General features: G+C 43.5%; 4 protein-coding genes across 5 annotated transcripts; 1 reads left to right on the forward strand and 3 right to left on the reverse strand.

Annotated features, from left to right (window-relative positions):
• Positions 1–3,014: 3,014 nt before the first annotated feature.
• Positions 3,015–14,708, reverse strand: CD320 (CD320 molecule). The gene is made up of 7 exons (XM_051972468.1): positions 14,493–14,708; positions 9,320–9,439; positions 8,511–8,843; positions 7,666–7,773; positions 7,459–7,560; positions 6,458–6,556; positions 3,015–3,723 (listed from the first exon to the last, which is right to left on the reverse strand). The coding sequence occupies exons 1-7, from the start codon at positions 14,605–14,607 to the stop codon at positions 3,569–3,571; spliced, it is 1,032 nt and encodes a 343-aa protein (XP_051828428.1). The 5' UTR covers positions 14,608–14,708; the 3' UTR covers positions 3,015–3,568.
• Positions 14,709–17,552: 2,844 nt separating this feature from the next.
• NDUFA7 (NADH:ubiquinone oxidoreductase subunit A7) lies at positions 17,553–26,309 on the reverse strand. The gene is made up of 4 exons (XM_051972472.1): positions 26,195–26,309; positions 25,460–25,509; positions 22,000–22,149; positions 17,553–17,842 (listed from the first exon to the last, which is right to left on the reverse strand). Exons 1-4 carry the CDS (start codon positions 26,243–26,245, stop codon positions 17,746–17,748), a joined length of 348 nt encoding a protein of 115 aa, XP_051828432.1. The 5' UTR covers positions 26,246–26,309; the 3' UTR covers positions 17,553–17,745.
• Positions 26,310–26,350: 41 nt separating this feature from the next.
• RPS28 (ribosomal protein S28) lies at positions 26,351–27,286 on the forward strand. The gene is made up of 4 exons (XM_051972473.1): positions 26,351–26,466; positions 26,702–26,749; positions 26,853–26,984; positions 27,226–27,286. Exons 1-3 carry the CDS (start codon positions 26,428–26,430, stop codon positions 26,973–26,975), a joined length of 210 nt encoding a protein of 69 aa, XP_051828433.1. The 5' UTR covers positions 26,351–26,427; the 3' UTR covers positions 26,976–26,984; positions 27,226–27,286.
• A 211-nt stretch (positions 27,287–27,497) lies between these two features.
• KANK3 (KN motif and ankyrin repeat domains 3) lies at positions 27,498–48,759 on the reverse strand. 2 transcript variants are annotated; one of them, XM_051972471.1, is made up of 12 exons: positions 48,324–48,759; positions 47,963–48,050; positions 41,772–41,810; positions 40,165–41,463; positions 39,992–40,085; positions 39,284–39,475; positions 39,050–39,137; positions 38,721–38,943; positions 29,800–29,942; positions 29,403–29,603; positions 29,066–29,164; positions 27,498–28,282 (listed from the first exon to the last, which is right to left on the reverse strand). In XM_051972471.1, the coding sequence occupies exons 3-12, from the start codon at positions 41,803–41,805 to the stop codon at positions 28,199–28,201; spliced, it is 2,457 nt and encodes an 818-aa protein (XP_051828431.1). In that variant the 5' UTR covers positions 41,806–41,810; positions 47,963–48,050; positions 48,324–48,759; the 3' UTR covers positions 27,498–28,198. The 2 variants fall into 2 exon arrangements, with proteins under 2 accessions (XP_051828431.1, XP_051828430.1); XM_051972470.1 differs by lacking the exon at positions 47,963–48,050.
• Positions 48,760–59,014: the final 10,255 nt, after the last annotated feature.

Below are 59,014 nucleotides of genomic sequence, written 5' to 3' on the forward strand. Positions count from 1 at the left end.
GAATTAAGGGCATTTTTGGGCCAGTACCAGCTGACTTTCTGAAGGCCCTTCTAGTACAAAAGCGTGTGAAATGTCTTAGAGGATAAGTTTTCTTATTTATTGCTAGAAATGTTCAAACTCTGGGTGATCACAGGATCATCTGTCTAGAACTGGAACCTTTTCTGGGTGATGTGCTCAGTTCCCAAAGGTTACCATATTTCTGTGAAGATGGTTACAAGATGTATGTATTTCATTCTAATCCTGCATCCAAATTCCAGTCCATCACAAAATGCCAGGACACCCCAGCAGCATCTGAGGTTCAAGATGACCATGCTGACACTCTATTATCTCTTGACTTGTGTATTTTTACTAGATGTCCCCTATACTTGGAATGCTTTCTTTCTTTACCATCATCTGATTTTCTTCCAGTTCCAGCTGAAATCCCACCTTCTGCAAGAAGCCTTTCCCAGTGTCTCAATTCTAGTACCCTTCTTCTGTTGATTATTTATCCTATATAGAACTTGTTTGTGCATAATTGTTTGCATGTTGTATTCCCCATTAGACTGTGAAAGCTTCAAAGGCAGGAACTGTCTTCTACTTTTCTATGTTAAGAACTTAGTGCTCAGCATACAGCAGGTATTTAATAAACGTTTATTGACTGCCATGTGTACAACAGAATTCAATGTAATCAGAGAAGCTCAAATCTGGGAGGCCTCTTAGAGGCCAACTTGTCCTATCTGGATTTCAACAAGGATCCCCTCAATATACCTCACAACTGCTCATTGAGCTCTTTAAGACCTCCGACCTCCATTAAAGAATAACAGAGTCCTGAGCAAACACCTTTTACTTTGGGATAATAGTTTTTGCCTTCTTATAATTTCTACCCACTACATCTGGGGGGCCTGCCCTCTGAAACTAAAGCAGAACAAGTCAAAAACCTTTCATAAATATGTCCTCCCTGAGCCTTTGCTTTTACATATTCTACAATATTCTCAAGTCCTTCAAGCATCATCCTGACTGCCTACCTCTGGATTCTCCAGGCTGTTGACGTCCTTCCTAAAATGGGGTACCCTGAAATGAATATAAGTGGTCAGACCAGGGCAGAATACAGTGGGCTAACACTTCCCTGGTGCTGGAATTCTCTGTGAAGCAATTGGGAATCACAGAGGTCAAGTAGCCCAAGGTGACATGGTTAGTGACATGGTTAGTGAGTTGCCAGAGGCAGAATCCCTGAGCAAAAAGTCCCCTGAACACTCCTGCTACTTCTCCAGCTCAGAGAAGTTCAAGGAGATGGATATTTTCCTAGAATCTTTCCCTTACCCCATGCCCCCAGTGAATACTCAAGATTCAATATGGGCCACGATTCTTCCCCTCACCCAAACTTTTCCCAGCCATCCCTTCCCCAAATGCCTATTCTGCTAAGGACATCATCATCCATCTACTTGCCCAGGTTTGAAACCCAAGAATTATTCCTCATTTCCAGTCATTTTCCAAATCATCTGATTCACCTTCACACATATCCCTCCTTATCTCCATTTCCATAGTCACTGTCCTAGTTCAGACCTTCTTCACCTCCCACCTAGGCTATTGCAGTGACTTAGGAAGGGTCTTTCTGCTTCCACTCTCTCCCCTTTCCAATCCATCTTCCATCTTCCCTATAGCTACGAAATTACTATTTCTTACACAGAAGTCTATGTCACTCCCCTACTTTTAAAATCTCCAGATTCCCTATTGCTCCTAGGATAAAATACAAGGCGGGTAATTAAATTCCTCCTCACTCTAACTTACCTTTCTAGACTGATTTCAGATTATTTCCTGATCCCCAAATTCAACATGCTGCCTCCCATCTCTGTGCCTGTACATAGGGAATCTCTCTGTCTTTTCTTCCCCCTGAACCATACCTGCGATACATTTCCACCCCTATGAAGCCTTAGCTTCCTTCAAGCCCAGCTTGGATGGCAAACTTTCCTGATGGACCCCAAAAAAGCCCTCTCCCTCCTGAAATTACACAAAGTTGACTTCCCTGTGTATTAGCTTACTTCACTGAAGTGCAGACTCCTTGAGAGCAGGGGCTTCTCTCACTGGGAGCCTTTGCACAAAGATGTGATAACCACCCGTTGGGCACAGGTTGCGCTGGATGGTCTCTAAGGTCTCACCCAATTCTTGTGATTCAGTATTGTCTCTTCCCAGTAGTAAATTCCTTGTATTTCAATTTGGTCTTGATATCCCCAAGCTTATTATATTATCTTATGTATGGTAGGTGCTTAATCAATGCTGAATTGAACCTAATTCAAGCCCTCATTTTACAGATAAGTAAACAAATTCAGAAAGGCTTACTTGGCTGAAATAAACAAGATTTAAATGGCAAAGTCAAGAAAGTCTGGCAAGTCCCAAACCCAGACACCTTTGACTTCCACACACTATCTTGCCTCCTTCTACTTAGCCAGGATGCTATCAAAGGGATTACTATCTGGAGTAGAAAGTTGAACTTGCTTCCTAAGCTCCCTTTCAAGGAATTTCAATTCTATGGGAGGAAATACAGGCTATATATTTGCAGTCAAGTGATCTTGGTTCAAATCCCACCTCTGTATGGCTCCAGCAAATAAATCATGTAATCTTTCTGGCCTCAGTTTTCCTGTCCAAAAAACGGGAATAACAACACTTGTACTACTTACTTGGTGGTACTTGTATTACTTACAGTGCTATCAATATGGGAGTGATTCTACTTAAAAGTTTATTTTCCTCTATTTTTCTGTCTGCAGTAAAAGTTACTTCTGCCTTCAAAATGTTTGGCTTGACTTTGTACTACACTATAACTTCTTATGATAAAGGAAGAGACTCCAAGGACCTTAGAGACCATCTAGTCCCACTTCCCCTACTTGTGATACTCCATTTGCCCAAAGAAGAAGGTAAATTCCTCGAGAGTGAGGGTCTTATTTACCTACTTACCCCCATTCCCATGCCAAGCCCTAGGTCAGATTCTTCTTCCATGGGGATTTTAAGAAAAGAGACCACAAGACAGACTGGAGGAAAGATTTTAAATTTTGGGAAATCATTTTAATCACTAAAATGTCGATCACCTTAAGTGTTGGGCTGTCCTCCTCCTCACCTGTAGCCCATGTGGGAGCTGAACGGAGTGTCTTACCCCTGAGCCACCAGGCCGGGCTGGTGGCTGATACCAGGGACCCCAGCCTTGCCCAACAAAGAGCACTGGCCCTGAAACCAGCTGCATGAGGGAGTGATTGGGCGTGTGACTACCTCTGGAGCCTGCAGCCAATTCCCACTCCTACCCCCGTAGGAGGCAGGATGTTGCAAAGAATCAGGACTCACACCCATCCGGCCTTATCCAAGGGGTGCCGGATGCAGGGCCTCCCAGGGTGGTAGAAAAAGGCAACGAGGTCAGGGCCTGTCTGCTGCCTTCAACAGAGAGGTAGCTTGTGATGGAGGCCATGGGGAAGAGTCCTCTGTAGTTAACAGCCTCTCTCCCTCTTTGCTTCTCCTCCTCCTGGAGGACTCAGTTTGGCCCCAGGACAGCCTGGGCCACTTTCACAAATGGACGAGCAGTCCTGGAGGCCACGGGAGCTGGCCCTCAGATTGAGGATGACGGTGTCCTCTCAGGCATCAGCAGAGAATCCTTCACAACTTCCACCAGGTTTGGTTGGGGGAGGAGGCGCCACCGGACTTGGGCCCAGGTCTGGCAACACACAAGCAGACAGGCGGCAGCCAGAATTCCACTTAGGGCGGCTGAAAGGAAAAAAAATCAGACTCAGAAAATGTCAGTGCTGAAAGGACCTTCCCCTCCCATTTTTCAGAGCATTGAAATAAAGGTTGGAGAAAGATGTCACCTAGTGCCACAAGGCAGGTCAGTTAAGTCCTGGATTTGAACTCACACCCTTTGACTCCAGCTGTAGAGCTCCCCATCTCTCCGCCCTGCACCTCTACCCCTGGTCATCCAAAAGACCTCCACCAGAGGCACAACCCCTGGGCACACTAGCAAAGGTCACTTTAGACTGCTAACAGACATTGCTTTGAAGTCTAGGAACTCCCAAAACTCTCAGGGAGAAGGTGAAGAGGGAGCTGTTCCAATGGGACAGGGCAGCAAAGAAGGGCTTAGTCCAGATTTCAAGAACATGAAAGAAAATAAATAGAAACATGGAGCCTGCATGAAAAGCACACTGGGCACTGACAGCAGAATGACCTGTATGTAGCTGGTAGGAAAACCAAGAAAATTTTCCTTTTTTTCTGCTTTTGTTTTGCCTGTTTTTTTTTTTTTTTAATAACAGCTTTTTATCTTTCAAACAAAGCGTTTTCAACATTCACTTTTGCAAAACTTTGTTTTCCAAATTTTTCTCCCTTCCTTCCCCCCATCCCCTCCAAACAGCAAGTAATCCAACATAGGTTAAACATGTGCAGTGCTAAGAACATTTCCAACTGGACTTCATCTTCTAAAACTCCCTCTGTATTCTACAAGTTGGCCTCAATTCCAAACTCTACTCTGCTCAGGCACTTCTGCCCCTGGGGCCACTCTCTCCCTCTGATATCAGGGAACCTCTCCCTGATCTTCCATAAAAGAAGGAGGCTTTGCAGCTTCTGCATGTTGGCTTCTTCCTTTAGATTGAAAGCTTTTTGAGAGCAGGGGCAGTCTTAGGCTTAGCCAAGCACAGTTCCCTGGCAGTAACGGGTACTCTGGCAGTGTTTACTAACTGACTCTGACTGGAACAAAGGGATTTTTTAGCCATGCAGGGGAAAGGAGGAGAGTAAAAGGACAGGGACTGGATCATGACTGAAAATAGAGCAGAAGTAGCTCAATCCTTAGTTGGCTTGTTTTCTCTGCCAAGAAGAATGAGCATCAGACTGGGAAGAACATTGAGAAGAACAGAGAAAGTTCCGCCAGCCTGGAGAGAGGTAGATGTGGGCTGATCTTCACAGAGGGATAGAGAACAGAATTGGCAAACTACAGGCCAACCAAGAGAACTTTGACTCTTCATGAAAGTCTACAGCATGTTATGAAAGGGAATGCTTATGAACGTTAAGGGAATAAATGGCAACTACAAAGAAGCAACACAGATTTATCAAGAATAGATCATGGAGATGAATCTCAGGCTTTTTTAACAGCTATTAGACTGGTAGATGACAAGTAGCTTACTTTAATATTAAAAAAAACATATTTGACAAGACAAAGTGTCCACACTTATGGACAAGACAGAGAGATATGGGTCAGATGATCACACAGTAAGGTAGCCATGGAACTGGTTGAATGGATGGCCCCAAAGAGCCATTGTTAATAGTTCCATATGAACTTTGAGAAACCTCTCCAGTCACATGCACTGGGGATCTCTGCCTGGGCCTGCATGATCAATGATCTGGATAAAAGCAAAAACGGCATGCTTAGCAAATGTGCAGATGATATAAAGCTATCACTTTAGATGATGGGCAGGATAGAGCAGACCTTGGCAGGCTGGAATGTTGGGCTGAATCTAATAAGATGAATTTTAAGGGGACAGATGAAAAGGTTGATACTTGAATTCAAAATACCAACCAGATGGGTGCCGTAGGCTTGATGACAGTTCATCTGAAAAAATCTGAGGGTTTTAGTAGCCTGAAGGTTTAATGGGTCAGAAACATACTCCAGCAGCTAATGTGATCTCGGACAAAATTCAGGAGCACCCAAGATTGAGGCCTAGAGAGAGCCAATCTTGTGTTCTCTGCACTGCACTGGTCAGACCAAATCTAGCCTACTGAGGGCGGCTCTAGGTACCACAGTGAAGGAAAGATATTGACAAACTGGAATGTCCACCAGAGAAGGGAAATCAAGATAGAAAAGAACCTACAGATTGTAACAATAACCAACTTATACACTGTTACTTTTAAGGTTTACACAACATCCTGCATATTCTGATATTTGATCCTCACAACAACCTTGATAGGTAGATGCTGTTATTATAATGATTTTACAGTTGGGGAAACTGAAGCAGAATTTTTTTGTTTATAAAGTTCCTTGCCCAGGGTCACACTGTAAATACACATCTGAGCCAGGATTCAAACTCATAGGTTCCTTATTTAAAGTCTAGTCATCTATCCACCATGTTACCCAGCTATCTCAAGAAACTCCATTGAGAAAATTTACAATGTTTATTAGATTAGAAAAAGGAAATCCTGGAGGGAGACTGGAAGAGTTCATATGTGGATAAAGGCCTGAACTTGCTTATTTTCTCCTAGAGGGCAGAACTAAAAGCAATGGACAGAGGTTGGAGTAAACCTGCTTAGATGTCAGGAAAGTGTTCCTAGCAAGGAAAATGGGTTGCCCCAGAGGTGTTTTTTATCCCTCATTGCTAGATGACTACTTGTTGAGGAAGTTGTGGAAGGGGTTCGACTTAGATGGCTTGCAAGACTCTTTCCAACCCAGAGTTTAGTACTGGCAGGACCTAAGTCACAACTGACAGCTGAGCAGGCCCCAGGGCTGCCCAAAAGGCCTTACCTGCTGCCATGACCAGGCCATACGCGCTTCGTCTTTCCGAAGGTGTGAGGCTTCCACGACCTGGAGTGGTGTTCTGGTCCTCAGGAGCTTGTGTCACCCCTGAAATGGAAGCATCCTCAGGTCAGCCACTCCTGAGCCCCCCCCCCCCCATGGTCAGCTACATCTAAAGCTAAAGGCATTGAAGGCTACCTGCATTTCTGAGCCTGAAAGTACCACCAGGGCATACCCACCTGAGAGAATAGGCCAGAACTAAATAGGTATACAGTTACATGCTCCTTCCCAAACTGGAGCTCCCGATCTCACTGAGGGTCAGAATCAGTGAGAAACTGGAATGTGAGTCGGAGGTCTCCCCCACTCTCAGCACTGCTTCTTGCTCCATCACTACTCTATCAGTTCTTATTGTCCAGTCTCTGCCTGGAACAAGGCAGTGCGGAAAGAACCAAATCAAAGACTCAGGGAATTTCTGGTTTGGAAAGGACCTTAAAGAAAATTAAGTGATATTAAAGAGAACAACACAGAGAACAAAAAAGGAAAGAAGGCTGCCCAAGACCACAAAGCCCAGTCAAGGTGGATGCTTCAAGGTCAGCACACTTTCCTGGGCCTGGCCCTTCTACCTCTCTCTAGGCTGAATAAAAAAGTACCTGAAGGAAGCCTCCAAGAAGTGCCTTATGGCATTCTCTGTCCTCCCCTCCCAGAAGTGTCAGAGCCTTCTCAGAGAATACTGCAAATGCTGAGGACACCATGTAATTCCCAGCAGCTGAGCGGGCCCAGGCCCAGGCCAGAGAAAGGAGTGTCCAGGCCAGCAGCTGGCAGCCCAACTCTCAAAGTGAAGATTCTCTACAAGGTGCGCAAGAAGCTGTGACCACCTCAGCCCTCCACCCACCACAGCAGAGAAAATCTGGGCATCACGTGGAGGCGCGACCATGAAGGTTCCAGACTTGATGGAACCAATATTCTGAAAGCTGACTGCAGAGATGCTGCCCCCACTTAGAGACACTTACCGGTGGTCACAGTTATCCCATTGATGCTCAGAGTTCCTGAAGGGACAGCACTCCCATTACCTGGGATGGGAGACACAGCTAAGGTGGCAGCTCCTGTTGCCCCTGCAACAAAACCAGTCTGCCTCAGGTCAGCAGCCTCGGGGAAGATGGAACCGCAGATTCTTCAGAACCAGAAAGGAGACGCTGCCCACGCTCAGGGACACTTACCAGTGGCCATTGTTACCCCAGTGGTAATCTGATTTCCTGAAGGGACAGCACCTGGAGTGACAGACTCAGCTAAAGTGGCAGCCTGATTGGAGGGAGTTCCTGTTGTCCCTGCAATGAAACCAGTCAGCCTCAGTCCCTATGGAGAGATCTCCTCTCTTTCACCCTGGGGTTTCTCTGACTTTATCATGTCCTGGGAAGCACGTTAGTGGGAAGATCTCATCATCTTGCTGTGGAACTTTACTTCATCTGACCCTTGGGCCTTCTAATTGGAAGATGGAGCCATGAACCACACACCACCCCCCCAGTCCATCCCCCCACTCAGGGAGGGAGCTCATCTCAAAACTCAAAACATCTTTCTCACTGGGCTGAACAACTTCAGAACTTCTCTGACTGACTCATTCTCTATTCCCCCAAAGCAAGTGCTCCTCCTCACTCCTAAACTTGCAGCTACTCAGGTTAGATTATAAATTCCTTGAGAGCACATTTTCACATTTGCACCCACTAACTCTGACACCTGAGACCAAAGGATGGAGGAATCCAGTGGCCTGAGGGACCCAGACCAGCGCTGGCCAGATCTAGACTCCCTCCCTAAATTGTAAGTCTCCCACTGATTCCCATGGTACTGCAGCTGGCTGGGATTGGAAAATAACCTATGTTTCCCAACATCCACTGTCCAGTGTCAGCCTCCATTTTATTCTATCTTAGCACCAAAGCCAAAGGGCGTTTGAAAGTCTCTCCTTCCTGAGGCATCCAAGGTATAAGCTCTTAACTTCTCCCTTCCTCTGGTACTCTAGCTGACTGAAAGGGCAAGCATGTGCACACATACCCCCCCCATGAACACTCACCACAATGATGTTCGTCAATGCCGCTGGCACAGTCTGGGTGCCCATCACACACCCATGCATGTGGAATGCATACCCCTGGGGCACACTGGAACCCTTGCCTGGCACACCCCAGTGAGGGCATCTTTGAACGGCGCTTCCTACAGTCCACAAGCCGTTCATCTGTGCCATTGGGACAATCGTTGATTCCATCACAAAATCGATATTCAGCCAGGCAGGGAGGTGGGGGACAGCTGGCTTCAATCCACAGGTCAACACACTGGGGTCCCTCACATCTGAGAGGGGAACACGTCTCAGAAGGGCACCGCTCCTCCCCCTGGGCACAAGACTCTACTCCTATTTACAGGTAAAAAGAAAGGTTACAGATAACCTTAATGGAGATTGTTACAATAGAATTAGGTTACAAGCTAAAGTAATTGTATTGAAAACTTTTCCCCAAGACTTGGGGACCATGAGAGAGAATGTGGAGTCCAGGGAAAGGTGGGATGTCTTTAGTAATCGGAATGAGGGAAGGCTAATGCTGGATACTCTCTTCAGACTCTGTAGGGCTATAACTGACAGAACCCACTTACTCTGGCCCAGACAGATTAACCCATGTCCTCTCGGTTAGTCTTTAGTATCCTTACAGGCACTTTCAATCCCTTCTCCACAACACAAACATAATTCTTTACTTGCCTAAGGGCAAATTACAAAGAAGGAATGCAGCACAGAAAGTTGTGGAGTCTCAAGGGGCAAAGGGGTACGCATACAATTGTTGAGCCCAGCTCAGTCCTGCTCTGGGCTGAGTGACTTCCCTGTTATCGCCTACTTACGGCAGGAAGTTTCATCTCTGCCATCTAAGCAGTCCTTGTCACCGTCGCACAGCCACTCAGAGGGGATGCAGATGCCACGGCCACACGGGAACTTTGAGGGTGGGCATGGCTCCTCAGTACCTGGGAAACAGGGGCAAAAAGAAAACCTAAATGAAAGGACATCCCCAGGCTAGCCCAAAGCAGTGCAGCCAGGATGGCCGATAAGACAACAGAACATGGTGGGGGTGAGAATGAGCCTGACTTGGAATCAACAGCCCCTGTTCTTGACTCCCAGCTCTACTCCATAAAGCTCTAAGCTTCTTTCTTGGATTATTGTTTCTAAAATGGGAAAGTGAGAGGAAGAGAAGGAAGAAGTGAATGAATGGATGGAGGGACAGATAAATAACAAAATAATGTCCCAGGCCTCATTAATTTCTCCTAGAAAAGCCGGATCTTCATTAATTGTAAATGCATTGGTTGCAAAGGTAGAACTACTGACAGCAAGGAAAGATTCTTGAGTTTTGTTTTCTCCTGGAAGCTATTGGACCCCTTTCTAACTCATTTCTCCCTCCTCCAAATTACACAAGCTTTCCCTTTCAACATGTTCCCCCCTAAACTGAGTGATCCAACTATTATGGAGACTTACGAGGGAAATGGCTAGCTCACTTGACCTGATTGAGCCTTAGCAGCAGCTTGACCAGCTGAGGCCACTGCACCATCTTTCCAAAGTGGGGAAGGGATTCCTTGGGATATATGCCATTTCTAGTGAAGGAGCTTGGGAAGGGGGAAGCTGCAGGACCACATCCCACAACTAGATGAGCTGCACCAGAACAGAGAGCCAGCATGGTACAGCAAAAAGCGTACTGGACAGAGAACACTTTAGACCAAAATCTAAAGCAGTTTCTTAAAACTTATTCCACCCACAATCCCTTTTTGCCAGACATATTTTTATGTGATTATGGGTACTAAGTATATAAAATATATCTATATATAGGTACATGCCTACATGTAGCTAAATAAAATACATATACAAATCAAACATTTACTGATAATAAATCATAAAGAAATTTATTTTAAAACAAATTTTTGGTACACATATGATTTTACTATTTATTAAAGATGAAAACAAATCTACATAGTAATGAGATGGATGTATTTGTTTATATTTACATAAATAATTAAATCTTGGCAGAATATTTGATGCTTTTTACTGTTGACAATTTTTTTTTGTGACCTCCACATTCATAATCCCAGATGGGGTCTCTACCCATAGTTTAAGAAGCTTTGGTTTTCAAATCCTGCCTCGAACACTATCTATACAACCATAGGTAAGTCACTTCTCTGCTTCAGTTTCTTCAGCTATAAAAAGGGAATAAAAAATAGGTGTAGCTACTATTTACATAGTACTTTAAGTCTGCAAAGCAGACTTCATTTGATTCTGGAAGGGAAGTATTATTATCATCCTCATTTTATACATTAGGAAATTGAAGCAAGCAGAGATCAAGTGCTTTACCCAGGGACCCACAGCTAGGCAGTGTTTGAACTTTGTCTTCGTGATTCCAGGTACAGCTTTTTATCCATCGAAAGACCTAGCTGTTAATAATAATACTTACCTCACACAACTGCTATACACCTAAAATAAAATATTGTACATTAAAGTGTTTTGAAAACTATAAATGACCTTATAAATGTCTATTTTGGTTATTATTAAAGTTAGTAAAATGGCACACACCTGGGCAGAGAAAATGGAGATTATCAAACTAACTCACTTTATTGAGGACTGGATTTAGAATTAGAGTGAGGAAGTGATTTACATTCAAGGACTGAATTTAAACCCACATTTTCTAACTTCAGAAGTTACCATGGCCACCCCACACTACTTTCCAAATACATGACTCCCAGAGTTCATCTTTTTATACCTGTCCCTTATTCACAAGGAAGCAGAAAAGTAGAAGTTCCCCCTATTCTCAGCCCTGCATTCACTTGTCTCTGTCTCCCCAAAACTCACAAACTCAGTTGCCCTCACAGAAACTCTTCACAGAAACGCTTCCGAAGTCTGAGAACCTGCTGTACTTCCTGGAGGGAGGGGGAAGGTACCTGCCCCAGGCCACATCTCTTCCTCAACAACCAGGTGCTGTTCCCAAAGAGAGGTGCCATCAGGGGGAAGCAGGAAAAGAAACAGGACTATCTCAGCCCTGACCCTCTTCTCTTCCGGGATAACAGCTTCCTGAATATAGGAAGATTAATCAATAAAGGTTTCTGACTAGATAGAACCAAGAGTTATGAATGCAGGCAGAGCTAAGCCAAGCCAAGCTACCAGCTGCAGTGATTTGTCCATTTGTTTTCTGAATGGACAAGGCTCTCATTACCTGATTTGGGGGGCACAGTAAATAAGGTGTGATCTCCAAAAGCTTTCAGGACTATTGAAATGGAACCAGCCCCAGCTCAGCAATTCTCAAGGAAATGGGAGTCTCAGCCCCTGTACCTGACTGCATCTGGGCTAAAGCTCTGAATCTTAAGACTACCAGCACTGACCATGGGAAGCATCTCCACAGGAGATGTCAGAGCTCTAAGATGACCCGGAGCCTCGCCAAGCTGAGGGAACCTTCACAAATCCTAGCCAGTGCCTCTCCTCAAACTAAAGCCCTTTTCTTGGTACCAAAATAGGGAGCAGAGGCTGTACTCTACCCAGTCAGCTCTTCATGTCCTATTCCTGCCTCCTCACCACCTGAAATTTCATCATCATGCAGACTAATTTATAACCTCCTCAGCAACTATTCCCTAGACTGGAGTGCCAGTGGGAGAGCAAGAAACTTCAAAGAGTCTTCTTTTATAGAGAGCTTGGAACTTTGCAAATAATAAGTGTTTATTGTCTACTATCATTGTCACTCCCACCACCCCTACCTTCTCTTATCTCCTACCTTTATTCCATCTAGGTGTACAGTCTCATCCACTAAACCTCATCTCCTAGCCACCAAGGAGAGCCAAAGGATGCATCACACATGGACTCCTTTCCACTGCATCTCTCAGCAAAGGACTCAGGGCTCTCTCCAAGTTTCATTAACTAAATTAAAAAGGGATAAGCACACACATACATAAAGGTGCACACATGAACACAGGGATGCACATGTGCTCCTTCGTTACCATATTGCTGGGACAGACATCTTATACCCTAGAAGAAAGGAGGCCAAAAAGCTCCACAAAACAGGGGGCTTTACAGAACCTTAATTTCAACTGCTTTGTTTTACAGAAAGGGCAAAGGAGGTCCTATTTACTCAAGATCACCTACTGAGTTAAGCACAAAGTTGGAGCTTGAACCCAGGCTTTCTGACTTCCAGGGGCAAGGCTCTTTCCAAAAACATTTTGAGTATAGGTTTTGCCTTCCCACTACAATCTTCTTACATAGCAAACTATCTCCCATGGGCCATTTAAACAGTTGCCCCTATTTCTTCCTCAGTCACCTCCAGTTCTGCCAAGCCGAATGTTATCTACTCCCCATGGCCCAGCTCTGGCCTGACTTCTCTGAAGCCTTCCCAGATGGATCCAGCCCAGAGACCCGACTTCTCTAGCTCCTATTATATTGTGACACTGAACTCTTTATGAACAAAGACTTCCTTCTCTAACTATGACCAGAAGGCAGAACCCAAACATTCTCCCCATGCTAAGGATATCTCAAACAAATCATAAAACCCATGATGGAGAGTGGCAGCAGTCCAACGACTTTCCTGGAGAGAAAACAGATGCAACTTGTAAGCTGAACAGGAATATGGTTGTTAAGTTAATTTTTGAGGTTAGTGAACAAGGCAAATGGTGGAGGGAGAAGAGTTCTAAAAATCAACTACCATTCCCACCTACATAAAGACTCGTAGTTCTTTAAAGGGGAATGAAACCAAAAGATATATAAGAAGGCTTCCCTTCCTCAAAAAGTCTTTTACTTCCCATACCTGTTTCCTCCTCTGTAAAACAAACTCATCAATTCTGCAGTCTGTATTCCTCCAAGAGCTCTTTCTTCCATTAGCTCCTAAAGGACAGGGACTCTCTTGCCTCTATTTCTACCTCCAGAGCTTAGCACAGTGCCTGGCACATAGCAGGTGCTTAATAAATGTTTACTGAATTTAATTGAATGGAATAATTTCCCCAAGGGTCTGGGTGGCTTTTAGCAGCACAGGCATCCCAGGGACCTATCAAACCAAACCCCCTCATCTTCCAAAGGACAAGGGAACTCAGGTCGCAGAGCTCCCCAAGGTCACAGAGGGAGTCAATGGCTGAGCCTGTACGAGGGCCCCTCATCTCCTGCTTGCCGGCCAGCCTTCAGGATAATGCCTCTCTTTCCAACCTGCCTGAGCTTCCTGGCAAAGGAGAGTGGCTTAGTCTGGAATGTCCACCCTCCTCACCTTTACTTTATTTAGAAGGTTAAGATCAACTGCCACTTCTCAGGAAAAGCCTTTGCTGATTCTCCAACTAGCTGGTAGTTATCTGTGCACGTGCAGAATACAAGCTCCCTGGGGGTGGGGCTGCCGTGTACCATTTCTGTCCCTGCCTTACCCACGGAGGTTCTGTGAGAATGAAGGGGATGTGAGGAAGGGGGCTGGGCTGACTCAGGAAGCTGGCAAGACATAAGTCGCACGATTCGCAAAGGGGCAAACAGGAGGAGGCGGCAGCTGAAGAGACACGGGCCTGCCGAAGGGAGGAGGAAGCCCAAGGCTGGCCGCTGGGGCTGGGGGCCTCGAGGAGCCGCCGCCTGAACCCTGCTGACGCAGGAGGCCCGGCTGGATGACCCGCCGCGGGTCCCGCCATCCCTCAGCGCCTCCTTCTAGGGTTTTTCCAAAGCCTACAATGGAGGATGTGGTCCAGATGACCCTCAGCGTTCGTCCATTCTGAACTTTTTCTCAGAGCGGGGTTTCTGAGCTGGTTGGGCGGTGGTCACAAGGTCATTCGTCACCGAGGCCCCTGAGGCCCGCGACCCCTCAGCCTGCTCCTAGTCCGCGCTCAGCCGGCCAGCAGCACCGGGTCCCAAGCCATGTGGCGGCGCTGGGGGGAGTGACCCTGACTGATGGGCACCAGGACCAATAGTGGGCTGCGGTGGTGGGAAGCGGGGCGGGCTCGGGGGCGGGGTCTGGAGGTCGCCGAAAGAAAGCTCTTAGCCAAGACTAGGGGAAAGGGCAAGGGACTGAAAGGACGGGGCTGGGCTCACCTTCTCGGCGGGACAGGCTCCAAGACTGCGCGGGGGTCGAAGGCAGGCTGAGAGTCAGAGCTCGCTGCAGTCCTGCCAGAAGCAGCGGCAACAGCAGCAGCAGCGCACGCGCCATTCCCCGACTGACTGTCCAGCAGTCCTCAGCTCGTCCTCTCTCCGCCCCCAGCCGCTAACTCGCGCACGCGCCCCCCTCCTCGTTCCGCCGGGACTAGCGGGAGGTAGAGCGCATGCGCAGTCCCGACACCTCACGCCTGGTACCTGGCTCTGTCTTCCCAGACTCCCTTTATCCGCTATCTACCGTGCGCCTGCGTGTAAGTAGATCGGCCAGAGCTACGAGGGAATCCTCAGATGGCTCAGAGCAGCAGGGCGCCCCTGCCCAACCCCCTTGCGGTACTGAGGATGCGCAAAGTTTAGCAGGCTGCACAGCAGCCCACACGAGATGAGGAGTGGGGCAGCTCCCCTCCGAGCTGCCACTTTCCGAGGAGCTTCCCGCGACTGCCCGATTTCACAGAGCGCTGGGATCAGAAAGAGAAGCCATTGGTGTTAACCCTCCCTCCACTCAGCCACGCGGCGGCCTTTCCTATGAATTGGCCAGGTCCAGTGCCAGCGGGCGGTGGCCAGGAGGAGGCCGGGGGGCCTGGAAATGGCAATGGCTCGGGGCCTGCCAGGCTTACTGCGGAGGGGACTGGGGGGGATGGGGAGGTGCCAAGGCAGGGTCTTTCTTACCAGCTGCCTGACCGGGGCACCCAGCTCAGCCTCAGTTTCTCCAGTCTAACGCGTCACCAAGAGCTGGTAAGATCGTGGATAAGGCTTTGTCAAGTTTTAAAATCCTATCCATGTTGTCTATCCTAACCATAGGCAGAGCTGGGTGGCCCACTTATTAGCTGTGACCCTGGTCTGTCATTGAATCCCTTTACCCGTTTTTGCTCATCTGTAGAGTGGGAAAGTTAAAACCCCCACTGTCTACAGGGGTAGTGCTGCTGGAGGGAGAGGCCGGCCCAGAACGGAACCCCCTCCAAATTCTTCAGGAGCTCTCTTGCCTTTACATTCAAACTTCTAATCCTGGTATTCAAACCACCTTTGCCAGGGCATTTAGGCACTAGAGCACAATGGACACTTATTAAACATCTACTCTGGGCCAGACACAATACACTGTCCCTATGGATTATCTTGTTCTTTCCCCACTCCAATATACAAGTAAACTTCATGAAGGCAGGCTGATCTTTGCTGCCTGTCCTAATACCCGGGTACCAAACCAAAGCGTGGTGGTTCAGAGATCATTCTATCTTTCCTCTCCCTCCCTTCATGTAGGATGCCCAGAATGTACTGCCTTATCTACTTCTTCAAATCCTAACTCAAAAAACACGCTTCTCAAGAAGTTCTTCCTAAATCCTCTATCCAGTTTTGTACTCCCTCCCTTTCAAAGTTACTTTGTTGCTTCTCCAATCTGCCCCCTCAGGTAAGTTCAAGGGTTTGAATATTACTTTTCCAGTTCAGCCATGTACATGACAGCTCCAACAAATGGCCATCCCAGGCTCCACCTGACAACTCCAGAGTGATCTCTCCAAATTTATAAGAAGATCATCTAATTTCTGAACCACTCTTTATAAATGAGTTGCACTTTGCCACCATACAGGTTTCTCCTGATCCTAGCTCCACCCTCTGGGGCCAAGGAGTAAATCTGTTCCTTCTTTTCTATGACAGCTCTTGAGAATATAAGAACAATGCTGCTCACACATTCCCATACATCTTCTTTTTAGGTTAAATAGAGCAGGATCTTCAACTAATCTTTGTGTGCTATCTTTTGAATTTCCACAAACCTCCATAGCTACACTGAATATGCTCCACTTGCAACTCAATTAAACAAACATTTTTTTTTAGTCTGGCGTTGTCTTATTAGTGGCAGAGGAACTTCCTCTACCAATGAAAATTTACCAGCATTCTTCAAATAGAGCTCCTTGGGGCCCCAAGCCATAATGCTAATATATGTCAGAGATAGGACTTGAATTCAGCTCTTCCTGACACCAAGGGCAGTTCCTTACCTAGCATCCCATACTGCAAAGCATAGGCAATACCAAAAAAATGTGACCTAGAACTATTTGTAGTATTCAAGCATACCTTTATTTAGTTTGTAATTACCCACCCCCCATCCCAATAGGTGAGAAGGGATTTAAGGAACACTAAGAATCAAAAAGTCATTTGGACCTGGTTCTGAAGACACCAGATGTTAGTTAACATCCCTGATTTAGGGTTATAAAGTCTGAGTGCACTGCCAGCTTTACCACTTACCAATTGCTTCCAGGCAATTCACCTAACCTTTCTGTGAGCCTATCTTCTTCCTCCTCTAAAAACCTCAGTTTTTGCCCATCTCATGGGAGTGTGATGAGATTCAAGTGAGAAAGTGACATAGAACATTTTGAAAGCCCCTAAAAAGCATTCTCTATGATGATGATGAAAATTTTCTTACCTGTCTACCATTGACTCATATTAAAAACAAAACTAAACTAAAACCTAAATTAGGAGTCAGACCCCTCAGAATTAAGCGAAGCCCTTGAACACCTCTTTCCCCTTAGCCTACAGCTCAGTTTCTCCAACTATAAGAGAGTTTCATTTGAATTAGATGTTCTCTTCTGGACTTCTAGCTCTGACATAACCATGGCTAGTACTGACATCACACTAAGTTACAAAACACTTAGCAACTATTATTTCATTTGAGCTCATTTAGGCACTAAAGCACAATGGACACTTATTAAACATCTACTCTGGGCCAGACACAATACACTGTCCCTATGGCTCATTTGCCATACCCTGGAGAGGTGAGTCCCACTGTATGGAAGAGAAAACTTAGGCTGGGAGAGTTTAAATGACTTGAACAGGTCACATAGCTGGGAGTTTCTGAGGTCAGAATTTAGCTCAATCTTTCAGACTCCCAAGTCCCACATTCTAGCTGGGGCCACCTACAAACTTCAGAGATGACAATTCCCAGAGAATAGGTGGCAATCAGTGTCTTTATCTTCCAATTCAAGCAATGAATCCCCCAAATAAAAATGCAAAGAATAATGGAGTTCAGTGTATTTATCATGTATTAGGATACATGTTTCTCCCCACATTCCCTATCCCCAAGATAAAATATAATGATACAAAGTTCTCTGTATGATCCTCTATGATGCCTCTGCAGAAGAGCTGGTACCTTCAAGTCAGTCCCCCAAACCACAATCTCTCAGCATCTGTATATCCATCTTCCAGATTCATTTCACAAGTAGGGTTGATCCTTTGACAGTTCCCACTTTTTTATGGGAGGTCCTGGTGTCACTGGCTTTTTCCCAGTAGTTGTCATAGCCTCAGTTGAGCTAGAGAAAGAAGAGAGGTTTAGGGAAGGCCTAATTTATAAAAGATTTTTAAAAACCCAGCACACAAAAGAAACCATATGTGGATCATAAGATAAGCAGCTTTTGATATTTCTATTTCTGGAACAAGAAGTACAATCACTATATTCAATTCAACGTATTTTTACTACAGTCTTCTTGCGTGGGAGAAAAAAAACTGATCAATGCTAAGAGAGTTCTAGAGGCTAGATGAGATGTAACATATTTTTTTTTGTCCTTAAGACAACTTAGAGACACACAATGCAATATTCGAGGCCTATAGCAATCTAGCATTTGATAAACCCCAAACTCCAGCTTCTGGAATAAGAACTCATTATCTAACAAAAATTATGGGAAAACTGAAAAAAATAATATGTCAGAAACTTGGTTTAGACTTACATCTCATGCCCCCTACCAAAATAAGGTCAAAATGGGTACATGATTTGGGTGTAAAGGATGATACCATAAACAAATTAGGAGAACAAGAAGTAATTTACCTATTAGGTCTTTGGAGAAGGGAAGAATTTATGATCAAAGAAGAACTAGAGAACATTATGAAAGGCGAAACAGACAACTTTGATTACATTAAATTATAAAATTTTTGCACAAACAAAACTAACAGAAACAATATTAAAAGGAAAAGTACAAAGCTGGGAAAAAATCTTTATAGCCAGTATTTCGGATAACGGTCTCATTTCTAAAATATATAAAGAACTGTGTCAAATTTGTAAGAATACAAATCATTCTCCAGTTGATAAATGGTCAAAGAACATGAAGACATTTTCAGATGACAAAATTAAAGTCATCTACAATTATATGAAAAAATTCTCTAAATTTTTAGAGAAATGCAAATTAAAACAACTCTGAGATACCACCTTACCCCTTTCGGATTGGCTAAGATGACAGGAAAAGATAACGATAAATGTTGGAGTGAATGTAGAACTGGGACACTAATGCATTTCAGTGGAGTTGTGAAATAAGCCAACTATTCTGGAGAACAATCTGGAACCATGCTCAAAGGGTTATAAAATTCTGCATACGCCTTGACCCAGCAGTGCCATTACTGGGTCTGTATCCCAAGGAAATCAAAAAGGAGGGGAAAGGACCCACACATGCAAAAATGTTTGTAGCAGCTCTTTCTGTGGTAACAAAGAATCGGAAAATGAGTAGATGTCCATCAATTGGGGAATGGCTGAACAAGTTGTATTATATGAAAGTAATGGAACATTATTGTTCTATAAAAAGTGATGAACAAGCTGATTTTAGAAAGGCTTAGAAAGATTTACATGAAGTGATGCTGAGCGAAACAAACAGGACCAGAAATACATTGTATACAATAACAGCAAGAATGTGCAATGATCAATTAACTATGAAAGACTTAGTTCTTCTCAGTGGTTCAGTAACTCAAAGCAATCCCAATAGATTTTGGGAATGCCATCTGCGTCCAGAAAAAAAATTAAGCAATGCAAATCAACACATGCTATATTTACTTTTTTCTACTCCCTCCCATGGTTTTTCCCTTTTTGCTCTGATTTTTCTCTACCAACATGATTCATAAAGCAATGTATGTTAAAAATGTTATGAAACTGGAAAAAAAAGAGAGACTGAGGTTGGAGTGGGAGGGACTTTCTACTTTCATAAACAGAGTTAATTGAGGCAGCTGAGCATGGTGGAAGAATGATATCTTAAAGTAATACATTATGTGACCCAAAACCACTGTAAGCTGGTATGCTCCAACCTGGGTATAAAACAGGATCAAATTTCATGTTTTTATCATATTACCTAGATTATGGATTATTACAAAATAGTTACTAAAAAGGTCAGAGAAGTAGGGTGGGATTACATTATGGAATATCTGAAAAACCAGGCAAGGACTTGCCAGTCTTCTTTCTAAGCTACTGGTTGGTCGTTTTCAATATAGGCATCCTTTCATGTAGAGAAGGATTCTACACTAGTTGATTAAAAAAAAAAAAACCAGGTCTCCAGGAGTCACCATCACAGCTTCCCTTAATGGATGGTACAATACAATTTAAAAAAAAAAAAAAAAAGAAAAAGATGCTCTAAATTACTATTTATTAAGAGAAATGCAAATTAAAACAATACACTAGGGTACTACTTCACACTCAGATTGGCTAAGATAACAGGAAAAGATGATAAATGTGGAGGGGATGTGGGAAAATTGGGATGCTAATGAATTGTTATAGTTGTAAAAAGATCTAACCATTCTGGAGAGCAATATGAAACTATGCCCAAAGGGATATCAAACTGTGCATACCCTGATCCAGCAGTATCACTACTACAGAGGCACATGCAAAAATGTTTTATAGCAATCCTTTTTGTAGTGGGAAATGACTGAATAAGTTATGGTATATGAATATAATGGAATATTATTATTCTATAAGAAATAAGCAGGCTGATTTCAGAAAAGTCTGGACTTACATAAACCAAGGTTAAGTGAAGTAGAACCAAGAGAACATTGTGCACAGCAACAAGATTATGTGATGATCAACTATGATAGAATAGGCTCCTTTCAACAATGAAGTGATTCAAGGCTACCTCCAATAGATTTAGGATGGAAAGTACTATCAACATCCAGTTTGAGGACTATGGGGACTGAATGTGGTGTAGAAGCATACTATTTTCACCTTTGTTTTTGTTTGTTTTCTTTCTTTTTTCCCCTCTTTTGGTATCATTTTCCTTGAACAACATGATAAATATGGAAATGTTTAAAAGAACTGCACATATTTAAACTCTATCAGATTACTTGTTTCTTGGTAGAAGATAAGAGAGGGAGAGAGAAAAATCTGGAAAATAAATGTTGAAAATCATTTACATATATTTGGAAAAATAAAGTATTGATTTTTTTTTTTTTAAAGCACTAGAACAGTGGTTCTCAAAGTCTGGTCCAGAGCATCCTGGGAATCTCTGAAATCCTTTCAGAGAGTCTACAAATTAATAATTAGTTTTTATTTTTAATGTGATCAATATCTATAACTATAAACCACATAAACAAAAACTCCTTGGACAGATCCTCAATCATTTTTAATAGGATAAAGATATTGAGAACAAAAGTTTGCAGACCACTGCACTAGAATATAGGTGTGAAAAGTTCTGGCTATTCCAGTAAGTTAGCACGAGCATTTTTCCCTCTCTCCTGTCCTCACATTAGGGAGTCTCAGGATGGAAATATCTTATGTGAAGAACAGCAAGAAGAATCTAAGCATACTTTCTTGCAAAGTAGGAATAATAACCTCACACAGTCACATTGAGGATTCAAATCATCAGATAGTTAACACAGAATCAAATGAGAGGTAAAAGGATTTTGAAGATAATGAGGCACTCTCTGAAATGCAAAAAGCTAGTTTGATAACTCTAAAGCCCTCAAAGACCACCTAAGCTAACTCATGCCAGAAAAAGGATACCCAGAGAAGTAGTAACTCTACCTCTCTCAAAGACTTCTAATGAGGGAAGCACCTAGCTCCCAAAGCAGTCCTTTTCACTTAAAAACAGCTGTAATGATTCAGAAATTCTTCTTAGCATCAAGGCTGAATCTGCCTCTCAGCAATTTCTATCCCATATCCCCAGTTTTGCACTATGAGGCTAAGCAGAATTATTCCCTTGTTATCACATGAATTTTTGCAATCCCTAAGACAATTATGAAGGCCCCGATGTGTCTTCTTTTCTCCAAGCCAAACATCTCAGTTTCTTCAACTGATACTTGTGCAGTATGACACTGGACCACAATAGCATGAATAAAAGCGAGGAGAAAAAGTGAAAAACTGGTATACTCGAAAGAGAAGGTCAGAGAGAAGCTAATATGGGCAGAGAATGTTACATTACAAGAGTTATAAAAATCAGGGAACTGGCAAATTTCAGTTTATATATATGAATTCTGGGGTGGGAAAAGGGAACCTATGGCATAAGAGAATGCTGGAATCCTACCCATCTCACTCCTGCATAATTCTGGGCACCTTGACCTCCATGAACCTCATTGTCCTCATAGAGGAAATAATAACAATACTAACACCTCCCTCATAGGGTTGTGAGGATCAAGTGCTTTATAAATCTTCAAGCAATGTGCCAATATGAGCCAAGGAAAGAAGAACCTGGGAAGGGTCATCTAGTTCTGAGAAAAGACTTACCTCTTACCAGCAAGACCAGATTCCAAAACTTTCACAGTAGACATTACAATTGAAGGAGGAGAGGCTTGCCGACGTCCATCACGAGTACAATAGTAATTGTTTGAAAACTTATGGCTAGGGCCCACTGGCAGTTTAGGAGGTGGCTGAGTTCTAAAGAAAATAATACAATTTGTTAGTTATAATCTCCTGTGTTAGCAATAGCTCTCACATGTATGTGTTGATGTCAAATCCTATGTCCCTACAATTTTTAAATTTTAATAAACATATATTTAGCATCTACTATAGGCTAGGTATTTTGCTAAGCGATCTTTTCTCATTTTATCTTCAGAACAATCCTGGTTGGTATGTACCATTATCCCTATTTTACAGTTGAGAAGACAAAGCAAACTGCTGTTAGGTGACTTGCCCAGGACCACAAAGCTGGTAAGTTCTATCCAATCACCTCAGTGCCTTGGAAAGCTTGACAGATAACAAGGCAAAACAAAGGGCAACTGACTCACTGCCCAACAAAGTCATCAGGAGCTACATATTCTTTATTGTTCTTGCTGCTGGTCAAATCAGCGGGCTTTCTTCTGCTTGAAAAGGTTTACAGACACACAATCAGTTTCAGGTTCAAAGGAGCCCAAGGCAGCCTCCAGTCCCTTTATATTGACCCCCAAATTTAAGGCCCCTAATTCAGCTCTCTGAAGCCAAGCCAAACACATTCTGGCACTCTTCTCCACAACAGCTTTCAAGTACTTGAAACAAAGTCCTCAAAATTGCCAGCTCTTCCCATGTCCCTTTACATGGCAAGTTTTTAGTCCCAGTTTGTATGTCCTTTTAACTCCAACATCCTGCCTAAAATGTGTTGCCTGAAAGTGAACACACAACTCCAAACCTTGAATCCCAAGCACTCGCCGAATAAGGAAATCAGGTGCTTTGGCAAAGTTCTCATATTCTCTCTATTGAGGACTTTATTTTACTTCTAAATACAGAATCTCATTTGATCTTTTTGAACAGGTATTATCCCTATTTTCCAGATGAAGAAACTGAGCTCAGAAGACTTTAGTGCCGAACTCCCCCTAGTCCAATGTTCTTGGTGTGAATGTGGTAGACAGAAAATAAAAATGAACAAAAACCTTCATAGCAAACTATAAAATGTCTTCCAATCTAGAGCTAGAAGGACCTTAAGACATCATCCTGCCCAGCTCCTTCATTTTCCTGGCGAGTCTTCTCTAATGATGACAGCTAGCATTAATGTGGTGCTCTAAACTTTGCAAAGGATTTTTTACCAATACTGTCTTATGAACTTTACAGAAAAGGAAACTGAAGTAGGAATGAAGTGACTTGTGCTGGGTCATACAGCTAGCAAGTCTCTGAGGTAAAATTTGAATTCACGTCTTTCTGCCTTGAGGAGTAATAACTAGCATTTATATGATGCTTTAAGGTTGCAAAGAGCTTTACAAATACACTTGGTACTTAAAACTCTGCCAAGTAGATGCTATTATCAACATCATTTTATAGTTGGGAAAGTGAGGCACAGAAGGGAAATAACAAGTCTTTTCATAAAAAATTCAATTTTTGCGCTTCCTTTTCCAAGCTATTGATTGTCACCTGCATAATTCTTATGTACTTTCCCAATTTTTTTTCTCTGAAGTAGTTTTAAAAATCTTTTCTGAGCTCTTCCAAAAGGACTTTTTGAGCTCGAGACCAATCATATTCTTCTTTGAAGTTTCACATGTAGGCACTTTTTCATTTCTGTCACTTAAGTTTGTGTTTTGATGGCTTTCTATGACCCCTAGGGTCCTTATCTATTTCTTCATTAGCATATTTCTTGAGTTTTAAAGTTGAGCTCTGCTCCTGGGCACAGGGGGGCACTGTTCTAAGCTTCTTATACTGGGGATCAGACACCTGGTTTTCCTCACTGAGACCAGCTTGTCCACTGCAGTAAGATGGCCCAGCCTCGTGTCTGCTGTTGTGCTAGGGTTTCAAGGCTGGCAATTGACCTTCTGCACTGGGGCTGGAGGCCTCACTGCTGGCCTGCTGCTGACCTGTGCTGTGGCTAAGAGCCTCTTGGGGCTTGCTGGAACCATGCCTGCACTGGGCTGTGCTCCTAGTAGGCAGACTAGTCCCAGTATTTTATCTAACGCTAGAACATGGTTTCACTCCATCCTTTTGTGGGTTCTATTACTCCAGAATCCTTTTAGAAGCTTGATTCAACTTTGTTTCCAAGGAAAATTGGGAAGAACTCAAGCCACTTTCTGGCTTCTCTAGGCCATTGGCTCTCCCCTCATGAAATATTCAAAACCTTTTCTGTTATACTGACCTGTCCTCTCCTTCTCTGTAGCTGGGAGCTTCAAATAGGAAATTATACTGCATTTTGATATTTTAGTATTTTTCTTTTAAACATCAATCCATGAAGGAATCTTGTATTGCCATATAAATAGAAAATATCTTAGTGAATATTTGAGGCTGTTTTTACTAAAAAAAATGTTTTATAATCAATACACACAAGACAACACAAGCAGACAAATGTATTCTCTGCCTCTTTCAATTAAGTGACCACAAATGGGCAAAAGCAGAGTGGAACGCATAAAGAGCAGTAACTGTGAAGTCAGCACTTGAGTTCAAATACCATCTCTGATGCTCACTGCCTACATAAACATGTCAGTTCTCATTCTGGGATCTCCATTTCCTCATATGTAAAGTGAGAAGCTGGGACCTGAGGTCTCTGGGGTCATTTCCACCTCTAGATGTATGCTATTCTGTTAAAAAAAACTATGAAATTTGTCTTCCTTTCTTCTACTCTCGTAAATTATCCTCAAAACATGCACAGAACATTCTCAAAAATTTGAATAAGAAGTTATAAGCTAATTTTGATTATTTTTTACTTTTCATTTCAAATTAAATTCAGAAAGCTAAAAAGTTAGGCTGGATTTAACAATTCCCAACAAAAGCACAATAACATCCTATTTCAAAGATGTAAGCCCCAAGCCTGACCTGAATTTTTAATGTCACTAAATTCCTAGAATCTAGCATCTTCCTAAGAGGTAACTAGAACAATCAAACAATAAACACTTATTAAGCACCTATTAGGTGCTAATAGAATTTGTTTAAGCCCTAATAAACCAATTTCATATTTCACAGCCATCTGGTTTTATTTATTGTATCTAAAGAGCTAGTTTATGAATTCTAGCTCCTTCAGGTTAAGGTACTTTAGCTCCGAGTCTTTTTTTCACCTGTCCTGTCTCCTTTACAGAACTGTTTGGATAAAATAAGACAAATAAAAGCGCACAGAAAATAGTACTGGGGGAGAGGAGGGATTTATGGAATCGTCATTATTTCCCCTTTCTCCTTAGTTCTTCCTTTCCTCTCCAGTCTAGCTCTTAGGCAAATTTCCGAATGGACAAGAATCGCTGCCCGCTCCTGAACAAAGAAGGAAATGATGAGACTTAGAAGGGAGAGGAGTCAATCTGCTCACCTTTTAGCTATCTCCTGATAACGTAACTGCAACTTAGCTTGGAGATTATGCTGTGGAGAAGAGAAAAGGATGAGAACACAGCAGCGACCCAGCAGAGCAGGGGACACAGCTAAGGGGACTCCCTAGGGTTTAATGAGGGCGCAGGCAACGTCCGGAGCAGAGGATGGGGTGAGGTCAGACCCAAGAAAGCTGCAAGAAAGGGCGGAGGAAATCCCTGCAGGAATAAGCACAACCCCATCAGGGGCAGAAGTTGTGTCCAGGAGGGAGGGTGGAGAACAGCGGCTGCAGAAGCCCAGAACACGCACAGTCCCGCCGGAGGAGGGAGCCGGAGGTCGGGGCGCTAAGACTGGGCGTGGGAGGTGGGACAATGACAGGGGCCAGGGATGGACGAGGGATCAGAGGCGGGGGAGACAAGGAGACTGAGGGAGAAATAAGGACCCCAGGTTGGGGGTCCTGGCCAGAGGAGTCACAGGTAGTAGCAGGAATGCGGACGCAGGAGGAAGGTTTAGAGACCAAGGTGAGAGATTGGGGGGCAGCGGGAGGGTCACACTTGAGGATGGGAAAGACATAAGAAGTAGGGGACAGGGTTATAGATCAGAGGGCATAGGTCAAGGTAAAGCGCAAGATGAGGGGAGAGGGAGGATACACAGGAGGAAAGACGAGGAAGTCAGTCAGTCAGTTCTTCGTCCCCAGCGTCATCAGATCATGCCCTTGTCCCAAGGGTCGTTGTCGCACCCCGGAGGCTGAATTCCGGAGCCACTGGATGAAGCCAGTGGCCGACGCCATCTTGGGTCCGGAGTGAAGGGCAACAACCAAAGCCGCAAAGGCCGTTGGGAAGGAAGGGAAGGAGCGCGAGTGCCGTGATCTCGCGAGTTCCGGGGGCGGGGCTTGAGAAAGCGTATAAAGAGGCGCCAGGAGCCACGTGACTCTCTCTCGTCTCTCTCCCATCTTCTATAGTCGCCGCCATCATGGACACAGGCCGCGTGCAGCCTATCAAGCTGGCTCGGGTGAGGGGCAGATGCCGGGACAGCAGTTTGGGGTGAAGGAGAGAAGGGCAAGGAGCGGCTGCCTGGTTCCGGCCAGGGGCCGGGAACCCGAGCCGCTCCGGAGGCCGGGAACCCGAGCCGCTCCGGGGGCCGGGAACCCGAGCCGCTCCGGGGGCTGGAAAGAGAGGGAGCGAGGGAGGTTTGGAAGGAGTGGGTGGGTGGCCCCGGCCTCACGCTTTTCGCCGTCCGTCTCCAGGTCACCAAGGTACTGGGCAGGACCGGTTCTCAAGGCCAGTGCACGCAGGTAAGTTCGCGGCCGCGTCCCCCCTCCCCGGGGCTTCTCTCTGGGCCCGGGCCTGTCGGCCGTCCACCCGGCCGCGCCTGACTCCCTCTCTGGCCCCGTGCAGGTGCGCGTGGAGTTCATGGACGACACGAGCCGCTCCATCATCCGCAACGTGAAGGGCCCCGTGCGGGAGGGGGACGTGCTGACCCTGCTGGAGTCAGAGCGTGAGGCCAGGAGGCTGCGGTGAGGCCGCCCGGTGAGTGCCCCCGAGCCGCCGCAGCAGCTGGGCAGGGGGAAGGCCGGGATCGGAGCTCCCTCCTAGCTCGCCTCGCTCCTACCTCGCGGCTTCCCGAAGGGTCCTACAGCCAGCTCTTCCTTGGCAAGGAGCCAGCCCCCAGGGGAGGTGGAGCTGGGGTCCTGCTTTTGGGACAACGGGAAATGATGGGAACTGGAGCTCCTCGAACAGCCCTAGCACCTGACACTCCCTTTATTTTCAGGTGGAGGTCGCTGGTCATAGGAGAACGGCTGAGGATGTGTAAAATAAAGTGTTTTGTCTAAGCTGCCGAGTTGTGTGACATTTTCTAAAAGTGGGTGGATCAGGGAGACCCGGTCTTATTCCCTGAGGTAGCTGGAGGCTTTAAATAGAAGGGGGGGGGGGGGTGCTGCACTGAGCAGCCTGGATGCCAACAGGTCCCCTTCGGAAGCTTAGTACCCGGCCCAAGTATTCTTCTGTAACCCCTTCTCTCCCAAAAAAAGACATCAGAAAATATAACCAGATAATCTCATTTTTATTGGAAAATTTTGTTTTCCCAGATGGTATTGGGAACCTCCGCCCTCCCAACAGCACTGAGGCCCGGCTATTTCCAACCCTTGCTCTAGGCCCAGGATTGTAGATCCTTGTTCTGCCTTGTAAGGTCCAAAGCTGAAGAGACCTTTTGTAGAGAAATGGATCTTCCAGTGAGACACAAGTGCTGTGCTTTGGTGTGCTCTGCATTGCCAGCATCCTTTTTCCCTTTCTGAATCTTGAGTGTAGTGGCTGGAGGGCCACCAAGAATGAAACATTGTTTTGAATGGCTTGGTGGCTGGATGGGGTGCTTGGGGAAAATAAGAACTAGAAGTTCACAGCATGAGAAGAATGCTGACGACAATTCTTGGGATTATTCTTGTAGAATTGTTGACATGTTAAAAGCCTGGAACTGGGGAAAGCAAAGTTATTGCGGGGTGACTTTCACCCTTCCCTGAGCTACTTCACTTCCATCTTCCAATCAAGTTTCGCATTCCTGAGAACCTCTGAATTTCATTGTGCCTGCTCCCCCTTTTTATAAAGGTTTTTCATTTTAAGGTGCTTTGTGGGCCACTAATTGGGAGCCTATACAGGTTCAGACTATCCTCTCATGTGGGTTAGTAGAAAGAGAACGGAGCATCAAATTATGTTTAGCTGGTATGGGACCAGGGAGATGATGTGGCCAATCACATAGGCCCAAGGTCCTCCTGCTTGCTCTCAGAACACTTGTCAGTGTCGCTGCTATCAGAATCAGGAGAAGCTGGTGGTGTCTACAAGAGAGGGTTATAATTATGAATGGAAGGAAACGGGAGTCATCCTTTTCACCCTCTAAATATCTTAAACTCATCCATGTACTCTAGCCCAGGGCTTAATTGTTAAAACAGTATCAAATATGAAATCTTAGTCTCTTTCCCTCCCATCCTCTCCTCCTTTAGGACCCAATCCAGATGTGATGTCTCAACTTCTTCCCCCTGACTGCTGTTCCTTTGCTTAAAAGATGTTTAAATGTCTCCTAACCTTAAAATTTTTCACTTCATTTTAAAAGATTAATTTTGAAATATTTCTCACTTATATTCAAGAGGTATTCTGTGATACTAGAACAGATTTATTCTATTACCCTTTTGTTTTCAGCCTTTCCTGTAGCTTCTCTTTTCCTCTTATTTCTAGGTATATTGTACAATGCTATTTGGATGTACAAGATGGCAGCTATTACTTCTACCAAATATTTTAGTGGCTACACCTAGAAAACTTTTTTGACTCCCTATGTTAATCCACCCTGATCTAGCCACTTGCTAGTGCTATCATGTCTTTAAAATGCTTCACATTGGCCCTTTCCACTGCCAATTATCGTAGCTTTCTTCACTTTTTTTCTGGACAATTACAATGATCTCTTTACTAGTACTCCTGACTTCATATTCCCAGTTTGCCCTAGTCTTAATAAAAGTCCCAAAGCACTTAACACAATCTGTCTTGTCTTCTTGCCTCCACAGGATATTATTGCTAGTAGTGGGTGCTGGGAGAATTTTTGCAGGGTTCACGGAAAGGTGGCTTACCAAAGGCCCTGGTTTAGCAGAGCTTAAGTGTGCATGCAACAGGGCAGCAACTTCCTCCTGTCCGGCTTCCAGGGCTATGGCCAGGGCACTAGTGCCTTCCTTTGTTGGGGGGAAAAGAATCAGGACATGCTAACCAGAGGGATTAAGACGTAGTCTGACAATTCCTGAGGCTAGACAAGACTTGTAGCCTCAAGAAGGGAGAGAGTGACATGATGGGTCCCACAGTGATCCCAGGAAGAAAGGAAGAGATAAGAAAGGAACATGGGACTTCTGGGCAAGTTAAAAGCTGGTGTTCTGAATCCCATTTCTACCCCTATCATGCAGGTCCCAGCCTTACGTTGTCCAAGATGGCCTGGTCACAGGTTGGCTGGGCCAGAAGGAGCTTTACCATCTCCACACGTCCATGTTCACTGGCACACATCAGGGCTGTGGAGCCTTCCTCATCTTGCAGGTTCACATCAGCCCCACAGGCTAGCAGGGCAGCCACCATATCCTGCCGGCCATGGCTCACTGCCAGCATCAAGGCTGTCTGCCCTGCCTGGAGAAACCATGGATAAAGCCTGACCAGGAGCACCTGCCCTGGCTCAGAGGGAAACAAACTAGACAGAGACCAAGGATAGTCACCCACTTGGAATAAGAAAGTCCTATTAGCCTGGACACCCCAGAGCAGCCTGGGTGGGTATTTGGTTCCCTTGAGATTGTGGGCTCTCCCGAAAGCAGGATTGGGAGCTCACCTGGCTGGCTTTGGCATTGACGTTTCCCAAGCTGAATAGCCTCCTAATTACATCCATGTCATCCTCTCCATCCACAGAGGCCAGAGCAGCCAGCATAAGGGCCGTGTACCCTGCTCTGTTCTGATGATCCACCTCACACACTCCTGCAAGGGAGAAAAGACAGTGATGAGGGGTAAGGAGGGAATAGTTCTTGTCCTTTTATTTCACATCTGTCCTCTCCAGCCTCTCACACAATCCTTGAAGACAGACAACCATAAGTAGGGGGCTCATGAGTCCAAACACTGACAGTGACCAACATTATTGCCTCGTTCTGACCACCATTTTCCCCACCAAAAAAGTGGTGGGGTTGGAATACTTAAGTTCTTTCTAGTTAGTATCTCAGTTCAAACCAATTTATGTAATTCAAATGCCTTCTCTCTCAGCTTCTCCAAGTTCCATCCTGGGCAATGTGCCAGATACTGGTTTTCCCTGTTAACAAATTAAAGTGCAGTGAGAGCTACCTGAGCCTCCCTCAACTTATAAGGAATATCTATGGAGTCTTGGAGTTGGAAAATAATGTTCCAATTTCTTCAAAGCATGAAACCCTTTTAGAATATCCCCAACAGAAGTGGTTACATGGGCTGCACTTGATCCTCAATGAGCATACAGCCAGAATCCACAGCATTCAGCAAAGGTATCTGATAACATGGGTGGAGATGGCCTTAGAAAAGTTGGATAGTGAAGTAGGGTAGGTAACCACTAGAAGGGAAAGATGACTAAAAACTAACTAGAGCTGCTTAAAGTGGGGATGAATTCAAGCTAAGTACTTTTATCTCCCTACAAACCCCAACCATATCCAGGTCTCCTGTTGTCAAAACCTATCATATTCATACTTTTCCTGAGCAAACAGATGTTTGCCAAGTTACAATTACAAGTAATTCCTGACCTTGTTAGTATTTTCAAGAAATAACCAAAGACATTTCTTATTTTGAGTATTTTGGGGGACATAAAAAAGTAAACAGTTTAGATAGAATGGATAGAGGGTCAGGCTTGAGGTCAGAAAAATCTGAATTTGATTCCTACCTCCGACAATAGCTATGTGATCCTGGGCAATTAATTTAACCTCAACCTTAATTTCCTCATCTGCAAAATAGAAATCATGGCAGCATCTATTTTCATAGGGTTATTCTCAGGGACAAATGAGAATCCTTTAAAAGTGCTCTACAAACCTTGAAATATAAATATTAGCTGTCATACAAGTTGGGAAAGTGGAAGCCACCTGAGACAGAATGCCTAAATTTTTTTTGGAAGCAATTAGGGTTAAGTGAATTAACCCAGGGTCACACAGCTAGGAAGTGTTTGAACCTAGGTCCTCTCGACTCCAGGCTGCTGCTCTGTCCATTGTCATCTAGCTGTCCCTAAGATGCCTAAATTCTACCAGTAAGGACCGTCTAATTTAGCTCAATTTGCAAACAAACTGAAACCCAGAATAATTCTGTCCAGCAAGCTGGGGCCAAGAGGATGAAGCATGCTATGGTTGGTTTGCTCTGACACTGCCACTATGCCTTAGTGCTGGGACTCAGAAGGGAGCATATCCAAGAAATGTAATGAATGTAAAACCATGCAGGCCTTGGCCACAGATAGGGTAGGGACTGAGAGGAGTAAAGATAATGTTGAGGTAAGCCTGGGTCACTGGGAGGACGATGGTACTCCCCAGTAATGGGGAAGTTAGGAGGAAAGGGTGGGAAGAGTCTGGGGAAAGCATAATGTTCTATTTTAGACGTAAAGAGTTCATAATGAATGTAGGACATCCAGTTTGAGCTGTCCAATAGGCACTTAAAAGTGTGAGACTGAAGGTCAGCAGAGAGGTATGGGCTGGTTAATTAGATTTAAGAATCCTCAGCATTAAGAATGAATAGGTGGGAGCTGATCAGATCTCTGATTAACTTTGGAGAGCCCAATAGTGATTGAATGATGAGGTTGGAAGCCAGAGGGTAAAGTGGATTTACTCCTTTTCAAGGAGTTTATCCACAAAAGGATAAACACATCCTATCCACATGAGACCATTGTTAGCAAGGATGCGAGGATCAAATTGGGGTTTTTGAGGGTAAAGGAATTGGGCATGCTGTAGGCAGGGGAGAAACTGCTGTTAGAGAAAGATCTGAAGTGGGGACAGGAAGCAGACTGCCAGAGAATAAGAGATGTAACAAATCCTTTCTGCACATAGGGAGGGCATCTATCCTGGTGAGGACAAGGGCCACCTCACTGTGGCTCCAGTTCTTCCAGTTTTATTCTTCCCCTTCACTGTCCATGTCCTGTACAACTGGGCAGCTTGTTCCCCAGACTCCCACCTGCTGTCCTTTGCTAATACAGTCTTCTGTATTTATTCCTCATCCCTGCCTGTTGAAATCCTCATCTTTCAAGACTCAACTCGGGTGTCATTCATGAAGCTTTCCCAGCAGAAAGTGTTCCCTCCCACCTCGGCTTTTCCCAGAAAATATTACCTAGATTTTCCCTTGTCTCCATTTGTATTATTTTTAGCTATGTTTGTGTCCTATATGTGTTCATATTCTCTCCCTTACCCCCATAGACTATAAGCTCCCTGAGGGCAGGGACTATGTCTCACAACATCAAAAACAGTGCCTTATACCTAGTAGGCATTTAATAGACATTAATTGAGTTGGAAATCTGTCAAAGCTCCAGGAGAGGCCCTGAGGACTAAACTTGGCAGAATTCCAATACTGAAATGTCCAAAATACATAAGGTATATGAATGTTGGCAAGAGATTCCCAGCTTAGAACTTATCCTTTCTCAAGTATTGCAGTCATCTCTGCCAGGCTTTAGACACTAAATAACAGGATTCTTCTGTGGAAGATAGAGACAGTTTCATTTTTGTCTCTTTAGCTCCAGTGCCTTGCACAACTTCTGGCACATTAAAGAGGCAATGATTGATTGGATCTTCCTCATGCAGCTCTCTTGCACCTTCCTAGACACTCTAACAAATAAAATGTAAACTAACACTGGCATTAAAAGCCCTCCAAGATCAATCTACCCATCTATTCTTTCATATTACTTCCGTTTACATAATTACTGATATTTATATATCACTTAATATACATTATCTCATCTCAGCTTTGAAATAACCCTGTGCAGAAGGTACTACAGATATTATCGTCTCCATTTTATGAATGAGTAACCTGTCGCTCAGAGAATGACTTGAACATGTCACAATACTACTGTCAGATGCCAGATTTGTTTCCTGATCTTACTGATTCCATACCCAGCCCTCTATCCACAGTTCCTCTCATATGCTCCTCTATTCATCCCAGTCCAATTAGACTGCTTATCACTGTGTCTTTGCTCATACCATCTTGAAGGCCGAGGAGAGATTGAGACACAACACAAGCTGTAATTAGACAAGCATATAAGCTTCATCACACAGTAGGAGGAAGGCAAGATGCAGTAATATAGCAGGAGATCTGAAGTTCTTGAACAAAGGACAAGGTCAAAATAATCTTTCTTTTCTCTGAGCCTCATTGTCTCACAGTAAAATTAGGGCCCCAACTAGCTCTGAGATTTAGAGGTCTTATGCGAAGAACAGGAGGAAGAAACAAGAGGAAAAAAAAAAAAAAACACAAATAGGATAGTTTTGAAAGCTATAGAATGAACTCCGCTACATATTTCAAAAGAAATGTAAATTGAATATGACAAAGTTCTGCAATTGCCTGTACAATCCTCTTTTTAAAATTATATATATGCAAATTCAGGCTATTTGGTATTTAAGCTCAGATTTACAAAAGGAAAACAAAACAAAAAAGATTGAGGTCCCTTAAATCTCATGCTACTTAGCAGAATGGAAGCTCCTTGAGACGAATAACCAGGTCATTTTTTTATCTTTGTATCTTGAGGTCCAACACAAAGACTTGCAGACATTAGGCAAAATCAATTTTTGTTGCTTGCATGAATCAGTGAATCTTAGGGAGAAAGAGTCATGGAAGAGCAGAGGTAAGGGAACAACTAACCCAAATGAGGCATGATGATTGGCAGGAAATTGTGTCAGCACCAGGGAGAGTTCCCAATACTTTTAGTACCATTGGGTGGCATACCAAGCTCAAGGCCTCAATGGGCAAAGTGCTAAGAAGTCTCTGCCCTAAGGACTGCAATTCACAGCCCTGAGATTCTTGGAGGAAGAGGAGTTTCTTCTTTCAGCAGATCTTAGGAAAACCCACTCATACATGGTAAGTAAGGGCTACGGGAATCAGCACATGGGTTGTACCAACTACAGATTATATAGACATCATAGGATTTAGAAGAGGAAAAATGTGGATGATGTCAGGATTCTGTAAATAATTCCCATTTCCATCATGTCTTAAGGTTTACAAAGTGATCTCTTCAAAGGTAGGCAATGAGTGTTTTGTTATCTGGATTGTACAGCTGAGAAAATGGGCTCAGAGTGATTTATCGATGGTTAGTAAATACCTGAGCAAGGACTCAAAACACGAGAGGAATTAGAGCTAAAAGAGAATTTGAGAACAAACCTTCCCGTGCCTCATTAGACACAGGGGAAATGAATTGCAGAGAGGGTAAAATGAAGAGATTAGATCAGGACTTCTTAAACTTTTTCTACTTGTGACTTCCTTTTACCCAAGAAAATTTTATGTGACCACAAGCATATAGGTATGTAAAACAGTTATACAAATCAAATACTGCTAATCATAATTTTGCATTCCACATTCAGTTACAAGACTCCACATGGGGTCTTGACTCACAGTTTAAGAAGCTGGGGATTAGATGATGTCTGAGGACATCTGAGCTTTAATCTTTCTAGCCCTAAACCTCTGATCATAAATAGCTGATCTAGAACTAAAATCCAGTTCTTTTGACTCCACATTTATTGCTTTTCATTTTAGCACAATGTCCCCAAGGTATCTTCAGCTGCCTTAAGCTCCCCAAGGTTAACCTAAAGATTCACAAGGAACTCTGACTGCCACTGCAGGACCAAAGAATACAAAGCATCTCACTGTGATCTACCTGGAAGACTGGAGTTCTATACTGAGAAAGGAATAAGTATAGACCTGGAGAGATGGCACCAATAAATACCCAACAGAGCACTGAACTGGAAATTGGGAGACCTGGGCTTCACTGAAAACAGCAGAATGAAAATGGCTATTGTAGTTGTGATACAAGATTTTAAGAAGGGAACTAATAAGAGGGCACTTAATTGCCCTGAATGATATGCCAAGGAATTGGACTCAGATTCCTGGGAAGAATCTAGAATGGATCATTAAAGACATTTTTGTCACACATTTAGAAACGGAAACAGTGATTACAAAAAAGCCAGTATGGTGGTTTCGTCATGGCCCGACTGGTCTTGTTTCCTTTTCTTGTTTGTTGTTCAATCACTGACTCTTTGTGATCCCATTTGGGGTTCTCCTGGCAAAGATACTGGACTAGTTTGCATTTTTCTTCTCCAATTCATTTTATAGATGAGGAAACTCAGGTAAACAGGATCAAGTGATTTTCCAACTGACAGCTGGTAAATATCTCAGGCTAGAATTGAATGTAGGATGATGGTTTTGACTCAAGACCTGGTACTGTCTCTACTGTGCCACCTAGCTGCCCTTTAAAAAAAAACAGGATTATTAAACTAACGGATGATAATATTATAAGGGTAGTTTGTCTAGATTTCACCCACATTTTTGATAAAGTGCAGAAGATACAAAAAGATAGAAAGATGGATTAGATGATAAACTGATCCAATGGCCTCAAAACTGGTTGGATGATTGGACTCAAAAAGTTCTTAATTCAATGTGTTAGGAGATCTCCTTGGGATCTTTCCTTGCCCTGTACTATTTAACATTTTTATAATGACCTAAATAAAAACACAGATGGCATGCTCATCAGATTTTCAGGTGACACAAAACTGAGAGGCAGAATTAACACAGTGGATGATAGTCAGGATCTAAAAACTTTCTAAGACGCTAAAACACTGGATTAAATCTAATAAGATAAAATTCCGTAGAGATAAATGTAAAGTCTTAATCTTAGGTACCAAGAAAAAAAATCACAAGGATGCAAAAGATAAGAGACATGGATAGATCTAGTAGTTATTTTGAAAAAAGATTGATGTAGAGGACTGCAGGGGCAGCCAGGTGCACAGTGGAGAAAACACCAGGCCTGGAATCAGGAAGACCTCAGTTCAAATCTAGCCTCAGATACTTACTAGTTCTGGGACCTTGGGCAACCTTATTTGTCTCAGTTTCCTTAAAATGAGCTGGAAAAGGAAATGGCAAACCATTCTATTATCTCTGCCAAGAAAACCCCAAATGGGGCCAGGAAAACTGAAGATACAATATAAGTGTCTTGTAAATAGCTGTAAATTATATAATATATAAATTATTATAAAATTATATATAAATATAAATACATTTGTCTTATAAATAGTTATAAAAGCTGTGTGTCTTGGCCTGCCCTGGTGATAGCAGCAGCCAGGTGATAGTCCCACTGTCCCCTGTCCTCATAAAATTCTTCTGAAGCTCGGTTTCATTCTGGGCACTATAGTCTAAGAGCACTGAAAAACTGGAGTGTCTGGAGGACAATCAAGATGAGGAAGGGCCTCAAGTCCACATCAAAAGAGAATCACTTAACCTATATATACTTATTCTGAAGGAAAGAAGGCTCAAGTGGCCATTATGGCTGCTTTCAAGTATCTGAAAGGCTGCTGTATGGAAAAAGGATTAGATTTGTTCCCTTTGGCCCCAAAAGTCTGAACCAGGAACAATGGGTGGAAGTTGCAAGGAATCAAATTTAGGTCTGATGTCAAGAAAAACTTCCTAAGGGGTAGAGCCATCCTACAGAGGATGGGCTGCCTCTACAGGGGGTAGATTTCCTTTCATTAGAGACCTACAAAAGGAAACTCAATAACTATTTCTATATGTTATATTTATTTGTTATAGTGGGAAATTTCTTTTGTTTCAAGGTTAGATTAGATGCTCACTGAGGCCCATTTAAATTTTTTGACATGTCCAAGTCCTTTCCCTCTTCTCAGCCTCAGTTTCCCCAGGCAGGCATCTCACAAACCTGGTTTATAAATCTAGCTCTGATTCTGACATCTCTGGATCTTAGTTTCTTCTATCTGTGTACGTTGGGGAGACTGGGATTAAATTAGGTAACCTGGATAGTTCCTTCCAGCTCTACATTCTCCCTCTTTCACATTTGGGCTCTCTCACTTTTGTGAAGCTCAGCTGAACTTTCAGTTGTTGGTCAGTTATTTTTCCATCATGCCCAACCTGTTGTTATTTTCTTAGTAGAGTTTTTTTGAGTTTTCTTAGCAGAGATACTGGAGTGATTTGTCATTTCCTTCTCCAGTTCATTGTTCAGATAAGGAAACTGATGCAAACAGGGTTAAGTGACTTGGTCAGGATCACACAGCCAGGAAGGTTCTGAGTCCAGAATTGAAGTTAAGAAGATGGGTCTCACTACATTCAGGTTCACCCCCCCTATCTACTATACCATCCAGCTGCCACAGACCATGGGATATTTAAAACCTATTTGGCTCTAAAGCTTTTTGGAAACTGGCTTCAAACCACCTTTCCAAGCTTATTGCACATTCAATTTTCTTTCTTTCCTACATAATACAATCCAGTCACACTGACTTCTTAATAATTCTCCCAAAATTCATTCCATTTCCAGCCTCAGTTGGTCTCCCATACCCTCCCTTTTTTCACTGTCTCATTTCAGCTCCCCTGGAAGCTCAGTTCACATTTCACCTCAAATAAAAGCTATCTTCATCCCTTCATTTGCTAGTGCCTTCCCCAGAAATCAATGATATAAATTTTATATTTAATTTTCATGGTATGTGTTGTCCCCCCACTGCAATGTAAAGTCTTTGACAAAGGATGGTTTCATTTTTGTCCTTGTGTCTTTGGCATATAAAAATAGCTTACATATACTAGTTAAGTCCTAGTTGAATTGAATTTTTTTTTCAGATATTGAGGAAAATTTATTAAAGAAGAATCTTAAGGAATCATCTTAACATTTCTGGCCAGATGTGGGCTCCATTCCTCTGCAAGAACAGGGAGCCTCGAGCACAGAAGTGGGAGAAGCTTTACATTTGCTAGTCCCTCCCTTCAGAGAATGGATTAGTCCTCTTCTTCTGGGTTACAATCTTTCTGATACACCCATTACATGTTTCTCCTAAATAAGTATAAACATCCTCTCTCATCATACAAGCCATGTTCAAAAATGGTGGAAAATGGCTCCTCTGGGGTCTGCTGTTTAATTTGAATTGAATGTTCCTTTCCATTTCTGAATTCAAAGATTCTTCTAAGTAATGAGTTCCCGGGTAGTTGAATTATTTAAGCAGAGATGGAGAGTTCCTTTTTCAGGAGATTATAAAGAGAACTCTTGTTTGAGAAATGGGATTACACTAGAAAGTCCAAAATTCCTTTCTGGCTCTATGAATCTGATTCATCCAGAAACCCTTAAGTTCTGAATAATGCAGAGACTGTCATGAATCCCCTCTGTTTCCCGGATCCCTGAGTCTGAATCACAACACATTCGAGTTCTGGGCTCTATATTCTTGTACAGATCCCATCTCCTTTCCCAGAGAAGTGAACTTCCAAATGGGCAAAAGGAATCACGCCTCTTCCACATCATGAATGGCTATTCAAAGGAGACTGGTTGATGGAATGAAGTCCCCAAAGAAAAGCAGTGATAGCTGTGGTAAAGCCCAGTTTTCAGCCCTCTGACCAGACTAGCTGTATCTCCCACTTTCATCTCTGGCCCTGACTCTTGAACTGTGTCTCTTCCCTCAGACCTGGGTGGCCCCTTTCCCCTCAGGAACCAGGATGGCCAGACCCTTAGTACATACTCTGTGGAAACCCCTTACAACTTCCAGCCTCAAACCAGGCTCCAGGCCCCAGGCCCCAGGCCCCACTGACCAGTATCCAGCAGCAGGCGCACAATGTCAAAATTGGAATGGGAGACGCTGTAGTGCAGGGCCGAGTTGCCATTCCCATCAGCCAGGTTGACCACATGAGCCAACAAGGCCGGTGACTGTGCTTTCAAAGTCGCCAGGAGGGCTGCCACGGGACCGGGGCGGGAGTGCTTCTGGCTGGACACACGAAACCATTCCTGCTGCACCAGGCGTGACGTGCCAGCGGCCTGTGAAGGCAGATGATGAGCAGAGAATGACAGGAGAGTTTGCCCATGCTGCTGCTTACCTCCTCAGAGCCTGGATGGCAGAAGTCCGGGGGGACTGAGAACTTACCCCTTCTCGGTCCCGGCCGCCCCTGGGCTGGCTCAGCTGCTTCTGGAGCACCAGGCAGGCTTCCTTAAGGCGGGGACTCAGCTCAAATCTGAAGCAAGGAAAAGAAGGGGTCTCTAAGGCACAGGGAAGACTCCTAAAGGGCTGGAAAGGGAGCAGAGGAAGACTTTGGATAGGATGGAGACCTTCCCAGAGACGGAACAAAACTGACTTACTCTTCCCTTCACCCCTACTCACTTCTCCCGGCTGTCAGGGGCATCATGTGCAGGTTCTGGCTGGTCCTGGACAGCAGAAGGACCACTCCCTGGGGAGGGAGGGGGGGAAGGGCCGGCAGAGCCGGCGCTCTCATCTGAGGAGTCCTCGGGGTCCCCTGGCTCTGACTCGCTGTCTTCCTCCTCTTCCTCCTCACTGGATGAGGAGCTCTCATACCTGATGGGAGAAGGGCTTGTGGGTGGAGGAAGTCAAAGAGGAGAAGCTTTGGGCATGGAAGTCACCCAGCCCCAAGTGCCCGGAATCCCAAACTGAACTCAGGCGTGCCATGTAATGTTTCTGGCCTGGCACCTCCACTGCCCAACCTTCCCGAACAGTGATTCCATTCTCCAGGGACAAGGAAACCACTGTTCGTGACGGCCCATTCCCTATCTGAGTCATGGAGAGAAGCTACAGCCCGGAGCAAGGGGAAAAGCCGGATCTAAGCCAGGGCAAGTCAGACCCTGACTCACGGGACTTGGGGTTGGACCTCTGAGATTGTCTAGACCAAGCCCCTCATTCTGTAGAGGAGGACGCCACGGTCAGAGGGGAGAAGGGACTTTCTCACGATCACACCACTAGTGAATGCAAGGGCTACAACTGGAAGCCAGGCCTTATTTCAAATCCATGCTCATTAACTCGGAACCAGGAGGGAACCCAGAGCTTAGCAGGGGAAATTGGGTTCTAGAGTCTCACTCTCCATTGAGGATGCCCACAAACTGCAGGCTCTTAGGACCAGAGCTGGGCTCCGCCGTCCCATCCCGCTTCTTCATGATGGATCTGAGGGTACCTGAAGACAAAGGGAGCTTGTTGGATGGGCACCCCCCTCCGACACGCCCACAGCCAGGAGAGAGGGAAGACAGACCTACCAGGCTGGGCTGTGACCCTGCTCTGCTGAGCTGGAGCCCCGTGGCCACTCGGGGCAGCCTCTGCAACGCTGGGCTCCCAGGGTCCCGGCTCGGCCTGCGTGCCCTTGTCAGCCAGGGCCCCCCGTGCCAGGGGGCCGGGCGTCTGCGTGGCCGCCTCGTGTCTCTGTGCCCTCGACGGTGCCTCCAGCTCCTGGAGCCGCTCCTGCAGGAAGGCGCTCACCCCACGCTGGTGCTCCAGGCTGCTCCTCAGCAGCTCTAGCTCCCGTTCGGCGGCAGCGGGCACTCCCAAAAGCTCCTCTGTCACCCACGTGGCCGCCTCGTGGGTCTCGGGCACCGCCAGCATGGCCCCTTCACAGGTCTTGGGTGCTGCCAGGATGCCCGCCTCCCGGGTCTCCGATGCCGCCCCCACGCCCGCTTCCCGGGTCTCCAGCACCACCAGGGTGCCCACTTCTCGGGTGTCGGGCACCGCCAGCACGCCCGCGTCGCAGGACGGCCCGTGGGCTTGCGCGCGGGCCTTGGTCCCCCTCTCTGACGTGGCCAGTCTCTCGGTCAGCCGGCGTAACTCGGCCAGTTTGCCGGGCCGGGCTGCGGCGTCCGGCTCGGGCTCGGGCTCGGGCTCGGGGCCCAGCTGGTGCCCTGCCTGTATCAGCCGGGCCCTCTCCTCACGTAAGGTTCGCAGCTGCTGCTGCAGAGCAGGGAGGGACCTCACCTGGCCCTCCAGCTCTCGGAGTCGTCGCAAAGCAGCCGCCATCTGCTCCCGGACGTGCTGCAGCTGGGCCGGGCTGGCAGCGGGCGCGGGGCTGCTGCGGCCCGAGCTCAGGGGGCTCTTCCAGCCCGGCCCAGGGCCGAGTCCGGGAGCAGCGGGTACCTGCTCCTGTTCCTGCGCCAGCCGCCGACTCGTCTCCAGTAGGGTCTTCTCCACTCGGAGGTTTCTCCCTGAGGCCGTGCGAGGTGATGGTGGTGGCAGGAGACCAAGACCGAGGGGAGGTCCTGGAGCAAGGGACAAGCTTCCCCCCGGCTCCCCCAGGCCCTGGGATGGCACCCGGCCGTCCTCACTGGCTAAAGACTCGGTGGAGGTCCAGGGTCCTGGACTCCGGGGACTCCGGGGGCCAGAAGGCCGAGGGCCCCGGGGTCGACGGGTGGGCAGGGGGGCTCTGCCGCGGAGGCCCTGCCCACTCTCAATATCCTCCACATACTTCAGGAAATCCAGGTCCAACTGGAAGCCATAAGGAGTCTCCACTGAGTATGGGCTTCGAGCCCCACCATCCTGGTCCTTGTATAGAAAGGGGCCTCCCAGGTCTGGAGGGGAGAGACACAGGGTTCAGAACTAGCAGGGCCACAGCCCAAAAAGAAGACATGGAGTCAGGCTCAAGCATCTGGGGAGCAAACCCCAAGGTCAGGGGGAGGGGGAACCCAGAGGTCACCCTTATCCAGGACAGCTCCGAGGATGCCCTGCTGGCAGTATCTGAACAGCCACTTCCCCAGGAATCCTGTAATCAGGAAGGGAAGTGGCCCGGCAGCCAGAATTTCCTTGCCCTTTTCACCAGCCCAACCACTGTAGCCCCTTGGGAAGAGAAAGAAATTTTCCCTGCCCCCATTCCTCTCACCTGGTAGGTTCTGGTTCATAGCAAACTTGGCCATTGTCTCTGTAGAAAAGCAGGGAAAAAAAGGATTAGCCTAGGCCAGCAAGTTAACAAAATGTGTATCCCTGATTCTGCCCAGACTGCCTTCTCCCCTGGAGATATGGCGGCTTCATAGGCCCCTTCCTCAGCTTCCAGGCCTAGGGGCCCTGTGGCCTGAGGCAGTGTTCTGAGGAGAGGAAAGAACCCTGGATTTGAAGTAAAAAAAACCCCACTTCATATCCCCGCACTGAACCATTTACTACCTGTGTGACCTTGAAGACATTCACTTAGCCTCTTTAAACTTCACTCTGTCCTTCTGTAAAATGAAGGAATTGATGCCCAAAGAGCTAAAAAAAAAAAACTGTGCACATCCTTTAATTCAGCAGTGTCTCCACTGGGCCTGTATCCCAAAAAGATCATAAAATAAGAGAAAAGGACCCACATGTACAAAAATGTTTGTAGCAGCTCCTTTTGTAGTGGAAAAGAAATTGAAACTGAGTGGAAACCCAAGAAATGGCTGAATAGTTTGGGTATACAAAAGTAATGGAATATTATTCTTCTATAAGAAATGATCAATGGGATGATTTCAGAAAGGCTTGGAGAGATCTACACGGCCTCTTTTACCTTGTCAACAAAACCATATAAATAAATCTGGGAGAGGAAGACGTTCTAGGTTTTTGGCCAATTGTCTGAGTGGGCACTGAGAAGTTAAGTGATTTGCCAAGAATCATTTAGAATAATATTTTTTTCTCAAATGGGTGGCCATTGTATATAGATATGGGTGCTGCATCTGGTGACTGAGCTTCAGATCCAGGTTCTACTGCTTGTTTACTGTGTGACCCTGAGCAAGTACTATTTACATTCACACTGAGTCAATTGGGACTAGAATAATGACCAGTTGGGCTTGGTTTGGGACCTAGAGTTGGCTAATCAATGACAGTCAGCGTGGTTTTGATTTAAGGTATGTTCATTAAGAAAGAAATCTAGCCAACAAACCTCAAGATATCTTGAGAAGGTTAAGTGAGCCAAAAAAAAAAAAGTTTTTAAGCGCATCAATAGGTATGTCTACATATGTCCATACATCATACCCTTATCTATAGTAAGCATAGTTAGAGCTCAGAACACATCCTCCATCCTTAGCCTTTTGACCACTGCAGCAAGAACAACTGACTTGAATCAGCACAACTAGATTCAGTTCCCAGATCTGGAATTTCCTAGCTAAAAGAAGGAAACTTCCCATTTCCTTCTCTATAAAATATTTTGAAATAAAATTATTACATAAGGTTTATTATAAAGGAAATACTTTGCATGCCCCAAAGTCATGTGGAAATGGGAGTTATCATCATGGGATCTGACATTCAAAGGGACCATTAGGTTCAATCCTTTCACTTTACAGATGGAGAAACTGAGGCTCAGAAAGGGTCACACAGTTAACAAGCAGCAGAGCCTGAATCTGAAGTTCAGCCACTCGTTTGAGAAAAAAAGTATTATTCTAAATGACTCTTGGCAAATCACTTAATTCTCAATGCCCAGGCAGAGAACAGCAGGTGCCAATCTGTATAAACAGTTTCCAACTAAATCACAGATTGGTTCGTCCCCACTAAACCTCCCTGCAATAAGAAGCATCATGGTCCAATAGTCGGGCTTAAAGCCAAGAAGGCCGGGCATCGGACTCTTACTAGCTGTGTGACCATGTGTGAAGTGCCTCATACCTCTTTGTGAGTTAGACTTTCAGAAAGTTTCTCAGCAAACTCTCTAAGATTAAAAGTCACAGAACATGGGTGGACAGAGGTTCCACACCAGAAATCCCCTAAATTGATGACATTACAGGTCCAAAACCAAGATGCTCCCCCTCTATCCCAATTATCATTAACACTATCACTTCTGAGGCTAGCAGGAACACAAAAAACTTGTATCCCTATTAGGTAGCCAGGACCAAAGCGTGGAAAGGCACAGAGAGAAAACTGATGCCTATGATGATGCTTGAAAGTTCGATCTCTTTGAGAGACAGCACAATATGTTTGGGGGAGAAGAGGAAAAAACATTTATAAAGCTCTTCCTTTATCCTACGCAGTATGTTAAATGGCTTTGTTTTGTTTTTATAAATATCTTATTTAGTTCCCACAACCATAAAATAGTCTTATTGACAAGCATACATTTGGCATTCGAATAATGCACCCAGGGAAGTAGGTGTTAATATGATCCCTATTTTATGTATAGAATTGCATATCTTTAACCTATCTTGTATTATTTGCTATCTAGGAGAGGAGGTGGAGGAAAGAGAGAAAATCATTTGGAACACATGATTTTGCAAGGATAAATGTTGAAAACATGTATTTTGAAAATAAAAGTCTATTTTTTTAAACTAAAATAAAAATTATGCTATTTTACAGAAACTGAGGCAGAAAGATTAAGAGACTTGCCCAGGAACACATAGCTTATATGAAGGCCCATATGAACTCAGATCTTCTTACCACCAGGAAGAGCCCTTAAGCATTAGGAGTCCTGAATTCATGTCCAGGCTCAACAGTTTCTTGCCTTTTACCTAAAGGGCAAACCCTTTAATCATTCTGAGCTTCAATTTTCTCCTCCGAAAAATAAGAACCATGTTGCTTGTACTGTCAATTACACGGTACAGAGGGATAAACATTCAACTTGGAGTCAGAGTCCTTGGATTCAAATTCAGTCTCTTTACAAGGGCCCTACTTGAGGTCATCTTGATGCATCCACATCTACCCTCCCTTTTTGGGTTCTTCCTTTATAAAGGGGATTGGACAAGATGACCTTCAAGGTCCCTTCTGGCTTTAAAACCTAATGATGTGAGGGAAGTGTTTAGGAGATGTAGCAAGAGGAACACGTAACTATTTCTTCCTTCCTACTATGCCAGGGAAAGAATGAATGCCTTTGGGTCAGAGATCAAAAACATCAGGGGAGCAACAGTATTGGGGGGACCCTCAAGGAGAAGAGCAGAGAGAGGCCATTTTGGGTATATGAAAGAACACCGCCTTCTCTGGCAGCAGGGGCCACCTTCTGGACCAAAGGAAGTAACTTCGTGGGGATACTGGTCTCCTGGGTCCGAGGAAGGTAAAACTGGACTCAGAATTTCAATAGAAGAACCCAGAAAAACTGGAAACCTATGTGCTTAGGAAATCAAAGGAGGTCATATCTGAAAAGCACGTGGCAAATTTATATTGCTCATAAGATGCTTAAATCTTTAATCTTGAGTAAATCACCTTCTCTGTATCCCATCTGCAAAATGGGGGATGAGGTTTGGCCAGACCGCTTCCAAGATCCCTCCCAGCTTTAAAATGTCACGATTCTAAGATGAAAGGACTAAGGAGGTTTTCTACAAGTGAGTCATTATGAGGCATCCAAGAGGGGAGGGTGAGAAGGTTATAGGCAGAGAACACTGAAACCTTGTGTTCCCAAGAGAGTTAACTTCCAAGGGCACTTATGTCTAATACTCTCACCAGATAGGAGAGAAGGAAAGCTCCAGCTTGGGACCCTGGGGAACTGGATTCCAGTCCTGCCTACAGCACAGCCTCAGGGAGTCCCTCCCTTTTTCTCTGGGCTCCACTTTCCCTAAGTATGTATGAGGAAGTTGTCCTCCCTCTGCCCTCCCAGCTGGAACAATGTGTGAGTCTAACATCCTGGAAATGGAAGAAGTGACTTCATTGCCCAGAATCAGGGAGGGGGCCAAAAGGAACAGCTGAGCATACAATACAAAGCCAAGGGTGCTGGAACATCTGTTTGCAACTGCAGCCTGAGCTCTCCAAACGGCCAAAACAGCCACAGGGTCAAGAAGGCAGTCTTTGGGACCTGGGTCCACCCTGCCTCCCCAGGGGGAGTTCAGGAATGCTGGGGCCACTAGAAAAAACAGGGTCCTGAGTCTCCTCCCCCGTTCAAGCTGGTGATACATAGTTCAGACATTCCAGTCACATCTGGAAACAAGCCAGCTCCCTAAAGCTGGACAGGCAGGCACCAAGGGGGAAAGGGGGGGCCCTGGACACAAGAGATGGATGCTGATGCTGAGTCATCCTCCCTGACACCGTGTAAACTCTACCCTCACCTGGGCCAACTCAGGTGCCAACCACTGACCCAGCTGCAGGAAAGAATGTGCCTCTTGGATGACTCAGCCCGGCGCCTTCATCTCTCTCCTCTCACACTTCTCACACTCCCTAGTAGCAGAATGATTTGTTTACTTGTTCCTGCCTAGTTAGATGTCATATTCGAAGCTTCTTGGGAGGAGGGTCCAGATTATGTGCAATGCTTTGTAAGCCTATATAAACGGCGACTCTTGTATCCCCAGCGCAGGGCCCTAGATATAATTAACAGATTCATAATAAATGTCACTTGAATTGAACAAATTAATTCTCTGACCCCATTTACTTTCCCTCCAGCTAGAAGTCTATCTGTTCCAGCCTCCCTGATTTCTTCAGCTGGTTAGAGGAAGGGACCTCCCTCTTGCCCCACAGTGGTGATGATTCAGGCTCAGCAAAACCAGATGCCAAAGGCCAGAGGAAAAGGACCAAAAATACTTGGGGCTGATTGGTCTCTGGCGGTGACAGCTCGGGAGCTGAGCCTATTTGGGGTTAAGTGGAGGAAAAAGGAGTTCAAGGGCCAGATTTGGACTCTCTGGGTCAGTGGCTTTCAATAGAATGGGCTATTTCTAATAGTAAACAAGAGTTCTTTGAGTAGAGGTTAAAGGATAATTTGTCGGAATTAATTGCACTGAGGTCCCACCTAGGCCTGAGATTCTAGGATTCTGTGAATTCAGTGCCGTATGTGTGAAGAACACAGCCCTCTCTTCTCTTCCAGTCCCCATCACCACGGGCCCATCAGTGTCATGTGAGTCCACCTACTTCCCCGCCCCATCACTTTATGGAGCAGTCCCTTTGTGTATCAGAGTGGGCTCCAAGCCCCATTTTAGTAAACAGGCTCCCTGGCTTCATACGCCCACCCCCTGCCCTAGGCTGTCAAAAAAGCCGGATGCTGCTGCCTGAGAGCCCCTCATTAGGCCATCATGACTCCCAGGGCCCTGCCAGCTATTTTGGGATCCTGTACTGTTGTTATCACTGGGTGACAAGTTGGGGGGAGGGGGTGAAGGAGGAAGGAAGAGGAAGAAAGTTCTTAACTGTTGATGAGGGGATGAATTATAACAGCTCATACTTCAAAGATTTTATAAGGTGCTTTCCTCTCAACAATCTCAGAATTAAGTAGTGTGGTTATCCCCAATTTACAGAAAGATAAACTGAGGCTCAAGAGGCAAATTTACTTGCCAGGTGTGCCATCTTGGATAAATGGTAGAAAGTACTAGGATTTGAAGACTGATAATTTTTCCAAAGGAGCTAGGGGTCGGTTTTCAGCTACCACAGGCCTCTATCTCCTATCTGCATATTTGAATACTTTGAGCAAACATCCTTATTTCTGGGCTGCACATTCCTCCTTTTTTAACACGAAGAGTAGATTAGAAGGCTTTTCCTGAGTTTTCCAACTCTAAATCTTGTGTTCCTAAGTCCTTGGAGGAGCCCAAAGGTATTAGAAGCTGTCCACCTGAGGATCAAAGGAAGAAAGCCTAGCTTTTCCCTTCCTGTTTGAAGGACAGTAGGAAATGTTCTCAACGAGGCCCCACCCCATTCAGGGATTGATGTCCCAAGCCCCCCTAGAGCTCCCTCACTATCCCTAAGAGTGGGAGGGGACGGAAGGGACAAAGATTCTTCCTTCCTAGCTAGGCGGCTTCATCCGCTGCCCATTGTCTCTCAGGGCCCCTGGGGCTGCTTCCCAGGCCCCAGTTTCCGGAGAGGTTAGGGCCACCCCCCTCTCTAGGCCCGGTCTCCCGGGCTGGAGGGTTGGGGGGGGAGAAGAAAAGAAGGTAAAATCCAAGCATTAGTTAGGTTGAGCAGGGGAGTTCTGGTACCAGTCCCTGGGAGAGGGCTCTGCAATTCAGGTTTCGATCTAAGCCCCTATCCTTCCCTACCTGAGGAAGAAGTGGGGACATGGTCAGAGGCTTCCAAACCACTTCTGACCTTGCCGGCCCCCTCCTTCTCTCAGGCTCAGCCTTAACAATCTCTCCCTCCGCACTCACTCCCCCAAGCTAGTCACAAGGTTGAATAATCTTATCCTCCCCTGCTGGGGGTGATAAAAATAGAGCAGACCCTTCCCACCCAACTACTTACTCTATCCTTTCTGGAACAGCTTTGAGAGCCCACTCCCCTCAAGGGCCTCCCGGGGACCCTTCTCCTCAAAGTGGTCAGAGAAGACGATCTGCTGGGAAACAGTCCCTGAATTGGGCTGAATTTGCAAACACCCCCTCCCATCCTCACCTGTCTTCTGAGTCCCCGCCATCCCTGTCTTCTCCAGTGCAGTCCTTCTTAGGTCCCCCGCCCCCAACTCTCTTCCCCAGATCCTCAGTTCATGCGCCCTCAAACCTCCAACCCGGGGTCCCCAGATCTCCTGCTCCCTCAACCCCGACAGACCCACCCCGCCCGGGTCTCCCTTCCTCCCTCCAGTCCCATCGGGAATTCCAAACTGTCCTACCTGAAGTGCTCCTGGCCCCGACGCCGGAGCCTCCGCCTGAAACCGATGCTCTCCTTAATAAACCCGGGACTAGAACTGGCAATCGTATCAGCCAATCATCAGCCGTAGGGTTCCCGAAGGACCAATAGTAGTGTAAAGGCTGGTGAGGGGCGGGGGGTCCGAAAGCTGAGTCTGTCTCCCGGAGCCCAAACTGAGGAAAAAACCGAGTTTCGAGCCCCTCCCTGCGGGCTCCTTTCGGCCCAGACCCGCGGTTCCTGACCCAGACACTCCACTTCTGTCAGTCCCGAGCTCCTGCTGAAGAACTCAGAAGCTAGAACGTAGCGATGGCTAGATCGGAACCCAATTCAGAGATCCGAAGCTCAGAACCCATCCCAAAAAGCTGAAGGGAAACCAGAACACTGCCCAAATTGAAGTCCGGGACTATCCTAAAGACTAGAATTCCACCCAGAGGCCAGAGCTCAGCGTTGGCCGTTTGGGTTCACTGCAGCGCTCTGAGACTCCCCCAGAACTAAAATCTCGAGAGCTCAGAGCCCAGCCCAGATGAAAACTACATCTGGAGGCCCGGACTGGAATTTTAGACCCTCCTTCCCCTAACTCCCTCCCTGCCTGCCTTACTTCAGGCAATCACCTCAACCCCACCCTCCGGAGGCCCTCACCAACTCTGCAGGTCACTTAGACACCTTTAATACACATTAATACATTCTTTCTTTAGGTATTTGCCCTCTCTCCCCCAACTAATCTTAGGAGGCCCAGAGCCTCAGAGGGCAGAGTGGGACAAGCCCTCTAGAATGACTTCTATCCCACTTCCCCATTACCTTTAGTCTTTAAGTCATGAAACCCCAAGGAAGGACAAGATTCAAAGAATTAAATGTTGGGACTCAGAATGAAATAGAAGATTATAAGGACTACCCCCCCCCCCCTAAAGCTAGACTTTTGTACTCTGTTATCTGTTACAAAGCTTCCTGATTTGCAAAATAATTTTTTATTCTCTCAGGTCTGGACTCGGAATTTAACAAACTTTTATTTATTGCCTTCAATGTCCTGTTCTGTCTACATCCCTCAGAAACCTTCCTTTCCTTGTCTCATTACAGACTCATAGGATTTTGAGTCCCCCACCCCAGTCTATGAGTTGTTACACAGTTACTCAAGATGGACAGATGATAGTAGAGAGTTCCGACAAAAGATGCTCCACAGCAGAAGGAAATGGCAAACCACTCAAATACCTTGGCCAAGAAAACCCCATGGACAGCACTAAAATGATAAAAGAGGTGAAAGATGAACCTTTCAGTTGGAAGACCCAATATGTCACAGAGAATAACTATAGGTAGTTCCAATACTAAGGAAATGGCTGGGCCAAAGTCAAAAGGAAGATCAACTGTGGATGCATATAGTGACAGAAGAATGTCCAGTCTTGTAAAAATCAATATTGCATAAGAACCTGGAATGTAAGATCTAGGAACCAAGATAAGCTAGATATAGGCAAATAAGATTAAATATTGACACTTTGAGTATCAATGAATTTAAATGGATGGGAATGGGTGAATTTAATTCAAATGATCATTACTCATACTATTCTGGACAAGAATCACTTAGAAGAAATGCAATAGTCCTCGAGGTCAATGAAAGGGTGAGAAAAGCAGTACTGGAGTAAATCTCAAAAAACAAACAGCAATATCTGTTTGAATCTAAGGCAAATTGTTCAACATCACAATAATACAAGTTTGTCCTCCAAATGTTGATGCCAAAGAGATCAAAGTAGATCAGTTCTATGAAGACCTACATCTTCTAGAAATACCCTCCCCCCAAAAAAAAGATCATTGAAATGATAAAGAAATCAAAAGATAATTGGAATAATAGACAAGTTTGGTCTGGGAGTATAAAATTAAGCAGGACAGGGACTAATAGAGTTTTGTTACAATAAACACAGGTTATAGAAAGTACTTTTTTCCAACAATCCAAAAGGCAACTACACATGAATGTCACCAGATGATCAATTTAGAAATCATATTGATTATACATTTTGTAGCCAAAGGTGAAGAAGCTCTGTACATTCATTTTTAACAAGCCCTGGAACTGATGTGGCTCAAATCATGAGCTTCTTATTGCAAATTTCAGACTTAAACTGAAAAAAAAACTGGGAAAACTATCATACTAAAATAACATCCCTTATGAATATCAAATGGAGATGGATATTAAGGGATTAGATCTGGTGGAGTACCTAAAGAGCTATGGACAGAAGGCAGCAACAAAAAACATTCCAAAGAAAAAGAAGAAGAAAGCAAAATGGCTTCTGATGAGGCTTTACAAATAGCTAAGGAAAAAAAGTGAAAGAGAAATCCAGGATATACCCAATTGAATGAGAATTCCATAGAACAGTAAGGAAAGATAAGAAAGTTTTCTTTCTTTCTTTTAGCACAATACCTTGCACACAGTAGGTGCTCTATAAATGTTTGCTTGTTTGTTTGTTTTTTTTTAACATTATTTCAAAATAGAAAAATGAATGGAATAAATAAAGGGAAAAAGTACATTTCCATGTATATAGCAGAGCATAAGAGGATTCAAAATAAGAGACAATAAATTCCCATTTCAAGAAAGGCTATATACTAAATTCTACATATTGTGTTTCAGAGATGTCCATCTTTTCTTTGCTTGTTGGTAAATTTCCTTTTGTTCTTTGCTGTGCACTTTTTATCCCCCCCTCCTTCCCCTCTTCCACCTCCCTTCCCAAAAGGCTACAATTAAGTGTGGATATATATATATATATATGCATACATACATGCATTTACATAGATACCTATAGTCATACACATATATATATGCGTGTACATTCACATACATTTGTGTAAGACTGGATTATACTTCTTTGTCCTCTGTTTCTCTGAAGGTGGATAACATCATTCTTCCTAAATCCAAGCCTTTCCATATTTTTTTGATTGACTCCTTCATCATTTCCTATATCTCAACAATATTCCAACCTCATATAATCTAATTATTTTAAATAGTCTAAAACAATATTAATATGGCTAACATATAATGTAGTTTCCCATTTTTTTGTCTTGATTTAATCTATTTTCTTTACCTTTGAGATCAACTATTACTACCCCTATTTCTTTTCTAATAAATTCTACTCCTGATCATTATTATTATGTTTATGTGTATCTATTATTTCCTATTCTTGCTGACTCCTCTACTTTACTTCTATCCATTACCTTATCTTGTATTACTTAATCTACCCAAACTCCAAGGATAACTCCCTTATCCTCTTTCTCCCCCACACTTTCCTCCTATCCCAGCCTCCCTTTTTATCCCATACCCATTAATCTACTCTTCCCTTTAATCTATTCCCTCCCACTCTTACTTTTTTTATAAATTTAGAAGACTTTTATATCATTCTAAATATATCATTTATATATCAGACAGATATGTCAGACAGACAGTCTGAATATATGTATGTATGTATTGTTCCCCCTTTAATCCATTCCCAATGTGAGTGGGATTCCCCTATCTAATTCTTCGGTCAGTTCTTGCTCTCATACCTCATTCAAATAATCTAATTACTTTCTTTTACCTTTCCCTACACAATTTGGTTTTTTAGAATCATATTTTACTCAACTCTACCCCAATTATTCTTTCAAACTAGCCACTTACTGACAATTTTAGACATATGATTTGCTTTTCCACATATAAAGCATAAAGAATTGAGTCCCTTAAAATTAATTTTTGATGTTTGATACTTCTATCTTACATGTTAAATTTTCTATTAATTCAGGTCTTTTTGCAACAAAATCCTGAAACTCTGATAATTCATTGAATATCCTTTTTTTTTCATTTAAGATTATGTTTAATTTTGTTGGGTATGATATTTTTGGCCATAACCCTAGTTCTTTGACTCTTCCATATATAGTGTTCTAAGATCTGAGATTTTTAAATGTAGCCATTCTTGTGTTAGTTCTTGTGTGATTCCAATTGTGGTTCCAGCATATTTGAATTTTTTTTTCTCTTGTTGCTCATAGTACTTTCCTCTTCATTGAGAATTTCAGAATGTAGCTATCATGTTCCTGTAGAGTTTCCTTGTAGCTCTCTTTCAGATAGTAATCCGTGGATTTTTTCTATTTCTACTTTCCCCTCTTGTTCTAACTCTAAGATACTTTTTTTGGGGAGAGTCATAATTTTCAGAAAGTCCGATTATTATGTTTTCTTTTCTTGATCTATTTTCCAGATTTGTTATTTTTCCTATGAGATATCCGACATTCTCTTCTATTTTTTTCATTCTTTATTATTTTGTTTTATTATTTCTTGGTCTCTTATAATTTTGCTGATTTCTCCTTGCCCAATTCAAATTTTCAGAGTCATTTTCCTCCTTAAGAATCTGGATCTCTTTTTCTATTTGGCTGATTTTCTTTTTATAATCTTATTTTTCTTGGATTATTCCTTTTAAAATTTTGTCCCCCAATTTCTTTCATTTTTTTAAAAAAAAAGTCTTTTTTAAGTTCTTTTATGAATTCCTTTGGGTCAGAAAATTGATATTTTGAAGTAGGAGAGATTTTTTTTTTTTAATTTCAGGCTTTATTTTTCAGGCTTTTACTTATTCATTTATTTATTAAATAAATAAATTTATTATTTATTTTGTCATCTTCTGAAGATAATCCCAGTTTTCCCTATTTCCATGGTAATTTATTGTGTTTTTTGTTTGTTTCTTTGGAGTTTTTTTGTCTTTGTTTTTTTGGTTGTTAAGAGTTTGTTAGTATAATATCTTCCAATAGTGGGGAGGGTAGAAGGGGACTGCCTGCTACTTCATGCCTTCCGTCAGTTCTCTCTCTGGCCTGGAACCCCCAGACTAAGAACTCCACCTTTCTTTAAGGGCCTGCAGCCAGAAGCTTCCCTGCCCCACTGCTTCTGCACTCAACAACCATACACTGCTTTTTTCTTACCCAGACAGCACAGCTGAGCTTGGAGTTCTTTATCAGAAGAGGTTCCTTCAATCTTCCCTGACTTAGATAGCCACCTCCCCACCCTGATCTGGAGGTGAAAATTCCTGTAACTGGGGCCCAGGCTACCACCCAAACCAGCTAGTCCCAGAACTCTGGCTTGCTGAAACAGCAGAACTAGCCTAGAGATGTTAACACTTCACACAGGTCAAACTTCCATCCTGCTATCTTTCTTCTATTTTCTCTAGAGGACTATTGTTCTGCCCCAACTCCTATTTGTTTTTAACTGCTCTATATTCTCCCTGAGACATAGTTTTGGCTTTTTTGTGGGGGAAGTCTGGAGAGCTTGGAATTTTTTGACCTACTCTATCACTTTCTCAGAATCCTCTCCCTCTCCAGTTCCCTTTCCATGTTCAATCCTTCAATCATTCTGAAGAAGCTGTACTTCATTATCACCATTTAACAAATAAAGAAACCGAAGCTGAGGGAGTTTAAATTACTTGCTCAGAATCACTTAAGCTAGTATCTCAGGTTTCCAGGTCCTATGCTCTTATCCATTCATTCTCCCAATCCTCTCCTGGCTCTCTTCTTCTCTCTCTGTACATTTTCTATCATGTCACAAAAGCTTGCTCAGAATAGAAGTACACTTCACCTCTTTGTCCCTTTCCTCTGATTGTCTCATTCCTCCCAGAACTTTCATTTTAAGAGAAGCACACTGGTCAGACATATCTGATATTCCAGACTTTCTTTCTCATTCCCTTAATGGGCACCTTCTCCTTGCTTTATAATTCCCTTTTATGTGTCCCTTTGTTTCTATCACCACCATCACCACCCTTTAGAATGTAAGCTCCTCTGCTTGTAGTTGTGCTCCCAGCACTTAGCGCAGTACCTGATTTTTGGTGTGTTTTTTTCTATTTTGAGTTTTCTATTTTACCATATTACCTCTGCTCTATGAAAAACAGTGATCAAGCCTTGATTTTGGAACTAGAGGACTTGAAACTGACTAAATTGTATAATCCCTTTTCCTTCATTGGTCTCACTTTCCTTACCTGTAAAATTAGAGATGTTAACTTAGATAATCTCTAAAATTCCAGCTTAGAAAATACTTGATAACCCTTAAGGATAAATGAATATCTGCTATGATGATGAACTTCTGAGAAAAGAACTCATTCATTCCCACATACAATGGAATTCAATTGCCTCAATGATGGGAATATGAGTAAGCATTACTGGGAGAGGGAAGTAAATGAACAGCTAGGAGGGAATAAGATCAGAGTAATGCTGTAGAAACAATTGTGGATCTGGGAAGGTAAAATTTGATAGAGCTGGTGTAAATGAAGTATGAAGAATAAGCTAGCCTATCATCTCCATCCTCCCAACATGCCCTGCTTTGTCATACTTAGTAATGAGCATTCCTTGTCTGAAGTCTGTATGTGACATGAATTAAGGAATGTTTAGCATTTGTGTGTTCTACTATTAAATTTGGATTTGTATCTGAGAGATTTAAAAAGATCTTTCATTCTAGGAAAAATCTCTTTATGGCAGGAATTATTAACCATTTTTGTCATAAATCACCTATGCAGCCTCGTAAAGACTATGAATCCCTTCTCTTAATAACTTTTTTAATATATAAAATAAAATTCAGGGGATTACAAAAGAAATCAACTTTTTGAAGTGCAGTTAAAAATACACACACACACACACACACACACATTTAAAACAACTTGACAAATCCCAGATTAAGAATCCCTGCCTACAGAAATTCAGGCAGAAGGACTGATAAAGACAGGCAGAAATTCTTCCTCCAGACCAAGGACTATGATTTTTGGTTGGTTTGTGTATCAAAATTTTATCAGCCATTAAAAAAAATGTTTCACTACTTCTTCCATTCTCTAAACAGATTCATCCTGTTTCTCCCTGTGCCTGTTAACAATCCAGAAATGTCAGAGGTGAAAGGTATCTTATAGTTCATGAAGTACAACCTCTTTCTTTGACAGAGGAGAGCTGAGGCTTAGAGAATCTCAGCTGTTTTCTCTACCCTCCTCTCCTCTCTGAAATCTAGTTTCTATACAGTTGCCAAAATAATATTCTGAAAGCACAATATTTTGACCATGTCACTCCCCTGCTTCATAAATTTCAATGAAATGTGAACACAATTACAAAACACTCTTTACATAAATACAGATCTAAATAGTGGGGAAAATATTAATTGCTCACAGGTAGGCCAAGCCAATGTAATAACAATTGTAATACCATCTAAATTAATTCACTCATAAGTATCATAGCAATCAAACTACCAAAAGATTGTTGTACAGAATTAGAAAAAAATAAGAAGATTCATTTGGAAAAACAATAATAAAAAATGAATCGCAATGGGAAAAATAAAATAAGTGGGAAGAAATGGGGCCTTACAGTACTAGATCTCAAATTATTCTACAAAGCATTAATCATCAAAAAGTTTGATACTGGTTAAGAAACAGAGATATTGATTAGAAGAATGGATTAGGTATACAATATACAGAGGCAAAGAAGCACAGTAACTTGGTTTTTGATAAACACCAACGACCTAGCTACTAGGGGCAAGAACCCACTGACCAAAAATGTTGGGAAAACTGGAAAGTAGTCTGGTAGAAACTAGTATAGAATGACACCTCATGTCATATACCAAGATGATTGATTTGTGATTTAAACATAAATGGTAACATCTTAAGCAAATCTGAGGAGCATGGAAGAAATCATCTATCATTTCTATGGATAGGGGAAGAGTTTACAACCAAACAAAGAATAGAAAGGATTATATAAGGTAAAACAGACAGTTTTGATTAAATGAAACAAATTTTTGCAAACACAACCAAAGCAGTTAAAATTAATAGAAAAGGGAATAAGCATTTATATAGAACCTACTATGTACTAGGCATTGTGCTAAGTGTTTTTGATAAATATTTTCTCATTTGATTCTCACAACTTGTCAAGATGGGTACTATCCCCATTTTATAGTTGAAAAAATAGCCAGCCAGAGGTTAGGAGATTCACCCAACATCACATAGCTAGATTTGAATTCATTTGAATTGAAGGTCTTCTTGATTACAGGCCAACACTCTTTTCACTGTGCCACCTAACTGGTAGAAGATATAGGATGAAAAAAAATTGCAACAAGTTTCATTGATAAAGGTCTCATTTCTAAAATATACAGAGAATTGATTCACATTTTAAAATTTTATTAATTAGCTTTTGGGATATATTTTTATGAGATTTTGATTTTCATTTTTTCTCCCTCCCTCCCCTTACTTCTCTGCATGAAAGCAAGCAATCTGATAGATTATACACGTACAATCATATTAAACATATTTCCACAATAGTCATGCTGAGAAAGAAGAATCAGAAGAAAAGGGAAAAATCATGAGAAAGAAAAAGCTTCAAAAAAAAACAAAGAAAGAAAGAAAGACTGTATTTCAATTTGCATTCAGACTCTGTAGTTCTTTCTTGGATGTGGATACTATTTTCCATCATGATTCTTTTAGAATTGTCTTAAATCATTGTATTGCTGAGAAGAGCAAAGTCTATCAAAGTTGATCATCCATACAATGTTGCTATTACTATATACAATGTTCTGGTTTTGCTTACTTCACTCAGCATCAGTTCATGTAAGTCTTTCCAGATTTTCCTGAAATTTGCTTGCTTATCATTTCTTAAAGAACAATAATATTCCATTACATTCATATACCACAATTTATTCAGCCATTCCCCAATTAATAGGCATCCCCTCAATTTGGCAATTATTTGCCACCACAAACTGGCTTGCGTTTATAAGAATAAGTGACATTCTCCAATTGATAAATAGTCCAAGTCAGTTTTCAGAGGAAAAAAATCTGTTACCAATAATCATGTGAAAAAAATAAATAAATCAGTAATAATTAGGGAAATACAAATTAAAACAGCTCTTAGGTTCTACTTCATATCTATAAGAGGAGCAAGACTGAGCAAAAAGGGAAATGAAAAATGCTAGAAGAGATGTTGAAAAAAATGGCTATTTTTAATATACAGTTGGTGGTGTTATGAACTGGTCTAGCTATTCTGGAAAGCAATTTTAAATTATGTCCCCAAAGCTATTAAACTACGTATATTCATTGATAGAGTGATATTGCTACTAAGTCTATATTTTAAAGAAAAAGGGAAGGGATTCATGTACAAATGTTTATAGCAGTTCATTTTTTGATGGTTGCAAAAAATTAGAAACTAAAGGGATGTTCTTCAAGTTGAGGAATCACTGAACAAATTATGATATGAATGTGATAGAACGCTATAGTGACATAAGAAATAATAAAGGAAGCAGTTTCAGAGAAACCTGGAAAGACTTGTATGAACTGATACATAATGAAATTAGGAGCGCCAAGAGAACAATTTAGATAATAAAAACAATGTAACTTTGAAAGATTTAGGAACTCTGATCAAAGGAATGACCACTCCCAATTCCAGAGGACTCATAATGATTTACCCAGGATTACCCAACTACTAAGTGTCTGAGGCCAGATTTTGTTTGTTTTTGTTTTTTTATTTTCTCAAAGAGGGGAGGAGAGGGATGAGAGGGAGATAAGGATTTCAGTTTGTAAGTGGCTTCTTCCTATGACTTCTAGAATCAGATGCAAATTCTTCAGTTTGGTTCTCAACATTCTTCACAACTTGACTTCACCCTACCTTTCCAAGTTTTTTATACATTAATTATTCCTCTTCATTTACTCTATGGTTCAACCAAACAGTCTTCTTCCTATTCCTTACATATACTATATCCCCACTTCCTTACAATCTTAATCACAGGAGGTTATTTTCCATGACTAGGAGTGCATTCCAATTTCTTCCCCACTTCCTCCTCTAAGAATCCCTAGTTCCTTTCAAAGTTCTGTTCAGATTGTACACAACAATAGCACGATTATGTGATGACCATCCGTGATGAACTTAGCTCTTCTCAGCAATTTGGTGATTCAAGATAATTCCAACAGACTTGAGATAGAAAATGCCATCCAAAGAGAGACGTATGGAGACTGAATATGGATTGAAGTACGTATTTTCACCTTTTTTCTTACTTGTTTGCTTTTTCTTTCTTATAGTTCCTCCTCCGTCTGATTTTTCTTGCATAATATGACAAATATGGAAATACATTTAAAAGAACTGTTTATATTTAACCTACATCAGATTGTCTTGGGAAAGGGGATGGTAAGGGAAGAAGGGAGAAAAATTTGGAATACAAAATCTTACAAAGATGAATGCTAAAAACTACCTTTACATGTATTTAGAAAAATAAAATACTATTAAGGAAAAAAAAGAAATAGATGAAAAAAAAAAAAAAAGCAAAGTTCTGTTTGGTTACCACTTCTTATATCAATCAACCAACCCACAAATATTGAGTGCTTACTGTGAACAGGTACTGTACATAAGTTTTTCTTGATTCCTAACCCCCCAGTTGCTAATCTCTCTCTCTCTGGGAAAAAAATACCTCCTATAAATCTTGCCTCTACTTATATGAAAATATCTTGCTTCTCTTGACAGATTTTTTTAGTTTATTTATTTTTAATTCACATTATTTTATGAATTATGTTGGGAGAGAAAAATCAGAGCAAAAGGGGAAAGACCATGGGAGAGATTTAAAAAACAGAAAAAAGAAGTGAACATAGCATGTGCTGATTTACATTAAGTAAATTAATATTTTTCTTAGTTTTTTCTCTGGATACAGATGGCATTTTCTGTCCATAATCTATTGGGATTCCT

Source organism: Antechinus flavipes, chromosome 1 (assembly GCF_016432865.1).
Source record: "Antechinus flavipes isolate AdamAnt ecotype Samford, QLD, Australia chromosome 1, AdamAnt_v2, whole genome shotgun sequence".
NCBI classification, from domain to species: Eukaryota; Metazoa; Chordata; class Mammalia; order Dasyuromorphia; family Dasyuridae; genus Antechinus; species Antechinus flavipes.

Excerpts from the sequence above, each read along its gene's own strand:
- RPS28 (XM_051972473.1), top strand. The coding sequence starts at position 26,428 with ATGGACACAGGCCGCGTGCAGCCTATCAAGCTGGCTCGG. Across the intron at positions 26,467-26,701 it reads AGCCTATCAAGCTGGCTCGG|GTCACCAAGGTACTGGGCAG; the intron begins GTGAGGGGCAGA and ends GTCCGTCTCCAG. Across the intron at positions 26,750-26,852 it reads CTCAAGGCCAGTGCACGCAG|GTGCGCGTGGAGTTCATGGA; the intron begins GTAAGTTCGCGG and ends GGCCCCGTGCAG.
- CD320 (XM_051972468.1), bottom strand. The coding sequence starts at position 14,607 with ATGGCGCGTGCGCTGCTGCTGCTGTTGCCGCTGCTTCTGGCAGGACTG. Across the intron at positions 7,561-7,665 it reads TGGGGTAACAATGGCCACTG|GGGCAACAGGAGCTGCCACC; the intron begins GTAAGTGTCCCT and ends GTTTTGTTGCAG. Across the intron at positions 3,724-6,457 it reads TGGCCTGGTCATGGCAGCAG|CCGCCCTAAGTGGAATTCTG; the intron begins GTAAGGCCTTTT and ends TTTTCCTTTCAG.
- KANK3 (XM_051972470.1), bottom strand. The coding sequence starts at position 41,805 with ATGGCCAAGTTTGCTATGAACCAGAACCTACCAG. Across the intron at positions 41,464-41,771 it reads TATGAACCAGAACCTACCAG|ACCTGGGAGGCCCCTTTCTA; the intron begins GTGAGAGGAATG and ends TCTCCCCTCCAG. Across the intron at positions 39,138-39,283 it reads GCCCCTGACAGCCGGGAGAA|ATTTGAGCTGAGTCCCCGCC; the intron begins GTGAGTAGGGGT and ends TCCTTGCTTCAG.
- NDUFA7 (XM_051972472.1), bottom strand. The coding sequence starts at position 26,245 with ATGGCGTCGGCCACTGGCTTCATCCAGTGGCTCCGGAATTCAGCCTCC. Across the intron at positions 25,510-26,194 it reads TCCGGAATTCAGCCTCCGGG|CATAATCTCCAAGCTAAGTT; the intron begins GTGCGACAACGA and ends TCTTCTCCACAG. Across the intron at positions 17,843-21,999 it reads TCTGGTCTTGCTGGTAAGAG|CTCAACTGAGGCTATGACAA; the intron begins GTAAGTCTTTTC and ends TTCTTTCTCTAG.